General features: G+C 34.7%; 3 protein-coding genes, 1 long non-coding RNA gene and 1 pseudogene across 7 annotated transcripts in view; 1 reads left to right on the top strand and 4 right to left on the bottom strand.

Annotated features, from left to right (window-relative positions):
* Positions 1-7,547: 7,547 nt before the first annotated feature.
* On the bottom strand, positions 7,548-20,745 carry LOC142611130 (uncharacterized). The gene is made up of 24 exons (XM_075783169.1): positions 20,264-20,745; positions 19,119-19,190; positions 18,621-18,664; positions 18,437-18,548; positions 18,256-18,327; positions 17,548-17,610; positions 16,818-16,895; positions 16,645-16,737; positions 16,243-16,362; positions 15,316-15,402; positions 14,926-15,135; positions 14,788-14,835; positions 14,148-14,402; positions 12,977-13,083; positions 12,218-12,462; positions 11,799-11,867; positions 11,633-11,697; positions 11,361-11,530; positions 11,128-11,206; positions 10,155-10,410; positions 9,613-9,658; positions 8,361-8,469; positions 8,078-8,140; positions 7,548-7,962 (listed from the first exon to the last, which is right to left on the bottom strand). The coding sequence occupies exons 1-24, from the start codon at positions 20,594-20,596 to the stop codon at positions 7,882-7,884; spliced, it is 2,877 nt and encodes a 958-aa protein (XP_075639284.1). The 5' UTR covers positions 20,597-20,745; the 3' UTR covers positions 7,548-7,881.
* A 3,497-nt stretch (positions 20,746-24,242) lies between these two features.
* On the bottom strand, positions 24,243-27,960 carry LOC142610883 (alpha-soluble NSF attachment protein-like). Of its 2 annotated transcripts, none has more exons than XR_012839896.1 (9): positions 27,685-27,960; positions 27,451-27,500; positions 27,283-27,355; positions 26,300-26,379; positions 25,931-26,082; positions 25,498-25,657; positions 25,351-25,398; positions 25,110-25,250; positions 24,243-24,743 (listed from the first exon to the last, which is right to left on the bottom strand). XR_012839896.1 is itself a non-coding variant. In XM_075782853.1 (9 exons), the coding sequence occupies exons 1-9, from the start codon at positions 27,827-27,829 to the stop codon at positions 24,663-24,665; spliced, it is 870 nt and encodes a 289-aa protein (XP_075638968.1). In that variant the 5' UTR covers positions 27,830-27,960; the 3' UTR covers positions 24,243-24,662. The 2 variants fall into 2 exon arrangements, 1 of the variants encoding a protein (XP_075638968.1); XM_075782853.1 differs by having other exon boundaries at positions 25,110-25,190.
* Positions 27,961-59,748: 31,788 nt separating this feature from the next.
* LOC142610408 (uncharacterized) lies at positions 59,749-62,272 on the top strand. Its single transcript, XR_012839824.1, has 2 exons — positions 59,749-60,293; positions 61,555-62,272. It is a non-coding gene; the product is annotated as an uncharacterized LOC142610408 (long non-coding RNA).
* A 421-nt stretch (positions 62,273-62,693) lies between these two features.
* On the bottom strand, positions 62,694-68,591 carry LOC142610407 (putative FBD-associated F-box protein At3g50710; annotated as a pseudogene).
* Positions 68,592-69,731: 1,140 nt separating this feature from the next.
* Positions 69,732-72,089, bottom strand: part of LOC142610405 (putative FBD-associated F-box protein At3g50710) — a 6,639-nt gene continuing 4,281 nt past the window's right edge. For 2 of the 3 annotated variants that reach the window (XM_075782224.1, XM_075782223.1), the window contains exons 3-4: positions 70,505-70,569; positions 69,732-69,970 (exon numbers count right to left, since the gene is read on the bottom strand). The gene's annotated coding sequence lies outside the window, so the exon portion shown is untranslated. The remainder of the gene's footprint in view (positions 69,971-70,504; positions 70,570-72,089) is intronic. The other variant, XM_075782225.1, reaches the window with a different exon arrangement.

Raw genomic sequence — 72,089 nt, forward strand, 5'->3', positions numbered from 1 at the left:
GGACAAAAAAGAGAGATGATTGTAAAAAGATAAGAAAAGAGAAGAACTTGAATAGTACATTTCTTTGTGTAATTTTGGCCTCCTTAAGCAAGCTTATATTAATGTATTGATCTACATATTTTATAAAAGAAAGCCTTCCTCCCTTATTCTCATCCTTGGGCTAAGCCTTCTCTTGTTGTTTGATTCCCTCTCTAACAAATTTATTGATTTGAGCCTAAGTTGAACCTTGCTAGCTCACTATTTTAAGTGGGCTTGGGCTGACGGAATTTTTGGTTCTTACAGATAGTATAGATAATATTTAAGGGGTTTTCCTTGTTTGGAGTAGATTTTTTTTTTTCTCAAAATACCCCTACACCCTTAAGTTTAAGTAGAGACAAAACTAAAGGATAGTTTGGTAAAAGTACATGTCTAACTTGCACTAAAACATTGCTTACAAAATAAAAACACTTTCCCACTAATCCACTTCTTCAAAGCAACTATACAATTATTGTTTTTTAAAAAATAGAAAAATAATTTAAAACAACCCACGTTTCTTTTCTTTTTTTCCTATAAAAAAAACCTACTTTTCTAATACTTTATTATTATTTAAAAAAACACCCCACATTTATCCAAAAACAAAACTAAATATCAATATAAAACAAAAAAAAAAAAAATAGTTATAAAAAAAATTTAAAAAAAAAACTAAACTAAATAGATATATACATTTTGTTTGTTTTCGTTTAGATAAGTAGATACATCTTTAACTCCCACTAAAATATTGCCAACAAAACATGACCACTCTCCTTATGGTTTTCAAATTGTTTTATCTATTTATAAAAAAAAATTAAAATTAAAACAAACACACGTTTCTTTGTAAAAACACACCTGCCATACTAATTAAAAAAATAAAAACACATCTACCATTATTGCCCAAAAAAAAAAAAAAAAAGTACACCCACGATTTAGTCACACACGCAACTCCAAACTTCTACCCAACAAATTTAAATCTCCCTATTATCATTAAGTAGTTATTTAAGGGACTTCCCCTGTTTGGACCAAGTTTTTTTTTTTTTTTCAAAACACCCCTACATCCTTAAGTTTAAATAGAGACAAAATTAAAAGATAGTCTAGTAAAGATACATGTCTAACTTATACTAAAACATTGCCTACAAAATAGAAACACTCTCCCACTAATCCACTTCTTCAAAGAAACTATACATTTATTGTTTTTTTAAAATAGAAAAATAATTTAAAATAGCCCATGTTTCTGATTTTTTTTTCCTATAAAATAAAAAATAAATAAAAAAAACTACATTTCTAACACTTTATTCTTATTTTTTTTAAAAAAACACCCCACTTTTATCCAAAAACAAGACTAAATATCAATATAAAACTAAAAAAAAAAAACTAAATATTTATTAAAAAAAACTAAACTAAATAGATATATACACTTTTTTTTTTTTTTTGTTTAGATAAGTAGATACATCTTTAATTCCCACTAAAATGTTACCTGCAAAACATGACCACTCTCCTGATGGTTTTCAAATTGCTTTATCTATTTACAAAAAAATTAAAATTAAAATTAAAATTAAAATTAAAACAAACACATGTTTCTTTGTAAAAACACATCTACCATTATTGCCAAAAAAAAAAAAAACTAAAGTACACCCACGATTTAGTCACACACACAACTCCCCATTATCATTAAGCTATTACTAGCCTCTGACCACGCGCTCACGCGCGTGCTCAGAGGCTCTTTTATTTTTTGGATAAATTTTAATAATTTGCATCCACTATAATTCACATGCGTGCTCAAAGGCTCTTCTATTTTTTGGATAAATTTTAATAATTTGCATCTATTATAATTTGAGATTACTATATTTTCCAATCACAAAAAATTCATAGGGGTGTGATGAGTATTATGCATTTGTGGGTAAAATAATTTTTTCGTCACATTCCTAAGTTATTTTATGATTGAAAAATATAGTAATTCCAAATTATAATGAATGCAAATTATTAAAATTTACTCAAATAATAAAAGAGCCTCTAAGCACGCCGTGAGCGCTTGCTCAGAGGCTAGTATATATTATAATTGACATCCCCCCCCCCCCCCAAAGGATTTTTTTTTTTTTAGTGTACAATAGTGGAATCAGGATTCAGGAATGATCTATTTCTTTACCCTTGTAGGTTGTAACCTCTTTATTTTATTTTATTTCAGCTAATTAACTATACCCACTAACATATATCTTTCATTTGTTAGTGGGTTAGTTATTTTTTTTATGACATGTCTCACACGTACTGGATTTTGATACCACTGACATAGTATCATTTGATACTAAATACATTCTCCTCTCATACACATAATAGTGGTGCGCATCAATTGATGAGTCCTCTTAATGTAGTCAACTAGTCATATGTTATGATGGTCATGTGATTTTTTTACCCATAAGAGTTTATAGAAGTTAGCTAGCTCTCTGCATTTTTTTGTCATACTGTTTTCAAGTCTCGTATCACTATTTGCGAGTCTCATGTAGGTCCTATAAAAAGAAGCTTATAAGATGCTAGTGTTTATCTTTCTTTCTTTTTTATTTTTTTTATCAATAGTAATATTACTATTTACAGGTCTCATGTTCAATATATTTTACTTTAGGGGATATATCCTCGAAACCCCCTAGTTACGGAGAAAATACACCATGCATCAGATGCATGTTTCCTCCCTCTCACATGAAAGTGGACCCCACACGTGTGTGGTCCACCTCTATGTGAGAGGGAGGAAACATGGATCAGATGCATGGTATACCACCTCCTAGTTACACCATGTATATTCAGTAAAAAAAGCAATCAATTTATTTATATAGTTTTTAGCTTTTGTATATATACTAGTCGCAAACCCGCGCAATACACGGAAAAAATTGATATGATTATTTTTTTTTGGATAAGTATTGAATTAATATATTAGATTGTATATTTTTAAAAGTCAATATGTGTTATTTGAAATTATATTTTAAATTAGAAGTTATTTTTTGTAGTTTAACAACTAACAAATTAAATGTAATTTGTAGTTGGGTATTATATTTAGTGAAATATGTACGAAAAAACAATGCAATAACTATTAGACCAAGTTGTAACCATTTATACTTTGTTTATTATTATACAAATGTATGCGATTCAATACTTATAAGTATATTTTTCTCCAAAACATAGATCTACGTCTATTTCTTCCTCACAATTGAAACTAATTGAAAAACTATATAAAGATAACTATCTAATAGATTATATTCAATAAATCGTATATCTTAAAGTGGAAATATAAAATAAAATAAAATGCAAAAAGAAAACTTTATTTCATCATATGAACGTATGAACAAATCCCGCAACATATAACTCTCTAAATTCATAAACCACATGATTACTTAGATTTTATAGTAAAATAAGACCAATCTATCCATTATGACATTGCAGTATAGTATAGATATAATTATATAAAAATCATGTTTTGTTGATCTTGTTTCATAAACCAAAAGTATCATCTATACATCTATTCACCTAATAAAATCTTTAAAGAGTAACACTTGAGAATTTTTAATTTGAACAGCCGATTATATATATATATATATATATATATAGAGAGAGAGAGAGAGAGAGAGAGAGAGAGAGAGAGAGAGAGAGATGTAGATGGTGGTGGAGGGGGGGATAGTGGGGTTTGAACCATAAACAGAGGACACCATAAAGAATGTGTTAGGCAATCACTTGAACCCCCAAAGATTAATCTAAGAGGCTAGACGTAAGAATAATAGGAATTCCAACAAAATATTTATAAAGTTCCTTATGTATCTACACATAAAAACATTAATAACGTAATGATGCTCTAGAGTAAATTATATTTTGTCTTATTCTTTTTTTGGCTTTTTCCTTAAAAATGATTAACTAAACAAAGTAAAAGCTTACTAAGAAAGCTTAAATTAGCTAAAACTTTAATGGTGGAGATGCCTATTATTTGAAATAGAATGACCAAAATAAAAATAACAAATGAATTTGAGAAAGACACATAAGATTTCTAAAAAAATGTACCAAACACATGGGATGCAACAATAACAAAATTACTATATTGAATACTTTTTGACATTTTGACACTACAAATAAGCACAAAAAATGGTAGGCCAAATAAAAATAACAAAAGTCTATATCATATCATTGAAAATTTTGGAAAGGAAAACAACAAGATCACTTCAATAAATGCAAGAATACTAAAAAGAAAGGAAAACAAGAAAAAAAGAGATCATTTTTTATTGTGAGTTTTGTTCACCTCAATGGTTTTCCTATTGTTGTCTTAACTTTCAAAGTTTCTAACAAAAACAATTGATGTTTTCTCAAAATGGTGAAAACTAAAGCTTGATTGAAAAATATGGAGAACAATTACTATTGTGCTAAATTTTTTGTTGTAGATAACGGGTGATTGTCTCTAGAATGTGCATTGGCGTATATAACATTGTAAAACTTAAATAAATAATCAATGAATGAGTGAGAGAGAGATAAGGTTATGAAAAACTAAAATTTTGGAAGAGGAAACATTACAACAGTAGATAAACGAAGAGACACTTAATGCATCTATGGGCTGGAGATTTGGGTGTTAAAGTTTGATTTGGATAATTGAAATGTTAATTCTATCCTCTAAAAAGATAATAAATTATTCAATTTTAACAATTACTTGAAATTAGAAAAAAGAAAATGAAAAGTTGAAATCAATTTGGGTAGCTGAAAAGTAAGATATTTGTATCTAGTGAATAGTAATGTTTGTCCATAATTTGTATTTAATTATTTTATATAACAAATTTAAAAAATCATAAAGGGAAAATGATTTAAAAAGAAAAAGAAAAAGAGTATGATGTGGCTGATGAGGTGACTCAACAAGAACATAGCAATATTAAATGCTATGTCTCAGCTTTTAAATATATATATATATATATATATATATATATATATATATATATATATAGAAGATTATTTTTAGTAAATAAAATCTCCACACAAAAAAAAAGAAAAAAAAAAACTAGATAAGCGGTTTGCAAAAGAATATCTAAATATAGAAGTCACAAGGGTTTAATGTACGAAAGTAGAATAATTGACACTACTCAAAGGATGTTTTTTAATGTACAATAGTGGAATCAGGATTCAAGAATGATCTATTTCCTTACCCTTATAGATTGTAAGCTCTTTATTTTATTTTATTTTATTTTAGCTAATTAGCTATACCCAGTAACACATGTCTTTCATTTATTAGTGGGTTAGTTGTTTTTTGCTGACATGTCTCACATACACATAATAGTGTCGTGAATCAGTTGATGAGTCCTCTTAATGTAGTCAACCGGTCATATGTTATGATGGCCATGTGATTTTTTTACCCATAAGAGTTTATAGAAGTTAGCTAGCTCTTTGCATTTTTTTGTCTTACTGTTTACAAATCTCATATAACTGTTTGCGAGTCTCATGTAGGTCCCATGAAAAGAAGCTTATAAGATGCTAGTGTTTATCTTTTCTTTTCTTTTTGGGTAAATTACATATTTGGTCCTTAACCTTTACGTTAAATCTCAATTTGGTCCCTACCTTTCAAATGTGTCAATTTGGTGACTAACATTTTAGTATTGTTTCAAAATAATCCCAATTGTTAAATCATGGATGAAAAATGCTAACATGGCTAACAGCAAAAATAAGATATTATTTTTATGCCACATAGACTGCCATGCAGACTACCATGTGACCTATTTCATTTTAGTTTTAAATTCTATTATTTCTTTTCTTTTTATTTTTAAAAACTTAAACAAAAATCAAAATAAAAAAATTTCCAATTTGCATCTCTAAAACAATAACCCTAAGAATTCACAAAGAAATCATCAATTTATCACCCATGTAGCACCTCACGAAGGAATCATCACTTCAAAGTCCAAATTCCAGAATCCAAAGTATGTAAACATTAACATTAGACCATTACCACCACATCCAAAATATATAAAATCCAAAACATAAGCAGGAAACAAAATATGGATTTGTCTTAGATGGTCTTCTTCTTCTTCCTCTTCTTCTTCCTCCTCCACTGCCTTCATCCCACCACGCTCAACTCCACCCTTACAAACAACAAACCCTTAACAGACAACACCAACAACAACCTTCTTTATTGTTCCTCTTCTCTCAAACAACAAACCCTAACAGACAACACCAACAACAACAAATTTTTTTTTTTTTTTTGTTATTAGCCAAGTCAACTTCATCCATTACTTAACAGTAGAGATTATTTTGACACAATACTAAATTGTTAGGGATTAAATTGATATATTTGAAAGATTAGGGACAAAATTGAGATTTAACATAAAGGTTCAAGACCAAATATTGAGTTTACCATTTCTTTTTTTATCAACACTAATATTACTATTTACAGGTCCTATGTTCAAAATATTTTACTTTAGGGGATTCATTCTCTGAAACCCCCTAGTTACTGGGAAAATACACCATGCATTGTATGCATGTTTCCTTCTTCTCACATAGAGGTGGATCCCACACGTGAGAGGAAGGAATCCAATGCATAATATACCACCTCCTAGTAAAAAAAAAAAATCAATTTATTTTATATGGTTTTTAGCTTTTATATATATTTTTCCATTAAAAAAAAAAAAAAAACCGATTAGCCGTTTGCAAGAGAATATCTAAATATAGAAGTCACAAGAGTTTAATGTATAAAAGTGGAATAATTGACACTCCTCCCAAAGGATGTTTTTTAATGTACAATAGTGGAATTAAGATTTAGGAATGATCTATTTCCTTACCGGCCCTTATAGGTTGTAACCTCTTTATTTTATTTTATTTCGGCTAATTAACTATCCGTTTTTATTAGTTGAAAAATGAGAATGTCCAACTGAGGAAGGTACTCCTGTGATTTCAAACCAATATTATTGGATAACTAATTGGTCTCAAAACCCAACAGACCAGATGACGGCCGCAGCCCATTGCTCGGCATCGTGGGATAATGGTGACTCGTTTGAGAGTAAAATAAACAGAATTTTTTTCTTTTCTCTATTGTTTTTCTAAATATATAAATGAAGCTAGTGGCGGATTGAAGAATGTTTTTTAGCATGAAGAAATTTGAAAATAAATAAAAGGTTAATGGCTTCTGAAAGGGTCTGTGTGAGAGAGGCTGGTGTTCCAGTCAAACAGTAGATAAAAGCTTGTAGGTAGTAAGGATACAAACTGTTGGTAGTTTTCAGTTACATGGACAACATATAACTGGTACCAAATTAAAGAGATACACCCAAAAGAAATTGAGCATGGACAAAAGGAGCTTCTTCTATCCAGGTCATAAACTCCTCAACGTGCTGGGCATGTCTAATGTCTTGCCAGCATGTGAGCAACTTTGTTTGCTTCTCTTCTTACAATAGATAGTTCCAGTATTCAAACTGTGACACATTCCCCAGCAAGGATGAGGCCATATCATCGCTTACTAAGAAATAAATAAATAAATAAATAAATTATGTCCATCTATGCATGTTAAGCAAGAGAATTTTAGCCATGCTTGGGTATAGTTTGAAAATGCTCGAGTGGAGATTCATGTTGTATTGTTAGCAAGGGAAGTATATCTTCTCACTTCGATTTCAAATAAAGTATTTATTCGCCATGGAGGGGGAACAGAATATTTTACGGAGGCTAATTTTCTTATTTATTACACGCTCAATTACAAAGAAAAAGTTTCTGAAGAAAACAAAGGATACACTATCAAAGGTGAGTTTCTGGTGGATCTCTCTGATGCCAAATCAAATAGCATTCGGAAGAACTGGTGAGGATACCCGGGTGGCTGCTCTGATAGTGCCTGAGATGTTCACAGATCTAAGTAGTAGAAACTATCAAAGGAGAGTTTCAGGTGGATCTCTCTGATGCCAAATCAAGTAGCATTCGGAAGAACTGGTGAGGATACATGGGTGGCTGCTCTGATAGTGCCTGAGATGTTCACAGATCTAAGTAGTTAGAACTTATAATAGAAGATACTGTTAAGACACAGCATAGTGAAGGCATGTTGATGTGGATATTTCCCTAGAGAGAGAGAGAGATTTACCTGATGAATTAGAACAGTGGAAGGTGTCATTCCAGGCACTGTATTAACCTCTATGATCAAAACCTGCAAAAGGTGGATGTTGATCGAGTAATTAAAAAGTTCAGTTGTGTACAAAAATCAATCAGGTGTTGCATTATTTACTCATGATCATAGAAAGGCACAATTTATTTTGGAAATGCACATGGAGCCCCAAGAATTCAATGATTCATACTAAAATCTTGCCTGCAATATAGCAAAGGGAAATGGGGAAAGCATGTCCTGTGGCACTAGGAAATCAACATACCTCTCCGCTATCTACATTAACAAATGCATCAATCCGTGAAAATCCTTCCAGTTGCAATGTGTTTGCAATCAGTTCAATATATTCTTTACATCTTTCCAAGGCTTCCTTACTGATTCAAGAAAAAAAATAAAAGAACAATAATGTAGTTCCAAATAATTACAAAGAGTAATGGAAGAGAGTAAATAAGTAGGGTATGACACAGTATGAATTATTAGAACCAATACAATTTGACAGAACTCTGCTACCAGTGAAACATAAACTAGTTAAGGGTTCCTAACCCTGCATTGATCATTCCTTGTAACAAAAAATGCAGAAAAATCAAATATAAAATTTAATACATAAAACAAAGAAAGGATAAAGGCAGATCAAACACAATCATAATCATAGGGCAAGTGTTCACAGCGCAGTAAGGCTTTAAATGAACCAAGTTATTTGGACTCAACTCCAGAAAAAGCTTTATGTTCATTTATTTAGCAAATGAGACAGAATCAAGTCCAACTTTAGACTCAACTACTAGCAAAGCTCAAACATAATAATGTGTTCATAAACAAGCTTGTGAGAATGAGCCTCAATTTTAATAAATATAATATTATATGTTTATACGTATACATGTGTAAAAATATAATTATATAGCCTTAAGATTAGATTGTGTAAGTTTGTATAGAAGTTCATAAGATATCAAATTATTATTTGTGATTTATTGATAATATAAATAAAAAATTCTGTAGTAACAATTATATATAATTATAATAATACAAGAGTGGTGAATCTAATTTTTGTAAGTTCACAAATGAAAATCATTCTATCTAATTAACTCAATAGTATAATTCCAACTATAATTTAATTATTAATTTTAAGCATAAAGTTGTGAAGTGTAAAAACTTTTAGTCATTGTGTGTACTACTACGTATAGGAGAATAATAAATCAAGGAACTAGTTGTTAATAAACTCGAGTTTGTTTGAAAAGGAAATGAACCAAATCTAAATATGCAATCCAGTTTGGAAATGCACTCAAGCTCGGCTCATGTTAGATATAAATGAACAATATTTTAATACGGCTTAGCTCATTTATGGTTCTACAATCCACCCTGTATAGAGACCATACATCAATAAAACAGACATATTAGAACCATAGAAAGTACATTCCCTTCAAAAAATTATACAATATCTAAAAGTGCTAAACTCAACCAACAATCTGGTGCCATTATTGACCTGAACAAATGCATGCCTTATGGATAGGTTCTTAACAAACCTGATAATTGATAACGGGGGTGGAGTCAGATTGATGCCAGTCCCACCTGTCAAGCGAGTAATATCTTCGTAAGGCACAAAAGTGCCATTCATAGAAACAAAAAATAAAATATTCACTACAGATTAATAAAACATCGTCCATATCCACTATCCTTCTCTTAATCTGGCTTGGGGCACTGCCACTGAATTTCCAATTGGAGCAGTATTAATTACACAGAGAAGAGACACTTCATCCATTGTGTAATTTGGTCAAATCCCTTAAATAGGACTAATCTTAACATTTATATGCTTCAAACACACACTTAATGGATCTTGAACCCATGACCTCACCCTCTACTTTGTCCTTACAAAGGGAAGAGGTGCCTTTTGAGTTAGAGCTCATTACCTCAAACCTTTGCTCAAAAGTGATATAGCATGAAGGCAGCACTGCCATAAATTTATTATAAACAACATGGAAGCAATACACTTGAAGAAAACAGGAGCAGTGATGTGCTTCTGGGTTTTAATCTGTGCAATAATGAATAACTACAGGCAAAGATATACCTTGGAATTTCTCCTCAAGAGATAAGATATCACCAGTTTCCTTGACAGTAATACTAGGACTCAATGAGTGCATTGATCCACGTTTTCCAATGACACCAACTGTTATTTCCACCCATCTACTACGTCCTTTCCACATAAGGTGGTGTCCATGTTCATTCATGGATTTGGATGAAACAATTATCTCATCAGTCTCAATAAAAGGCTCAAAGATTAATTGATCTGGAGGAGGGTTTGGCATCTCAATCATTCCATGTGCCTGTATATTAATAAAAACGAAAGGCATAGTGTACAAAAATTCAGATGATGATAGTGGAATTTCATTTGCTGCATGTACAAAGCTCAATGATGATTTATGTAAACTTACAATAACTTTATATGTCAATTGAATTTGAAGAGTTGCAAACACATTTCAGTTAGAAATGTAACTAAATCCCATCACTTAAATGGAGAGGAATAACAAACAAGAAACTCTATAATTTTAATAACCGTAAATGACATAGTGATGACATGAATGACTTTTAAGATAGCTAGGGTGTCAAAGAATAAAAGATAATAGACTTTTATATTGCACAGAACATGCACTTCTAGGACAGGAACCTGTCACTTAAGCCGTCTTACATGCTCCAGGAACATGCTTCCTTCCACTTTTCCATTTCCTTGGAAAGGATTTGCAAGCAAGTTTTTTTTTTTTTTTTTAATGCAATAGTACAATAGGGGAGAGGGGATTTGAACCCTAGCTCTCCTAATAAAGGAGAGCAGAATATGCTACTGAGCTACAAGGCTCTTGGCATAGGGCCTTAGGTAAGCAAGTGTGCAAAATTGTTGATCAAACAAAATGAATAGGGCCTTAGGTAACAATATGGTTACATGCCATAATTTAAGACAGATATTTGAAACAGTTTCTACCTGTATGAAAATCCATGAAGAAAAAAGAACATGTGGGAAAAAAATTCACAAGAATCAGTATATATACCTTTGACAAACTATTAGAAGGAATCCTTAGAAGGCAGTCATCCAATGCTTTCACGTACACTTCAAGGTCCTTGGCACAGCTGCATGAGCAAAAAATTTAGCAACATATGGTTGAAAATTTATGCCAATATTGCATAGGTATTTAAGAACTGACTTGAACAGGTAACATGCTTGCCAACATTCCTATCATCAGTACCACATTAACAGTGCAATAGACAAGGGGCATAAACCTACCATAATCGTGCAACCCCAGTTGAGCATCCGTCTCTTGCTGGTTTAATGCATAATGTTTCACACTGAAGCTTTGACGTCAAATCATGCCATATGCCTAGAATGGGCATCTTAATTAGATCCTCTTTTCTCCACACATCTTTATTTATAGTAAGAACTCCCAAGGTTGCAAGCTGTACAAATTGAGAGATTTAATGTGTGCTTATGGAGGAAAACATACAAGCCATGCTGAGGAATGATAATAATATCAGCACAAAAAAGATTAGTTGTTATACATGGTTAAGAGCAACAGACGTTGCAACTTTGTCCATACAAGTCTTTGAAGAAATCACTCCGGGGCCTTCAATAGGAAAGAGAAAAAGGGAAACAGAAAAGAAAATGAGAAATTGATACCAGTAGAATTAGTATAAAGCAACAGTTGATTAAAAAAAAAAAAAAAACCTGTATAAGGAACCCTTTCAGCTTCCAACAAAGATTGAAGTGTACCATCTTCACCAATGCCTCCATGCACTACAAATAATAATAGATAAACCTCATAAAGGCTGAATTTTTACATCTTATACCAGAACGCATGATAGCTAGTGGGTGAGACATGCAATGATAGCTAGTAGGTGAGACATATATGTTTCCCATATAATTATCTCTAGAAAAGCAGAAGTAAGAAAAATCTTGCAAGGGTTCATCAATAAATTTCTATTAATGAAAAGATGCATGAGGTACAGTCCACATGAGGACCAAATTCAGAATAATATAAATGCTGATTTAAAAGAGAAAAAATATCCAATATCAAATCCATACATGCAAAAAATTAGAGGTAAAAATCTTCAATCACTAGAAAATACATGACTGAAAAGCAAAACCTGCAATAAAAACAGTTGCCTGAACTTCCTTGGCTAGCTTGATCCATTGCTCCAAGGAAAATCTCCTAGGTGGTTCATCAGCAATATCAAACCCTGTAAACCAACTGTGGTTTGTCAAACCTTCCATGAGATTGTCTATCACTTTGTTACGTAACTGAGATGTCATTGCAGCCCGAGCTGGCTCAATTGCCTCCATGCACGCAGCAATCACTTCCTCTGTTGTGTGTCTTAGCACAAGAGAATAACTGTAGACATGTAAACAGATTTAAAGCTTTGAATTGTGTATAAAAACAGTACAAAAAAGCAAGAGACTGCATGCTTTAAAAATTACAAAAGCTTGGTGATGCAAGAGTCATCAGTATCTATCTCTGACATGCTCTATCAATGTTAAACATTTATGACACTACTTGTTTTAACTGAAAATTATATACATTAATATTCCTCCAAAAGACTGCATAACTTTAATAGAATGCTTTTGTAGGTTTCATCAAATCTTTGTAGAAGATATTGCAAAAATCATTTTGGGAGAAGCAGGTAAACCATGCAGAGGAACATGCTATTATAATTGAAGGCAACTTAGGTATACAATACCTTTTTTTTTATAGGTATACAATACTTTATAAACACATTATTTGCAAACAAATAAAATGCAATGAAATATACTGCAACTTATGGACTGCTATATGTGATCTACACTGACCATTTTCCTTTCTTCTGGAGAGAGAGAGAGAGAGAGAGGAACAAAATACCAACACTTACGGTAAAGACCAAACTGTTCTGGAGCTCACATCAGATTCCTTATTGTTTGAATCCACACCAGAGACAAATTCACTTGTGGGGGCAAGCAAACATGGAGTTACTTCAAGCTGTAGCCACCAAAATTGCCAACTCAGATTATACATCACATCTGGAAAGCACTTAGACTAGAAATGACAACTTTTAAATACGATATAGAACTCTAGAAGCAAATTTTCTTGGTCATTAACAAATAACCAAAAATAATTTCAAGGCAATTTATAGACTAGCCTGCAGAAATTTCTCTCATGCAGAATCATAAAATAATGAAATATTCCTCTCTTACAAACACTGAACCATCTTTGAGATTTTGTGCCTATACCAGATGTATAGATTCAAATTGAAGTGAATGTAAAAAAGATTTGAATGAGAACAAAAAATTATACAAATGTCAAATCAATGCTTACTGATGGAATTATAAGGGTTACAAGAAACATCATATTTATCAATCCCAAGCTTTGATTTGGTGGGATGATTCTGGTGTGGGTCCTGCATTGGAGTTGAATTCAAGTTGTTTGCTGAATTCTCTGTTCACAACACTGTAGCAACAATGTTCACACTGTTGAAATTTAGAATTTTAATATTTTGTGGGACTAATTACTAGGGGTTTTATGGTCTTTTACTTATGTTTCATTCCATAACAACGTTATGCTTAAATTAGTTTATTTCAAGGGTCAAGATTAAGTGAGGGTATTTTAAGAAGCTTAAATAAGCTTTGTATGGGGATTTTAGTATCATTGTTTTAATAAAAATTTTGACTGCTAATTTTGAGTTCCTCTCAAATCCTTCAAAGTGAGATGCTTTCTTTCACTCGAATTGATTTCTAGGGACCTGCTATTGTGATGCTAGTAGTTAACTTATTTTCCAGCCAGTACAACCGAAGTTGTGAGCCCTCAATTTCCCAATCATTCCATCAACTCCCAAATCCTTTTACAAACCCTAACACTAACTTCCTAAACCTTAAATCAAACCTTGACATCTTACATACTTACAGATTTATCATCTATTAAGGGTTTAAAAAACATTTAAATAGGACAATCTCTCAAGTAATTCATGCTTCAGCAATAGCGCCATCAAACCATAAGTAAATTGGAATACTTCACATACCAAAATCTCCCCATATCTGAATACTTACATCATCAAAAGCTTGCAAATTGAGCCAGACATTTGTTCCACTCATAAGAGATACTTGCCGCTCTGATGTGTCCCCTCCAAAAATGACAAAAACTTTGCGGGTGCTTTCATTGATGGAAAATGCTTCGCTAATCTGGGCAGATTTTGATCTTCTAGGCAAATGACTTGATCCACTACTGAATGATGCAAGATTGGGAAACCGCAAGCAAGCACGGTAAATAATGGTCCGGAGAATGTTGGAATGAGAAAATCCAACCTGGACATTGGAGGTGGTATTTTCAAGTTATGTAGCAGCATACAAAAGAGTGCTAATATACTGATTGAAAGGATAAAAAATGCACAAATTTAAATGATTAGCATTACATGTTCTGGCATATGCAGCTTTAGATTTAAATGATGGGGTAACAACAAAAGCCCCTTTCACAAGGGCATCCACATAGAGGCATAAAACTTGATATTGCCATAGCAACATTGCAAAAGATGCATTATAATGCACAAGTTAGCTTCTAAATTTAGATTAACAAAAGGAAAAAACATTAGGATGTTGTTCTGACCGTGCATCAAAACATTTTATGACCTATCACTGAAATCATTTAGAAAATTCCTATTTCATTACTTCATATAAGTAGATTCAGGACTACCTTTGAAGATTGCTGAAATAAAAAGCTGGTCTGTTCCATTCCACTGATCTGATATGTACAACGAAGATCAATATGGAACACCTAACAAGAATCAATACTGATAACAAAACCAGCAAGGAAATCAGAGACTTGACTTACCAGGTTAATATCAGTAAATATAATGTTACCCAATTCAGTCCTTCCAAATTTGCTCTCAGAAGATGACGACATATGAACAGAATTAGGCAGAAACCATCCATCAATTCGAGCAAAATCACGCAGACCAAGCCTTTGGAATAACAAAGACGCACCTTCACGAATAGTTTCAATTACATCTATGGGAAATCGAGGTGGAGTGTGATAAACTACCTGTGTAGTACAAGATAAATGAGGGCACAAAAGGACAGAAAGTATTACCTCAATACACACTGTAACGTAAGAAATAATCATTGGCATAAATCCTTCAAATACGCACAGATGCGTCTGCGCATTATGTATACATGTATTTACAACAATTAATCAAAATGTGGTACTTCTGTACACCTGTACCTGCTGTGTTGGAAGATACTTTCTTCGGTAATTAAAAATTGCATCCTTTTCTGTTATATCAACACTGCCATGGAATTGAAGCTTGACCTGGTCATTTAAACACAGCTCTAAATTTATAGAATTCATTTGGAAATGATTAAAAATAACCTAATAAAAAGTAATAATAGTTTCCACAGTGAGTTCACTTATTCCATGAATTATTTTTATATGCATAGGCAGTGCAATTTATCTAAAAATCAATGTCCAAAACCCCCAATTCTCAAACTACATGTGTTAACCCTTCAGAAATTTAACTGGAGGATGAAATGAAGCCAATGTCCTTCTAATATACTAATATAAAAGATCACTTAACCTTGATGTATTACAATCACTATAAATATAGGAAAGGGACTGTTCTTCTAAATTTTCTTAGAGATAAAATCAAGCATATATATACTTTAATTTTGGACTGCAGAGCTCTAAGGGATAGCATTAGTGTGTTCAGTGAACAATTTATGGCTAAGTAGTACATACAAGTGAGTTTTGGCATCAAGGGGAGATACAAACTAGTGACTCCCACTCCATGAAGTGTAGTTCCCAGCTATTAGTACATCTGATTACTGGTACTATAGTGTTTAACTAGATTCAATTTTTCTATTAATCATGAAAAAAAGGATTCATAAAGCCCTCTCCCTTATAGTAAGTATTTGGAATAAGCCTTTGCAATATACATAATATTTGGTGCTTGTATGATTATTAAAATCATAAAATGATAAGCAACTTTTTTTTTTAATCGGTAAATTACATGTGCACTTGATAGGCCTTGAACCTGAGACCTCACCTTCCACCATGCTTTTACAAGGAGAGGTACCATTTGAGCTGGATCTCATTGGCTTAAATGATAAGGAAAATTAATCTGAGGAAAATAGACATTGAAAAAGCTCATACCTCAGTTGGCAATAGCACAACAGGATGGCTATCCAAACCAGACCCCACATCCAGGACAATGGCTGTAAACTCACTCCCTCCTTCAAGAAATATTTCAATAAGGACTTTGTCATCAATTCCCTATCAAAGATTGCAAAGAAAAAATATTTAAAAGATAAAATGTATTGTGAGGAGGGTTTTAAAGCCCAAAAGTTTGAAGCCACATTTTGAAAAAAAAAAAAAAAAAGACTTCGTAATTGAAAACTTTCAATTCATTTCTATGCAGATGCTTCAATTGACATGTTTTCCCTTGAATTTTCAAAAAAGAAAATGTCATTTCCATGTCAATTTTAGCACATTTTCAATTAAATTGGCAAACTTTTGATCAAGCCTCACAGTCAAATCTCAAGAAAACCAGCATACCTCTGAAATAATTTCATCAGCCTTTGTTAAAGAATCAAGCACACCATATGCAACCTTAACACCAATGCTTGATCCAGCTCTTGCTGGTTTTACCTGAAAATGGAACAAGAAAGAACTTTAATATTTAAACATGTCACAAGCTTCCAAAGACAACATGAAAGTATGAGCTTTACCACAACTTTCCCTGAGTAAGGGTCCAGCTGATTTCTAGAAAACCACTTTGATAGTTCAGATATATTCCCTTCATTTCCCTAATTGTCATTCCAAAAGTAAGAAAAACAAAAGAGTTTTCAAATTCGACTGACTATAAAACAAGAACCAATTGAATGCTTCAAATCTCAAAAGAACAATTAAAAGTAACTAGCACTAAGGAGCTTTTACCACCCAATAGTTATAAGGGCTGCAACAATTCCAAAATCCAAAATAGAAAAAAAACTTAATAACTTATTCCTATTGAAAATAATTTTCCTACTTCTTGGGAGCTTACAGTTTTAAGAGAAGCTCTTGTACAATGTATTAGAGGTTGTAGCCTTGGTGTGATGGCAAGTGCCTTCCACCTAAAGTGACAAGTTGCGGGTTTGGGTTCAGGAATTAGCTTCTCCAAAAAAAAAAAGAAAAAAAAAAGGGGGGGCGAAGGGGGTAAAGCTGCCTACCGTCACCTCTCACAGACCCCATAAATTTGAAAGCTTCGTGCATTAGGTATAAGTATGACCTTTTTTATTTATTTTATGTTAAATATATTCCATATAATTCTATTTATCATCCAAAAGCTACTCTTAATTGCCACTATAGGTAGTAAGATACCGTTAACCGTGCTAAACATAAATCATCAAAAAAACATACACATGAAAGCATATTATATTGTGATTAATTATCAACAGATATAACTCAGTGAATAAATACCTGCACTAAAAAATTAGGCACTGTTATGAAACCCTGTTTGCAGAGCTCCAAGGAGGCATCATACTGCCAATTATTCAATGAGACAGATGGTTAGTTTTTTTCCCCCCTTAATAAAGAAATAGACAATTCTGACATAAGTAACATTGAAGGGTATACTAAAGGGATACGAAGATATTTTTATACAAAGTGAATGATTATTTTGCTAGACTTTATGCATCTGAGGCTCCATCTGCAATTAGGAAAGCGGATCTACACTGACAGTTAAGGTTACATACTGTAACTAATGTAAATTCCTACATTACACTTGCATCCTTATAAAGTTTGCAAACATGAGAATAAAAAATTTTGTATGTTCAGCCTAATCACAGGACATTTGCCTTCACCCAAATTAACAATGAAGCTACCTTATAACTTGTTTCTATCACATGTAGCTTGCAAGTGTAACCTTGGGGTCGAATGTCACAATAAACCTGTCTAATGCTAATGCTGGCCAAATGACATCATCATGCTTTGAGATGGTGTATAATATATAGAGATTCCAGATGAAGTCTTCCAATTAAGTGTCCAACATGTCATGTTAGAATTGACTCCCTCAATGAAGATAGATTCTTTAAGGTCCTCTAAATATGGAGTATTAAGAACACATGAACCAATTCTGGAACCTTATATATGGACTAAATTATTTTTAACAAAATCAAAAGGCTTTACCTTGTCAAATGCTTGACGACACTCATTTGATCCTGTGCCAACAAATGGAATATTGTATTCTTCTAAGAGCTCCTGAAAATTCCATCATATATAGAAATATTACTTACATTGAGAAAAAAAATACTACTGATATCTGTGTGTGCTTGTGTTTTGAGATGCAAAGGGCCATAATATACAACACCTGAATGCCACCATCTTCACCATATCTGCCATGTATAACTGGGAACACTATGTCTACTGATGTAGTAAGATGTTCTGCAAATTCAGACACAGACTGGAAACCTTGGGCAAGGCTGCAAAACCAAGGCAATTAGCCATCTTAACATATTCAATTACATAAACCATAATTTGAAAGGCAATCTTACCTTTCAAGTTTAAAATCAAAATCGGCGGGAGTGTTTGAGTATACCTGTAAATGTGATATAGAACGATTTTGCATAAGCATGGTAAATTTGTTTTCATCTCATATGCATATTCAAGGCAATAAAATACATATTAGCAAGTTGAGTTGCAACCAAAATAAGAAATTCAGATGAACAAATACTTCTGCAAACTCCTTAAAGCTCAAAAGATAAAATACACCGAGTGAAATATTCATCGATTAGACGATTACTAACATAACATGATAAAAAATAACCAAAAGGTCCCCTAGCTTATATCTCCCTCACATGTTCCATTTTTCCAAAAACTCAACAGGTTTATGACTTTAGCCAATCTCTCTCATGGTGATTAAGAGTTTCTATGTTTGATCATACAAACTTTTTGCAATAATCAATATTTGAATTCAATTTATTCTAACTTAGTGAACAATTTAAAGCCCAATAGCAACCATAATTCTAAACAAACATGAACATCGCACAAACCTGGGCTGAGGATATTGCGTACGCATTGAGATTGTAATCAAGGTAATAGCAGCTAACATGAAAATCCTCTCCCTGATGCAAAATGAAAACAAGCACATCCAATCAAACATTAAAGAAAACCAATATAATTAGCACTGTATGCTGCAAAAAAAAGTCAACAAGAAGACTAACGCTCCGTTTGGCTTCCAAAACCAACAGAAATGAGCGGGAAAAAATAACCATTCTGAAATTTTCACTTTCTCAGCCTAGCTAATTAAGTAGTTGCTAGTTCAAATAGAAACGTGAATAAACGTTAAGTTCCTTTTCCCTCTCTTTCTCAGCTAATTATCTCGGGAACCAAACGAAATATCAACAAAATATACAAAGCAACGGAACCTGTATATCATGGGCGGAGCTGTTATTGGACTAGGGGCAATGGCCCCCATAAATTTTTTAAAAAAAATATTATTATATTAATAGGTACTAATTTTAGCAATTTTGTTCAATAAAATTGCACTTTGACCCCTTAATAATGCCATCAATTCTTTTGAGAGAAATCTTATAGCCAAAAACTTTTTTACAATATTTATACAAACTATTGAGGTAGCAAATTCTTATTAGTTTGTACCCTTATATTACTTTTTATGTATCAATAACTACTCATCATATTAGCAATTTGAAAAACTTTTGAAATTTTAGCATTTTTCACCTTTTAAAGTACATAAAAAATTAATAGATTAAATTTAAAATAAAATATACAAACTCAAAAAAACTAGCTCAACAACAAAAATTACTAATAATAAAATTAAAAAAATTAAGTTAAATCAATCTATTTTACCGGAACAAACTACTTAGCCATTTAAAAAATTTTAAACAAAAATCCCTAGTAGACTCAAAGCTCGGAGCCGCCACGCACAAATAGCAGCAAAGTCCTGGCTCCGTCCCTGCTGTATATGATTGAGAAACGATCTCGCAGAGTTAAGCTAGATTCAAAATCCAACAGAAATGAGCGGGAAAATTAGCTATTCAGAAAATTTCGCTTAATCGGCCTATTTAAGCAGTTGTTAGTTTCCTTTTCCTCTTTCTCGGCTAATTTATTGGGAAACAAAAGGAATATAAACAAATATATGATTAAGCCCAAAAAAAGAAAAAGAAAGAAAAGGAACCTGAATATTATCGAGAACCGATCTCGCAGAGTTGAGCGAAATTCCACGCTCCGCCGAGGGACCACCGCAAACAATACCGATTCTAAGAACTCTACGTTTCTCCACCGCTTGCTCTTCCTTCTCCGCGATCCGGTCATCCACAACCTCCGGGGAGGCGCGTGGAACTCCAACGCTCCGCGAACAGCATCTAATTCTGTAGTTGTTGCTCAATCGCACGAAATTCAGAGGAGCAGCAAAGAAAGCGTTCGGTGAAGAAGCTGAAACAACGGCGTCATTATGGTGGTTCTTACGGAGCAAGGCGAGGTTGGAAGCGTAAGTGATCGACGAAGCCATTGGAGAAAGAAATAGCGAGAGACACTGAGAGTGAGTGAGTGATTAGTTAGAGAAATAATGGAGAATGTGAATATACAGTGGAGTGAGTGAGAGTAAGTGGTGATGGAGTTTGCTGATTGTCTTCCATGTTTTTAAAAAACTGTTTTAAACGGCAGAGTAGTTGCCAATTTCTGGTTGGTGAAAAACTGAAAGTGTTTCTTTCTAATTGGCCTTCGGCGTTTGTCTTTTCGCCATGGATGTAAATGAAATGATTTTTTAAAACAAATACTATTTAACTACTCATAGTGGATAATTATGCGTTTTTTTTTTTATATTCGTCTTTACGTACTCCCAGCCTTAAAAGCATGAACGGCTCAAAGGATTTTAATGTTATATTCACAAATTATTTTAAAGTATTGTTACAAATGGTTGATAGAGTCAATTTTTTATTAGTTTTTATTTAGACTTATTTTTAACCTTATTTTTTCATTTACCAATAACTATTCACCACATAAATAATTTATAAAATCTTTTGTAAAAAATTTATACCTCTAGCATTACTCGTGTTTCAATAGAAGGCCTCCGATTATATTTGGCGCATTTTGTGGGAAGGAAAAAGAGGAATATTGAGTTGTTTCAATTGATGTCTTGGCAAATTTGGTGCAATTTACAACTCATTATGCCCATATGTAGTGATTTCTTGTTTGTTTTTTGGTTAAAAATTGCACCCTTTTAAGTTTATTTGACATTCATAGGGTTTTCTAATTTTAATTATTGAGTTTATTTGAAATTCATATCAGTTTTCTAATTTTACTTGAGTTCTTAAGTTTTAGATTTATTTTATTTGAGTTTAGATATTTTATCCAATTTCATTAAAAATATTGCCCTTAAAAATATTTTTCTCACAATAAAAAAAAAAACAATAAAAATTTTTATAGATTTTTTATGAAAGAAAATTTTCTTTTAAGAAAATCTTTTTTCATTAGTTAGTTGCACACTTAACCACAACTTTTAACTGAATTGGATAAAAAGTCAAAAACATGAATTAAATATATTTTAAACTTTTTTTTTTGGAGAATCAACTCTAATGCTTTTTATTAAAGGAGGCCAAACAAGTCGGCATGTAATACAAATGAGCTATCTGGCGGTACATTTTTCATCCAGACTTGAGATTGAGAAACAAACTTAACTTGCCTTGCTAGAGAGTGAGCTAGAGCATTACATTGCCTTCTAACATGAGTATAATTTATCGATGACAAATATGAGGCAATAAAGTTAATGTCCTTGACTAAATGACCAAAGCATGATAATGAATAAGAGTTTTCTTGGAGTGCTGTGATGAGGACTTGAGAATTGCTCTCCAAAACAATGTTTCTGAATCCCGTCTCCACAGCCAGTTCAAGTCCCCTCCATGCTGCCAACGCCTCAACCTTCATCACCATTGAGGGCAGGGGAACACGTTCAGAGAGAGATGCCATGACCTGTTCGTGCTCGTTCCTAATCACCACCCCCAGACCCGCTGTATTGCCTGCAACAAAAAGGGCTCCATCCACATTTACTTTGTACTGGGAAGGACCAAGTGGTTGCCAGCTTGTTGGTGGACGTCCCACAAGTTCTGTCCGAGCTGTGTTGTGGTGTAAGTAGTCACTCAATTGTTCCTTTGCTTGCTGCTACAGATGATCCATATGTCCAGCCTTTTTTCCCAGCCTAAGGTTGTTCCTACGAGTCCATAAAGCCCAAACCACCATAGCAAACAAGGCAGGCTCTCTATTTTCTGCAAAAACAATCCCCAAGAGATCAATAAAAGACACCGCTCTTTTTAAATTATCATGGCTCCATTGTGGCATTTTTTTTTCCAGAATTCTTCTAGCTTCGGATAACTATATAAAGCATGCTTCACATCTTCCTTGTGTTCTCGGCACAAATCACAGCAATCATCCTGAATAATCTTGCGACGAACTAAGTTCTCCTTTGAAGGCAGAGAATTCTTAGCTGCTCTCCAAACCAAATTCTTGACTTTGTTAGGCACAGGAAGGTTCCAAATGGCTTGCCACAATGGTTTTAGACCTGAAAAATCAGATTGTCCAGGTTGTGCATTCTAAAACTCCCTTTGCAGAAATTGATACCCGGATTTGACAGTATATTCCCCTTTTGGATTATAGGGCCATGTGAGCACATCTGGCTGATTTGTGCGACACAGGAGTATTGTTTTTATGGTCTCTACTTCAAAATTGAGCAACATGTTCTCCATTACCTCAATTTTCCATTGCTTCTGCACCGGGTCTATCAGTGAACTCACTTTGACACCTATTAGTGCTTCAGGCTGAGGGGATAACACCATTGAAGAGTGTTTTCTAGGCAACCAGCTATCCTCCCATATGTCCACAGACTGACCATCACCTATCTTCCATATCGCTCCTCTTTTAATGACTTTTCTGCCTCTAAGTATACTGCGCCAAGCATATGAAGCTGAGCTGGGGTTGGCTGCCTCCATGATTGTGCTGTTTGGAAAAAAATTTGCCTTAAACACCATAAAAAATAATGATGTTTTGTCATGTAGAAGTCACCAAGTTTGTTTAGCCAATAATGCATTATTGAACCTTGCTAAATCCTTAAATCCCATTCCACCTTGTGTCTTGGGTTTGCAAAGCTCCTTCCATTTAATCCAATGGACCTTTCGGTCCTCCCCCCTCTAACCCCAAATTTTTTTTTTTTTGATGAGAGCCTCAATTTCATGACATAATCCAATTGACAATTTAAAACATGACACTGTATAAGTAGGAAGTGCTTGAGCCACTGCCTTGATTAAAACTTCTCTTCCCACTTGTGATAGCAGTTTCCCTTTCCATCCTTGTAGCTTTTTTCATACCCTTTGTTTTATATTGTCAAAGCTCTCATTTTTCTTCCTTCCAATAAAAGATGGCAGCCCCAAGTACTTCTCATATTGTTAGAACATCGGAACCCCTAGAGCTTGCTTAATTGATTCTTGCATATCTTGTGATGTGGACTTGCTGAAGAATAGGGTGGTTTTATCCCGGTTTATTTGCTGCCCGAATGCTCTTTCATAAGTATCCAATATCTCCAACAACTTTTGACAATCATTATCTTGTGCCCTGCAAAAAATAAGATTGTCATCTGCAAAAAGGAGATGGGTTAGTTTATGACCATTACGGGAAATGGAAACTCCTCTAATTTCTCCCAAATCTTTGGCTTTTTTCAACAAGCCATGAAAGCCCTCAGTGCATAGTAGAAAAAATTTGAGGAAAGAGGTTCCCCTTGGCGAAGCTCTCTAGTTGACACAAAATTCCATGTGGCTCCCCATTTATCAAAATTGAATAAGTGGCTGTGGATATGCATCCCATCATTAGCTTCACCCAAGCCTCACAAAACCCCATCTTTTTCATCAATTTCTTCAAGTACAACCATTCAACCCTATCATAGGCTTTACTCATATCCAATTTAAGTCCATATAACCAGAATTCCCTGTGCTATAATTTCTCATGTAATGCAAAGTTCCAAAGTCTCATGCAACAATAAATTTTAAACTTAGAGAATTTAATTAAACAAAAGTAAATCTAGAAGACTCAAATGAATTTCAATCAAACTTAGAGGGTACAATTTGCATTTTTCACCCCTCTTTTTAAAGTTACAAAGAAGAAAGAGAAGATTTGAATCTTAAATATAGTCGTTGGAAACACCAAAATGTGCTACTTGAGATATAAGACTCTTGGCTATATCTAGTGCATTCTTAAAAGTCATAACTGATATTGTCAATATGTCATTCAACAACATTCACGGCCAAGTAAGAAGAGAATGGACTGCGATAGGCAGCAAAAAGATCCACGACTAGAACGTCGAGAACATTAATGCTGCCATGTCACACTCAAGCATTGTCTAAATAGAAAAAGGCAACATAGCCTGATCAAATTTGAATACAATCGCAATGCAAAGCCTACACCAATACGAATACAGGTGCGGCATGATAAAAAATGAATGGACTATGATTATGGCTGACAACAATGCTATTGATATATACAAGCCAATGGCAATATATTCCATAGGAGTAAGACATTGATGCAAAATCAATTTAGGTCAGATCCTCCTCCTCTAGTTCTTTGGACTTCAGAGATTCCTTCACTCTCAACAGAAGGGTAGTCTTCCAAGGATCCTACAGAACAGAATATCAGAGTCAGAGACAATTCAGACTACAAACATTCACAAATGTAGCATTCCATATAGAAATCCTACGCACCTAATCAAGGTTCAGTAACTAAAGGTCTAATGTGAGTTCATCTAAACAACAGGATATCATCTTACATGAAAACAATAACCTAAAAGCAGAAAATAATCAACACCTGCAACCACATATTAACATTGAAGAGAATTTCCCCCAAGAAATTTAATAAGGTCATAAAAGAAAGAACTTAAAGAAACTCAAATAAATGCAGGGTGCAGAGGATTTCTAAAACACACTTTAGAATCCAGATAAAAGACAAGCCAAGGAATTCAGATTTTGAAGGCAGAAAAGATGTACCAGCGGGGTCATGCTGTCAAATTCCCTGACGACATTAGTGAACTTAACAATATCTTCCTCATCAACTGTGGCAGCCACATCCTGACATGTGAACAGCACTTTGGTTCAGCAAACACTATGGTATTAAAAAGAAACTATGATCTGCAATTATGAACCAAATACAACATCTCAAGGTAATAATTGTTTATATTAATAATTGTAGGGACAAAACATTTGACTTGCATAAAAAGACACCACTTACAGCTAAAAATTTGTATTCCCGAGTTCTGGAGAACGTTGGATCCAAGTCCTGCACAATTGATTGAATACTTCTAAAGATATAAATAATAAGGTCATAAGCTAACACAGTGGGAAAAAGGAAAATTAAACAGAGAAACAAAAGATAAACCTGATATCGCTCCAATGCATTGGTAATTGCAACAATATCACCTCTACAAAGTTGGCAGAGGCCAGCATTGAGAAGATGTCCTCTTACTCCATACTTCAGTAAGTTATTGTTGATTGACTGTCGTGCTATCTCTTCATATATCACAATTGCCTTCTGATATCTGTAGAAACAAAGAAGACTTCAGTCTATTCCTCAATTATATGATTCATATAATGGTACCATTATTAGAAAAGCTCCATTCAATCTGCTTTGGAATGCAATGCCAAGTAATTCATGACTGAATAAAAAGTGCAATGCATTGAGATGAGATCTTTCCAACCAAAAGGAAAAGCAAAGCCTTCCTTGTTCCTACAGCCGGAATGCATCTATATATTATGATGAAAAACCATCACTTTTATTACAAATATCCATAACATTAGCATAGGCCACTCACTGTTCAAGTTGAGCAGAAAATTCTGCAACTTTCTGCTTGCACTGGTTTGCAGAAGTTGTAGCTTCTGCATGTTCAAACAATTCAGCAGCCCGTTCAAAATATACAATAGCCTTCTCAATGTTGTGTTCAGGCTCATATAAATCACCAATTTCCTGAAGTAGACATGGTATAAAATCTCATCAGAACCTAAACCATACATGGATGCATGTTCACGCAACAATACACATTAACAGCACTAAAGATGAAGAGGCATAGGAAAATATGCACAAGATGAAAGATTGAATCAGAGTTGGGAGAAGCTACTAAAGAATTCAAGGGACAGTATATTTAAACATTAAATCAAGTAAACGACATTATTGCAAATTGTACCTTGCAATGTTTCGCAGCCATGTTGTGTCTACCAATATCCATGAAAATATTCACTGCTTGGTCTAAGCATGATATAGCATCTGCAGAACACCCAATACACACAAAAATTTAGGCTGATTTTCAAAACAGTCATTATGGACCTAAAGAGTGAGTTGTCTTATGTTAATATGTAAAATGTGACTTATTACATTAAAGTTAGAGTTTCCCTGAAACTTGAACAAAACTGCATCTGGCAAAAGTGCTAAAGCACAACAAAAAGCTCACACATCTGATTCAGCTTAATTAATATTTTTGACATATCCATCAATATCTAAAATCGTTACAGATATGAGTAAGGTCAGGTTTGATAATCCCACCACCGTTCAACACAAGTAAAATCTAGGATGCATGGACACAGGTATGAGCACGATACGGTGACACGGGCAATTTTCGAAAAAATTATAACATGACACGGCAAATAGAACACCGTTATGACAAAGGTACGGCACAAATACGGCACCCCAAATGAAGTGTCCATGCTTCCTAGTTTAAAAGGAAGTTAGCTTGAGAACCAATAGAAAACCTATGGAGCATATTGTTTACTTCATTACACCTTTGAATTATCACAACCAAGAATCGCATCTGATTTCATACAAGGGGAACAAAAGCTAATTTAGTTAATACTATAAACCCTCCAAACTCTCTCAAGTTCTACAACAAAAGGAAATATATCGCGCAAAAAAAATACCATCCTACAAGTGGGATCAATAAATCTAGTGACACAAAATATTTCCACAATTGGTAATATGGCACGTAACAAAAATGATGTCAATAGTAGGCCTATACGAAAGTAATGTTACCCTGATCAAAACTTGGCAACCATGTATGTAAATCCTAACGAAATGTTGGGCATATCTAACGAAACAATCAGCCGCAGAAACTTCAACTAGTGTTCATCCAAATATAAATAATCAAATTATCATGAAAAAGAACACAAAATGCACCTTTGTTGGATGTTTTCTTGTAGCAACTTGCAGCGCTTGCGTAAGCAGTGGCGGCTTCATGCTTGCTATCGGCCTACAAAATAGCATATAGATACCAACAAATCACTAGGAAAATATTCATTCCATTTCATAGCTCTCATTAAATATTACAAATCTATATGACTTTACCTTCAAATGACAATTGGCCAATTTAATGAAAACTGATCCAGCTCTATCCCCTGGAATAGACAAAACATTAGTATTAATTATTAAATATACTATTGGCATTCCAAATTTACATCTATCATTAACAGTAAAATCTAATTCCATTTTTTACTTCAATAAACACCAAAAAAACTAAATCATTCCATCATAGAGGATTTAATCCTAAATAAATAGTTGATATAAGTGAGAGAGAGGTACAAGATTTGGCGAGCTTGAAGGAATTGGCGGATTTTTCGTACAACTCAGCAGCGTCTTCGTATTTGGAACCGAATAAACCCCAGCCTTTGATCTTCTTCTCCGCTTTTTTCTCGAATTCTTCTCCTTTGGCTATTTGATCCGACATCGTTTCGTGAAACCTTCACAGACTTGACTTTCCCTTCCGGTCAGTTCAGTTTTATAGAAGCAAAAATGAGTTTGTAGACTTAAAATGTATAAAATGGAGTAAGAGAGAGAGAGAGAGACGAAAGTTAAAAGCGCGTGATTGCTTTTGACGGTTTTGGTGAATTTTCTTTTCTTTTCTTTTCCGCTAAGTTTCTATTTTGAGTAAATTTTTTTGGGTAAATTCCGGTCACTTATCTTAATGAAAATGTATTATTGATATCTTGATTTAATGGTAATGTGCCATTATTATAAGTGAATCTCATAAATTGGAATTTTATAAATAAATTTTTTGAGATAAAAATTCCATAAGATCATTTGGTTTTAACCTCTTAATTAATGAAAATTATGAAATTATTTCAACTTTTTATGAAATAATACTCATTAAACGATAAGATCTATTTAATAGGTGTTTTCATTGCAATGGGTAGCTTTGTTTCATTTATATCTCAAAATCATGAATAACAATGGGTTAGGTTTAGTGGAGTTTTCAACCCAACCCAACTTTGATAGTAAGACTTTGAAAATTTTAAAAGGGTTTTAGAAGAGTTTGGATTTAGAATTTTAAACTTATTAAGTCCATTACCAAGAGAAGTGGTGATCTCATTAGGTTTTATACCTTAGGTAACTAAACTAGTTAGATTATGCACTTTATAGGTCAATTTTGGGTTAAACCGACTTGTTCAACCCAATGCATAGTTATATAAACGGGTTTAGGGTTTGCAAATAAACCAATGGAATGGAATTTCAAAAAATTAATAGGGTAATATGTAGGATAAATAGAGGGTTTGGTTATTTTTGGGGGCACAATTCATCTCCCTGCAACTACTCTAAAAATAGGCTCACAGGTGCAATCTCGAATTCCATAAAAAATTTAAGTGTCTCTTTTATCTCCAATTGGGTAGGGGCAAAGTAGCGCAACCCATGATTTGACAAGTGGTATTAAAATCAAGGTAATGGGTTTGAGTTGCGAGAATGTGTGTCTCCCTTATAACCAATTGGTTTAGAGGCAAAGAGGCAAAGCTTACAGTTTGACAATTTATAAATACTTTTTCGGTCTCAAATGTGACCCACTACACCAATTCATTGCCATTACTACTAAAAATTTATCTTCTATCAACACTCAATACAGCTAGAAAGAAAATTAAGCAATTTACATAATTTATATTATTCCTAACTTAAGTTTTCCATCCCATGATGATTATTTTTAATTATCAAATTAAGATACTAATTGGTTTTAGTGTAGGTGAGATTAAAACCGGATTATTTGTGTCTGTTTATTTAGTATCACAGATTCCTATCTAAAGTTGGACCGGTCCAATGTTAAGTCACCTCTGTTGTTTGCCATCCTACTATAGTAAAGGCAAAATTGGATCCAAAACTTTCTCTGTAACACTCTAGAATGATAAGAATTTGCTCGTGCTGTAACCCAAAAACTGTCCAAAAGGTCAACCAAAACCACAAAAATCTCAGCCCAAATCTTACTAAGCTTAGCCCAAAATTTTAAGCTTAAAGGAGCATTACCAACCTGGGTGAGTCCAATTACTAGGTCCAAACCGCAAGCTATTGCCTTTTTATGCTGCGTCCAGTGATATTGTTAAAATAGTTATGGTCCACCATCAGAGGCAATTAATTCAAATTTGTGGTCAGAAGACTCAGAACTTATGGACTTATAGACTTGAGCTCAGCCCAGCTTTACTCGTCCCAAGAAGTGGGCACAGAGATTGGCTTAGCCCACCATGCTGGATGTACTGTTTAGTTTTTTTTTTTTTTTTTTTTCTTCAAATGTTGGACCTCTTCCGACAAGGATTAATTTCGGTTAAAATAGATCTACTTAATAATTTATTATATTAAATATTTTAATTTTAATTTTAATTTTTTTTTAAATGATTTGATGTTGTATACATTTATAGTGGAAAATTTGAGATAATTCGTAGGGTAATGACAAACCCCAATTGAGGATTTATTGATGGCAAATTTAGCCACTCATACTAATTGTGCAATCAAAGCATGCAATTGGCTATGCTCTTAAAGGACTATCAATTTCTTTTTCTCTTTATTTGTTTAGAGGCAATCAAAGCGTGCAATTGGCTATGCTCTTAAAGGTCTATCAACTTTTTTTTTTCTTCTCTTTATTTGTTTAGAGAGTGTGAGAGATGGGAGAGGAGGTATTGTCATGTCGATACATGAGATCATTATCTTGTCACAACATGTAAAATCCACAGATATGTGATCCCATCTCACATCTTATGAGAAAGTGACTCTACAAAGTTATTCCGTAAGATATTGTTCTCGGGGGAGAGTTGGGATGGTATTAATAGACCATTGAAATTGAACATAGGACAAAGTTAAGTTTCTACCATTAATCTCAAAGTCAAATTTGAACCCAAAATCGAAATGATGATCATTATCATGAATTTGATCTTAGAGTCACAGTCCAAAATTCAAACATATTTTGGGAAAAGCTGGACCACTAATGACTCATGTGCGTCACTCTTTTTTTATTTTCTTTTTTTTTTTTAAGGTGAAAGCACCTAATCGAATGGCAATGCACTTGCTTTGTTGATTATAGAAATGTGAATCTCACACAATGCGACCAATCAACATCCTAGTTTGAAATGTTAGTTCAAAAAGCCAAATATCCTATACTCCAGCTAGGTTGTTTGTTATATAAACATGCTAACTTCTATTCTATGAGCCGTGGGCCTATATAGTCACAGATATAATTTGGTTTCCCATAACGATTCAATTATTTGAAACCTTAGAAGGACCACTTGCAAACTTTTGATGGGCAAACACTTTCTGGTGGGGGCTCTTTGTGTTTCACATTTCACTCCAAGTCACAATTGGCTTTGTTTTATTTATTTATTTATTTTTATTTATAATTCGTGTGGTTAAGAAAACAATAATTTAAACACGACATTTTAAATGAAAAAAATCAAAAAGTGCTAACCAATTGGGTTACATGTTTGCAAAATTTTTTGTATAGCTTGCTTTATTGGAAGAATACCAAAAACACCCTCCCCTCTCAAAAAAGAAAAAGAAAAAAAAAATTACTACCATGTAAACATAATTTTTTCTATCATATATATAGCTAATTTTTATTACTCCGGTGAACCCCATTTTGTTAAACCCTTCTAAGTTGTAATTCTTAAAAAGTGTGAGACACTCATAATGTTTTTCCTCTCTGCTCTCTCATTTTCTTTTGAGTGTTATGTATTATGAATGATAGACTTATGATTTTACCTATAACTTATGGTTCCTTATCTGGTGAACCCCATTGGTCACAGCCTTCTAACCCTTATAAAGTGTGAGACTTGTGATTGTTTTATTTTCCTCTTATTAGGTCTAGTCTCTCTCCTTCTCTCTTTCTCATTTTCTTTTTGAGTGTTATGTCTCATGCATGAATCATGATACACTTGATTGTTTTGATGGAGCTATAGTGATATACAGTTGCAATTGTTTTCTTTTCCTCTTATTAGGTCTACTCTCTCTCTCTCTCTCTCTCTCTCTCTCTCTCTCTCATTTTCTTTCTGAGTGTAATGTCTCAGGCATAAGACACTTGTACAACAAAGCCAAATTGTATTAATTTTCCACAATACAACAAAGCCTAGTGTAGACTCCATGATCTCCTATACCAAAAAAATTGACCCAAACTCTTTGATTAAATTTACGTATCGTCTACGAAATAACTAATAAGTCGAAAGCCACAAAATTTTATAAACTTTTTTTTTTTCTTTTCTTTGTGTTCTATGGGGAAGTCAAGTGTGATGAGGCCGTCAATTTATACAAAGAGAGTGACATTTTATTGTATATGTAGACTTGTTGCGAAGCAACACTCAAATTTGAAAGGGAAGAGACTTAGGGTCTGTTTGAATACTATTTATTACTGAAAATTGAAAACACTATAACAAAATAATTTTTAAATATATGAATAATACCGTGAAAGCCAGTTTTAAAGTTGTTTTTCTTTTTAAAAAAGTAGTTTGAATTTCTTCTGAACAGTACACAAGATCCACTAAAAAAAAGTACCGCTAAAAAACAAAACACGCTTCCCAAACGGATATTCAATTAATGCAAAATTATCCGAAGGAGTGATTGAATGCTAATAGTAAAGTTTGTCTGGAGCTAGATGTCTATCACTTTATCCATCCCCAAAGCGTGACAAATGTTGTCAACTATTAAAACAACTCCAATATTAACTAGGGCACAAATTCATGTAAAATACAGTTGATGGTCATAATCGGTGAGGTCATGATACATAATTCAGACTAGCTTGAAGAACTAGAACCCATGAGAACAAGACAAGACCGAGAAAAATATTTCCAGCTTTTCTCTGCTTGATTAGACAAAATTAATAATCATGCTTGTCAATGTTGTCATTCGCCTGAATGATATATTTACTCTACCCCAACTTTAATGTTTCACATTCACTTAATCTCACTGTACCTAATCAACAATACTAGAGATATGGAGTAAAGAACTTGGGAATTATCCATTATATATGCTAGCATGACGGTGGCATGACAGTGGTGTTCTTAGGGAAAATTACTTTTTAAATCATATAGTTTGAAAGTGTATCAAATCAAACTCTATAATTTTAACAAAAAGTTTCTAAAAAAATTCTAATCTTAACCCAGTTAGGTGGAACAAATTAGGAGCTTTATTGAGTTGGATTGTGGGTCTAATTTGTTCTCTTAAATTAGGAGCTTTAAAATATAATTTTTCCAAATACGTATAATAAACTGCCCAGAGACTCAATAAAGCTATAGACACATTTTATGGTAGGAAATGTGAATTGTGTCTCAATTACTTTTGTTGATTTCTCTAACAAAAGGTATAGCTAGCCTGAATTTTATATTTTAAAAAATAATATTCAAATTAAAAGCTAGCTAGAGACTTCACTTTCATGACCCAACTTTGTGGATGTATTTTGATAATGGGATGACTTTTAAGATAGTATGTACTCCACACTCCATCCAAGTTTCTTATCATAAATCTTGAAAATCAGTAGCATTCTCTCAATAAAAAGTTCAAATTTTCCTTCTTTACTTGTTGTAAAAGAAAAAAAAAACTAATTATTTAGTTATAAAATCAATGATTTTTTTTTCTAACTAAATTGAAGAATAAGAGAAATAGAAAAGATTCACTATCCATAATCTCAAATCTACCCTTAAGAAGAAAAACAAATCAAAATTGTTAACTCTTTGACTGTATTCATAAAAATAAATTTTAAAAACCCAAAAGAAAAGAAAGCAAAACTCTTGGACTGTTATGGTCACCAGTTCAATGTTCATTTGACACATAACTATGCATACACCATCATTTGATGGTATAGGTCTCACAATAGTTTAATCCATTTAATTAAGCTCAATATTAATTTGATTATTATTAGTTGCCTCTAAAGTTGTGCTTGTAAGTGAGATGTCCATTATACTAGAGAGTCTCTAATGGCACCTTTACCTACTTCCATGTTTGTCTCCTCATTTTTTCTTGAAAAAACACCTCACTAGCCACTAACTTACCATGAACCCCTTTTACTTCTTGCTTTTTAAAATAAAATTTCTTTTAGAATGTGATGTCAAGTATGGATTACAAAATTGACTCCTTCAAAATACACCGTTGTAATTTCAAAAAAGGTCGACATTCCAAAATGTATCTTTCTTTTTATAGCTTAGCATGCTATAATGTTATTTTTATTTTGTTTAAAATTGTCTTCTTCTACTCACATCATTATCAAAGCTTCAGTGGAGTGGAATGCCAAGTCAATGGGCCGCATCCAAAATATATACTATTAAGCATATGATAACAAGACCATCCAGCCATAAAGCAAATAACATGGTTGGACCAAAAAAATAATAATAATGTTGTTATAAAATACATTATATAATGGCAATCCTACCCAATAAGATATGGGGTTTTGCAGTAATATTAATGTTGATGACCCTATGTTCACTTTTGCTAGCTGTGCATGCCACATGTCACGCTTCATTGGTTTTAGAATTGCGATTTATATCTGAGGTTAAGGCTGTCCACTCTTGGCAAGAGCCAAAATTTGTTTGTTGTTTTTTCTCTCCCATTATTTTGATTTGACAGTAAAAAAAAAAAATTTTAAATCTTAAAATGAATGCTATAAAAATAAAAAATAAAACACTTAGCATGTCCAATAAGTATGTATGATTGTCATCATAATATAACTCATGAATACTTTTTAGAGTTATTGTGGACTTCTGTTTAAGACAAGAAATATATATTGGAGAACAAACTCGTGCTGAAATTTATAAATGTGTTAAACATAAATCACGACAAATATTGGGGGACCTTGGAATCGAATGCACATAAATGTGTTTTCTACTTGTAAGTTGTATCTAGCTAATTACTTCAACCTTTTTCTCTGGACCATACATTGCTAGCTCTAGATTAGGTATTAGGTTTTGTTGTTCTCTTATAGGCTCCTAAAGATTTCCGAAATCCTTTTAGAAGAACATGGATGTCCACTCATCACGATTCACGAGACTCTCTCTCTCTCTCTCTCAGAGACTCAGAAACATACAAGCACAGAAGCAAAGGTAGATATTGTATTGTTTGTAGGCAGAGATAGAAACATTTCCATCTCTCTCAAACTCTATGCCCCATTGTTCTCGCTAATGTTAAACACATACATAAATTGAGGAAGGAATTTTTTTTCACCACAACTTAGAAATAAGTAATCTATACATCAGACAATAATAAGTCTTAAGACACTATAAAAATTACAGAGTTACATTTTAAAGAGACAATATTGATGGTATAAGTGCACAATTTATACCTGGACCCAAAACGAGTGATGGGCTCAGGCCCAAAGAGTCTTTATACAATGAAATTTGTAGAGTATGAGTTTGAAACCTAGGTTAGGGATATTGGAAAGTTGATAAATAGGCTAGAATGCCGCGGTCTATGCAAGTAATAGATGAATGTGACAAAAAAACCCTCATTGGACGTAAACCGAGGACAATTTGTATAGCTTTTCTTTCTTTAAATCAAATATTACAATTTTTAGTTTCTAAAAAAGAGAGCCCCCTTTTTCTTTCCTCTCTCGTCTTCTTATATCCTTCTTCTTCTTCCCTGTTTCATCCACATGTAACACAGATCTTTTCTCATATACTTGTCCCATCCACCACCTTTTTAAAGTCTTCAAATAATAGCTGGAAGGCTGAACACTACTGTTCAGAGGTCATTTTTCCATTAATACGGCCAGGGAGGTAGATGCAGGGCCTTTAATGCGATGGTAGCAGTTTTTTCCTCAAATATTTCTCCCGTGTTCCTGCTTCTAACGGGTGCTTGGATTACACCTTTACCCAACAGACCTTCCAGAATTCAGTCTCTAAGCCCTTTAGTAAGTTCCATGGCCTTTACTGGGCCTGTCTGAGGAGATACTCCACCTTGGACTACTCCTCGGACTATTATAGTGCGGACTAACCTGTGGGCCCAGAAGACTCTGAATGAGTAGACTTATACCAACTAACCAGGCCCAAGGCCCAAACGTGCCTTTAAACATTTTTACCCCCCCACAATAGCTCCTCAAAACTTCATTTTTCCCTCCCATCCGAGGAGAGAAATGGAGTTTTGAACCAACAGCGCACCATCCACACACTTTGCAAACCGCCACACGTGTAGGGGTCCTTTCGTTCCTTTAAAATCGCCTCAGACGCTTCGAAACCCGAAACACTCGCATTTATGACTGCAAGTTACGTCTTGTCCCCCACGTTCAACGGTGAGATACGCATCCAACGGTCCAGGTTTGTCTTAAAAAATTGGGCGGGATAATTCTGATTTGAGGCCGCCTCCCACACGTCAAAACGCCTAGGAATCCGTATCTCCATCCATTCTTTTAGAAATCAATCACATCTAAGAGTTAATCATTATATTTCCTCTCAAGAAGCTCGTGAAGAATCGCCTAATTATTTCCCGTAAGTTTTCAACTTCCTTTACTCATTTCTTCTCGGCTTCTATCCTCGGCCATCATCTAGACCCCTTCCCTTCTCTAAATTTTCGTTCTCGTTCACACCAAATGGGTAGATTTAAGTGTTTAGTAGATATCGACGCCAATATGGAGGGTTTTCGGGCTAAATATTAGATTCCCCAGGATGTAGGCTTAAGATACTGCCTAGTAGAAGCCATAGGTAACGCTAGGAGAGAGGGAGAAGTTATCATTCCCATCATCACCTTCCTGGAAGGTGGGATGACCCTCCCCATGAAAAACGTAACCAACGAATACTTACACAACCATAGGTTGTGCCCAGATCAGTGCACGCCAAATGTATTTAGGGTCTTAGGTTGTGTCAATGCTTTAAACGAGCAAATGGGTCTGAACCTCACATGGCACGACGTTATTTACATGTACAAGTGCCATAAACTTAAAAGTGCAGGATACTACCTTAATTCCAGGTCTAGCATTGTTAGACTCATATCTTGTCTTCCTAAGTCCAATAAAGGCATGAAAGACGACTATCTCATCGCCTCAGGAAACTGGTCTGACGGCCCTCACTGCCCCGTCGAATGGGGAGACCCAGGTGTGACTCCATAGGAGTTAGATTCCCTAACCCATGACTTAATCCCATTATCTTTACCATTTTTTATTACATTGCGCACTATTGCACTTTCTTTTGATATTTATTGCTAATCTAACCATGCTCGTCTCCTCGGATGTTTTTCACAAATAAACAACACGTACGTCCGCGTCTAAGCCTTTGCAACGTCGCATACCTCAACCGCGTTCTTCGCTCCAAAGTCTTTGTTAGCGAAGATCTACAAGTGAGAGCAGCGCACCTGATATTAGGATATGATCCTTTATTAGAGGATTTCTAAGAGATTGACAACGCGATCATAGCAGGAGACAAACGACGCATAAGGATAGACGTTTCACGACGAGGCTTCCTTTCTGACCACGAACTCCCAGAAGACCCCTCCATCATACTATACTCTCGCCCCATTGCGGCAATTCCTCTCTCGGCACATTCCCAAACAACCGCCGTCCGAGAAGAGCCTGCATCCTCGCAACAATCGTTGGACGAGGAGATTGACCAGTTTCGCCATGAAGAAGCTAAGAGACCTCGAGAGGATCAACTCGTCATCCTCTTGGACGAAGAGCACGTGCCCGCCGAAACTTCGGGCATACAAGGTTTAATAATTGCACAGCCCGACTCTAGCTCCGAAGAAGACGACATGTCCACTCTAAGGAAGCTGATGACGAAGAGGGGCTCGAAAGCCTCTAAGAAGGACGCTAGTGAGTCCCAGATTCCTCCTCCTCTGCCACTGCCCCCTCCTCCCTCCGACCCTAAACTTCTCATTCCGGAGCCTAAGAAGAAGAGGAAAAATGAGGCCGAGGAGGCAGACGTGGAGAGGCAGAAGAAGCTAAAACAGCAACAACCACTACAGAAAGCTAGCAAAGGTAAGGGACGTGCCTCTTCAATGGAAAGCGGGGAGACCCGGGACCTGGCCGAGGTACGCTGTATATCGGCCAACTGGTCTCCCGAGCTGAAGCTGGATGGGGCACCAATCTCTTGCCAATCCAGCATCAGGGCGTTCCAGCAAGGTTACGCTCACCACCTGACCGAGGCTTTGGAACGGCCCCTTCTTCTGCCCAAGGACATGGACGCCCTGGACAAGATGAACCAACTGCATCTTTTTCTCTCGCTCAAAAGGGACTTGGCTTTGGTGAGTGTCTTGGTCTTACTCCCACTTTACTACTTTCACTACACTTTAACGAAAAAACCGGTCTTACTCCCACTTTACTACTTTCACTACACTTTAATGAAAAAACCGTTCACATGTACTTTGAATTTTGCTTTACTAATAATGAGTCTATTTTAATATTTTAACGCAGGCCATTCAAGAAGTCTTTGCTGCCGAGAAGTGGGTGGAAGACTCTCGGAAGAAAGCTGCAGCTGAACTTGAGGTCAGGCAAGAAACCGAGAAGTCCCTAGGCCAAGCTCTTGCGCAGAACGAGAACCTAACCACACAGCTGGCAGAGCAGAAGAGGGAGAGGGACGGTGCCGAGGCCAGCCTGAAGATGATGAGAACCCAGGTGAAGGGCAACGCAAGCTTCTGCGTCAGAAGGACGAGGACTTGTCCAAAGCCCAGCAAGAAAACTCCGACCTGAAGAAGGAGCTTGCTAGGATGAGGGAAGAGGCTTGTACCTTCAAGGACATCATGGAGGCTACGAAGAAGGTTGCTTACAAAGAAGGGGTGGAGGCGACAGAAAATCAACTGATAGAGGAGTTTGCCGAGTTGTGCCGGGAGTACTGCCAACAAGTGTGGGCGGAAGCTCTAAATGTGGCAGGGATTCCCATAACTTCTGAGTTGAGGAAGCCTGAAAACATTTGGCTTCCCCAAGACATCCAGGTGCTCGAAGAGCTTCCTCCTGTCGCACCTACCCCCGAGACGGTGCCTTTAACGCATCCGTCCATGATTCCACTACCCATTCCAAATCCTAAAGAACCTGTTGGTTCTGACAAAGAGAAGGAATAAGGCGACGGAGCCGAGAAGCCTACGAGCCAAAATGCCAAACCCAATGTCCCTCCACCCGCGGCAAGAGACAAAGGGAAACAAGTCCAGTCCTCCTTTGAAGTAAAGCTGAAACAAACATAGGAGGACAGCAAATCGAAAGGGGCTGCCAGCACTTCCGAGTAGGACCCCTCTTCCAAGGCTTAAGGCTTAGGCCACTTGGGACTCCCTTTTTCCTTTTTGTGATGAGTTTTTTTTTTTTTTTTTTTTTGTATTAGGACTTTTCAGTTTTTTTATTTATTTATTTTTTTTCAAAATTTTATCTCCGATGTATTCATTGACAAAAATTAATGAGAAATTTGGAAGATTTGATTTTCGACTAGCTTTCAACCTTTAGTACAACAATACTAATGTCATTACAACATTTCGATTTAGCAGTAGCTTCAAATAAAAGTACATACACTTGGTGTACATATGTAAATCATGCCTCAAAACCATAATACATGTAATACAGCAATACACAATCTAAAACTGAACTTTAGCATTTAGTTGGGGCATAAAGCAATCCATAAAACTTACTGTGGCTCATCAACGCATCAACACTCATGTCGTATGGTTTCTGCTAATTTTACTGAAGTAAAGGGTCTGAGGACCCGACGTAACTAAGGTTCTGTTTAACAGTCAATAAGACATTAATTTTCACAACGCATGTGGTTCGAGGACCATACATGACCAAGTTTCTGTTTAATACTTAGAAATAGTGCATTGAAATGTTAATTTTTCCAAAGTAGAAGGTCTGAGGACCCGACATAACTAAGATTCTGTTTAACAAACAATAGGATATCAATTTTCACAAGGCATGTGGTCTGAGGACCATGCATGACCAAGTTTCTGTTTGATACTTATGAGTAACAACAAGTAAATCGAACTGTATAATGATAATTCGAACAACGAACGACAAAAATACTTTTTATTAATAATAATACCTTCGTAGGTTGTTTACATTCCATGGGCGTTGTACAATTTTTTCATCTAGATCAGCTAAGCGATATGACCCTATGCCCGCTATAGAGATGATCCCATATGGTCTTTCCCAATTTGGTGCTAGCTTTCCCCATGCTGGATTTTTGGCAGTACCCATGACTTTCCTCAACACCAAATCCCCCGGCGCTAGTGGCCTCAGCTTCACCTGAGCATCATATCCTCATTTAAGCTTCTGCTGATAATAAGCCATTTGGACCATGGCGGCCTCTCGTCGTTCCTCAACCAGATCCAGGCTTTTTTCCAGGAGGTCATCGTTATTTTCCGGGCTAAAAGAACTCGTCCTTAATGTGGGAAACCCAGATTCTAAAGGTATCACCGCCTCAGCCCCATAAGTCATGGAGAAGGGTGTTTCTCCAGTGGATCTTCGCTGCGTAGTCCGATATGTCCACAAAACGTGTGGCAATTCCTCTACCCATCTACTTTTTGCATCATCCAACATCTTTTTAAGTCCACTAACTATAACTTTGTTAACGGCCTCGGCCTGCCCATTTTCCTGAGGATAAGCTAGAGTGGAGTATCTATTTGTGATGCCCAAGTCATTACAATATTTCCTGAAAGCTTTACTATTAAATTGCACGCCATTATCTGAAATAAGTGTGTGAGGTACCCCAAATCTAGTGATAATGTTCTTCCAGATAAATTTCTTGGAGTCCACATCCCTAATATTTGATAAAGGCTCAGCTTCGATCCACTTGGTGAAGTAGTCAGTTCCCACGAGTAGCCACCTTTTGTTTCCCACAGCCATCGAAAAATGCCCAACTATATCTAGTCCCCATTGAGCGAATGGCCAAGGACTAGACAAAGGATTAAGGACTCCACTAGGCTGATGAATATTGGGAGCAAACCTTTGGCATTGGTCACATTTTCTTGCGTAGTCTTGAGCTTTTCTTTGCATATTGGGCCACCAATATCCCTGAGTCAAAGCCCTATGGGCTAAAGATCTCCCTCTAGTATGGCTTCCACAAATTCCCTTGTTCAATTCTTCCAAAAGTGCCTCCGTCGCTTCAGGATGTACACACAGCAGGTATGGTCCGAAAAAGGAGCGTTTATACAACTTTTGATCCTCGGACAACCAGAACCGAGGTGCCTTTCGACGAATTTTATCTACTTCAGACTTCTCCTCAGGCAGAACATCGCTTTTTAGAAAAGAAGCCACAGGGTCAATTCAGCTAGGTCCGGGCCTTATCAAATGGATATGGACGACACCTGTGGTGGTTAAAGTTGGTTTCAACAAATCTTCGACGAGGATAATCCTAGGCAAACACTAAGTTGAGGACGTCGCCAAAGTGGCCAATGAGTCCTCATGCGTGTTTCCACTTCTAGAAACATGCGAAAGGATGAAAGAATCAAACTCGGATTGTAAACATTTGACCTGGGTCAGGTATTCTTGCATTCTTGGATCCCTAGCCTCCATGGTCCCCGTCACTTGGCCTACAACTAATTGAGAATCCGAGGACATATGAACCACATTTCCCCCCATTCTCTGTACCATATCCATACCGACCAGGACAACTTCGTACTCAACCTCGTTATTAGTGGCCGAGAATGCTAATCTCAATGATTTCTCAAAGGTAATTCCCTCAGGGGACACCAAAACAAGTCCAACGCCAAATCCCCTCTGGTTTGCTGCTCCATCAACATACGCTTTTTAAATCGGAGGCCCTTTGCCTGTGATGATGCCAACTGATTTTTCATCCATGTGCGATTCCTTCGCAGTTTCTTTTAACGATGGTTCGGCAAATTCTGCCACCAAATCAACGAAAACCTGGCCCTTCACCGAGGTGCGCGGCATATATTTGATATCGAAGGCTCCCAGAATAGTTCCCCACTTGGCTACCCTCCCCGAATAGTTGGCACTTCGTAATACTGACTTGTGAGGCTATTAAGTCAAAACCACGATGGTGTGGGACTGGAAATAGTGAGGAAGTTTTCGTGTAGCATGGACTACGGCCAGAATTGCCTTCTCCAAAGGCAAATAACGCACCTCAGCTTCATTCAAAGATTTGCTGACATAATAAACCGGTCTTTGTACCCCACCGTCGTCCCTTATCGAAACCAAGCTGACTGCATGGATAACTACAGCTAGGTATGCAAACAGGATTTCATCGACCTCCGGTCGAGACATGATGGGTGGCCGGGAAAGATATTCTTTAAGTTGCTGAAAAGCTAAAGCGCATTCCTCGGACCATTGGAATCCTTTCCATTTATTTAATAATTGGAAAAAAGGTCTACACCTATCAACGGACCGAGAGATAAATCTGCTGAAAGCAGTAGTCATCCTAGTCAATTTCTGAACTTCCTTTGGATTTCGAGGTAGTTGCAAGCCCTAAATGGCTCTGACTTGTGCCGGATTCACTTCTATTCCTCTATGAGTCACCATATAGCCTAGGAACTTTCCGAAGCCCACCCTAAAAGAACACTTTAAGGCGTTAAGGCGTAGCTTGTACTTCCTAAGTGTTTGAAAGATGTCGTCCAAATTTTTCACGTGCATAGGTACTGTCTTACTCTTTACTACCATATCATCCACATATACCTCAATGGTCTTTCCAAGTTACGATTCGAACATTTTGGTCATCATCCTTAGGTAAGTAGCCCCTGCATTTTTCAAATCGAATGGCGTCACTTTATAGTGATAATTTCCCATAGGAGTAATGAAGGCAGTCTTCTCCTGATCACCCAAAACCAATAGTATTTGGTGATAACCCTAGAAGGTATCTAAAAAACTCATCCAAGGATGCCTGACCATAGCATCCACTAGTTGATTGATGCGAGGCATCGGGAACGAGTATTTCGGGCAGGCATTGTTTAGGTCTGTAAAGTCCACGCATACTCTCCACTTTCAGCTCTTCTTTTTCACTATGATTGTGTGCGCCAACCATTCTAGGTAGAAAACTTCTTTAATAGCCCTAGCCCTTTTGAGCTTGAGCGCCTCTTCCTTGACAACCTCAGAATGCTCTTTTAAAGAATGCCGAGGTGGTTGCCTCCTGGGAACAACGGCAGGGTTGACGTTCAAATGATGGAAAATGAAGCTTAGGTCAACCCCCGGAGCCTCATAGGGATCCCAGGCAAAAACATCGATATTGTTTTTCAAAAACATCACCAATTCCATCTTCTCTTGGTGTGGTAACCGTATCCCCACTTGAAAGAACCTTTCAGGGTCATCAGTTATAAGAAATCTTTCCAAATCTTCACACATGGCCTCCTCTGCTGTCACCGCACCGGGCACATCCAGAGTTGTTAATTGCTATAAGTCTTCCACAGCCGAGGTCGAGGACTCTGATTTGGCTTGATGCAGTACTGCGGCCGATATGCATTGCCTTGCTACCGATTGGCTACCAAGAATTTCTTTAATGAATCCACCCGAGGGAAATTTTACCTTAACATGCAAAGTCGAGGAGATAGCACCCAAAGCATGCAGCCAAGGCCTGGCGAGGATGGTCGTGTATGGAGAATATGCGTCAACCACAATGAAATCCACATCGACCATTTCCAAGCTAGACTGTAGGAGCAATCGAATCTGTCCCTTTGGTATAACAGCCTTCCCTTCAAAACTTATCAATGGTGAGTCATAGGGAGTGAGATCCTCCAGCCCTAACTTAAGCCCCTTGAATAAGTCAGAGTACATGATATCCGCACCGCTACCTTGATCGACCATCACCCTCTTGACGTCATAATTCCCTATCCTCAATGTGACCACCAGGGCATCGTCGTGTGGTTGAATAGTCCCAACCTTATCTTCATTGGAGAATCCCAAAATAGGCGTACTCCCTTTGATCCTCTTCGGCCTCGAGCTCAACTCCTCGGCCTGGGAATGTGACATCGCCATCACTCTTGTGGGACAGGAACCGGTCCTGCTCAGTGCAGCGAAGATGACATTAATCGTTCCCAAGGGCGGCCGAGATGAGTTGTTCTTCTGATTATTTGAACCCAAACGATTTCCTTGTCCGTTGGGTTGATACAGGTGTTGCTTCAATTTTTCCTCGCTAACAAGCTGCTCTAAATGGTTCCAAAGGGTCCGGCAATTCTCGGTGGTATGACCCACATCCTGATGATACTGGCAAAAGAGGTTCTGATTCCGTTTCGTAGGGTCCCTCGCCATCTTACTGGGCCACTTGAAGTAGGGTTCCTTACGGACTTTCTCCAGCAGTTGATGCACTGGTTCTCGGAATACGGTATTAACTACTTGAGGATTGGCTGAACCAGATTGCCCAGAGAAATTTCTCCTCGGATTATTGTTATGGTACTTGTCCGACTTGAAATCCTTTCTCTCCTGCGAGATAACCTTCACCTTACCCTTACCTTGTTGTTAATCTTCCTCAACTCTTTTGTACTCATCGATGCGATCCATGAGGCGACGTACACTTTGCACGGGTTTTTTGGTTAGAGATTTCCTTAAATCATGATCAGTTGGGAGGCCCACTTTGAAAGTGTTAATCGCCACTTCATCAAAATCTCTATCGATTTCATTAAACATTTCTCAGTACCTGTCAGAATTTGCTTTCAAAGTCTCACCCTTCCTCATGGCCATAGATTACAATGAGTTCAAAGGCCGAGAGAATCTGCTGCATGTAATGAATCGAGATGCGAATGCCCTGGTGAGTTCCATGAAAGAATCGACAGACCCCGACTTTAGTCCGTTAAACCATCTCATAGCAACAGGTCCCAGGCTAGAGTGAAAGACTTTGCACATCAAGGCTTCGTTCTGAGAATGTACCGCTATCCTCTGATTAAAGTGGCTCACGTGTTCGACTGGGTCTATCCTGTCATTATAGATGGTGAAGGTAGGCTGAGTGAACCGCCGTGGAAGCCTTCCCTTCTCGATCCTGCATGAGAAGGGGGACTTGGAGAGTTGGTGCAACGCTCGACTCATAGCATCGTTCCCCAGGCCCCTGGAGGGAAACTTCTTATTCCTACGACTTGGAAGCTCATCCTTCTCGTAAGAGGAGGTTTTGCTAGGGGGAATCCTAGACCTTGGACTGTAACTGCTTCCCCGTGACCCCCCAGAGGAAGGATTAGACGGAGGTGAAGCCCACCTTCATCTGACACGGCGTAGCTTTTTCTTGAGGTGGTCAATCTCCCTCTGCATGGCCTCAGCGTCATCCTCATGAGTGGCCCTGCTCCCACCACGTGAGTGGCTTGCATCAGGGTGTGGTGTATGCATACTTCCCTCTCGATCCCTCTGACGCTCGAGACGCTCAAAATGATCTTTGCGCTGGGACCCCTAAGATTTTGCATGACGCGAACCTAAGCCTGCCATCACGTTTCAATTCCTTTCAACACTCGATTTCCCAGAGACGGTGCCAATTGTAAGTGCACAATTTGTACCCGGACCCAAAACGAGTGATGGGCTCAGGCCCAAAGAGCCTTATACAATGAAATTTGTAGAGTATGAGTTTGAAACCTAGGTTAGGGATATTGAAAAGTTGATAAACAGGCTAGAATGCTGCGGTCTATGCAAGTAATAGATGAATGTGACAAAAAAACCCTCCTCAGACGTAAGCCGAAGACAATTTGTATAGCCTTTCTTTCTCTAAGCCAAAGATTACAATTTTTAGTTTCCAAAAAAAAGAGCCCCATTTTTCTTTTCTTTCTCGCCTTCTTATATCCTTCTTCTTTTTCCCTATTTCATCCACGTGTAACACAGATCTTTTTCTCAGATACTTGTCCCATCCACCACCTTCTTAAAGTCTTCAAATAATAGCTGGAAGGCTGAATACTACTGTTCAGAGGTCATTTCTCCATTAAAGCGGCCAGGGAGGTAGATGCAGGGTCTTTAATGCAGTGGTAGCAGCTTTTTCCTCAGATATTTCTCCCATGTGTCTGCTTCTAACGGGTGCTTGGATCATGCCTTTACCCAACAGACTTTCTAGAATTCAGTCTCTAAGCCCTTTAGCAAGTCCCATGGCCTTTACTGGGCCTGTCCGAGGAGATACTCCACCTCGGACTACTCCTCGGACCATTATAGTGTGGACTAACCTGTGGGCCCAAAAGACTCTGATTGAATAAACTTATACCAACTAACCAGGCCCAAGGCCCAAACGTGTCTTTAAGAATTTTTACCCCCCCCCCCCACAGATGGGTCATTACCTTGTAAGAGATGTATGAAATATTTATATTTTTTATCATACCTATTATTGTTTTAGGTATCATACCTATTATTGTTTTAAGTATGGTCTTACCAAGATATATGAGAGTGAAACCCCATAGCTTAATTTTTTTTTTAATTCATAATTTTGAAAATATATATTCTGAAAGAAAGGATGCTAGGAAAAGCAGTCATATTAGGGAAACAATTAGAATAAAATGGGCACATAGGAGTTGTATATCTTAATACTTGGCAAGGTCTTTGGAGCTAGATATTTAAGCTCACATATTTTTCACTCTTTCAATTTTTCGACACTCTAAATTCACATTTTAAAAAAAATGCATATGGCCATGGGTATTTAAATTTTATTAAAATAAATATTTAGACATTAATATTTTAGTATGTGAGAATGTTATCTTGATTAATGTGGTTTAAAATATAATGTCAATAGAGAGAATAAATTTTCTTAATTTTCTTGATATCATGTAATCTAAAAACAAAATTCATGAAACAAGTATATAGCTCAACAAAACAATCAAAATATAAAGTTATTGGGATAATATAATAATACTCCAAGGTTGATCAAATATAAAGTTGTTGTGTTAATCAAATTCAATCTTTACAACTTTTACTGCAGTTATCATCTCTATCATACAGATGTTATTGTTACCATGGCAACAAGATTTGTCAAGAAATACTAAAAGAGGCAACGGTACTGTATCATTAACTCTAGATCTTTCAATATTGCTTTTTTGGTAACTAGGGAGTTCATTAAAACTAAGATGAAATTACAATTGTCTTTCACAATACAAGCCAAAATCATTAAAGCATCAACTATAGGGGCCCCTTTAAGATTCCAAAATCTTCTTATTGATTGGTGTCATGTCTTGCCAAAATTTCTACACATGCACTGTTAGGACATATGTGATTGGATGTTAAATGTCAACATTTTATGTATTGATTAATCATTTGACAAAACGCACTTTACTTATAATGTGGTAGATCTAGGATGTGTTTAATACTTCAAGAAACAATGTTTCAAGTTTAAGTGTTAAAACCATGCAAGTTTGTCCAAAAAACAAGTGAAGAAGTGTTGTTCATTAAAGCTCGACATCTAGCTCAACAGCTAGCTCAACAACTAACATCTATTGAGGTTTAAAAGAGCTGTTTAAGCCCGAGGCTCAACAGCTGCTCGACAGATAGGGTATCTGTCGAGGTTTATGAAAAACAGATTTTTCAGTTCTGATTTTCGTCCAATCTTTAAATATATGTTTGAGCTTTCTTTTCTCACAACCCTAAAAATATATAAGGATTATTTTAAGGGCCGTATCAGGTGGCACAACCAAGAGCATAATTGCACAAGAGTATAATTTCTTAAGTGTGACCGAAAACCTAGTTTGCCCTAGTTCTTGAAGAAGCTACTTTGTTTGTACACCGTAGGGTTTTGTAACCAAGAAATTTCGTGATCTTCATCAGTTGATGAATAGAAGAACTTTGCAGCCAACATTCTTCTCAAATTGGTGATAAAGTCGCGTAATGAAATCTGCGCATCTATTGGTTAGTCACGTACTGGGAGCCGTGCAATATAAAGAGAGATTGTCACTACAGAACAAGTTCAATTGGGTATTGGGGTAATGGTTCAACTGTAGGTTGGTATAAGGTACTGAGATTCCTTTACTTATAACTGCTTGTTTTGACAATAGTGGATTCTCGGGAGTGATGACCTTAAAATCATCCGGTGGGGTTTTTGTCGTGTAGGTTTTCCCCATTCGTAAACAAATCACCGTATCATTTAATTTTTGCTGCATATTTAGTTAATTGGTGATTTGTTTGTGCTGCCACGCTTATTGTATGTAATTGAACCTAATTAATTCACTTGGTTAATTCATCACAATGAGTCAATACATTTTTGGCCTATCATGCACCAATTTGATGGAGATGGCTAAAACCCTACCTTCTTTTGTTTTTGATAAACACCCCTACTTTCTTTCGTTGAGTTTCATACACTTGATCACCAATCAGTACATTGAATATTATGGTTTGGAATTATTAGGTGTTTTAGAGTATATAAATTTTAACTATTCATTGTTGCCTAAATAATAAACACATGTTATTAGTGCATTTACTAAGGAGGCGTTATATACAAAATTGTTCTTATGTCAACTTTGTCCCTTTAACAACCCTAAAGCAGTTGTTTCAATAACTATCTTAAAACATTTTAGATATTGTTAAAACTTTCTTTGTGTTTGTGTTAGGGGAGGATAGAGGAAGAAGGGCGATGCATGACTACTTATATTTCCTTTTTCCTAACACATTGGTTTTTTTTTTTTTTTCTTCTACGTACACGCCCATTGATTTGTCACATTCTTCTATTCAATTAAAGTGCAATTGTCTGCCTAACAAAATTATTATAGGTTGAGTTTGAATTTAAGGATGTGAAAAAACATATGTTAGTCTTTGATGATGTAAATTTTAGAGAGATTTTACTCAAAGAAAAACATTTGTAATAGTCACCTCAAATCCACACACACACACACACACACACACACACACACACACACATATATATATATATATATATATATATATTTATATCTAAAAGCTGAAGCGTAGCATTTATTATTGCTACGCTCTTGTTGAGCCACATCATCTTCCACGTCATTATTTTATTTCTTTTTAATTTTTCTATAATTGTTTTTAACATTTGATTTTTTTTTTAATATTTACACTTTCTCCCTTCCTTACCTTTTCATCTCCTCACTACTCTCTAGTTTAATACGACTCTGCATTTTTTCCTTCATCTTCCCTTATTTTGTCTCTTCTTATTCACACTATTTTACTATAAATTTGTCATTCTTTCTTCCATTCGTTGCATAGTTTTCCCTCACAAAAAAGAGGTTATCTCTCTCTTTCGCTCAATTTTTTGGTTGATTTTTTTATTTTTCTTGCATCTCTGCTTTAGATTGATAAATTTTTGTATTCTTTAGAACTCTAGTTTTGGTTGATGTGATTTAATTTTTTATTTAAAGTTTTTTTTTTTTTTTTTTGTTCTCTTGATTATTTATCTAGTCTAATCAATTATTTTTTTAAAATTAAAAATTACCCTTTAAATCCAGGTTGAACAATATTCAAGATTGTAAGAGTTTTTGTCTTTGTCTCTCCAGTATAGGACTACCATTCTTTTACCAAAGTAGACGAGGATTACAATATATGATGTTGTCTTAAACATTATTGCAGGTACCATTTTATCAAATTTAATTGTTTTCCTCTCTCCTTTTAAGTTATACTATTAAAATATGAACATTGATAGTTTTACTGACATGTAATGCATATTGTGATATTGATATGGGTGTTTTTTATGAGCCTCCAAGAAATGACCCTACGCTATGGGAATAGGCAAATGCCCAACAAATATAAAGGCAAATGCAAAAGGTTAGTGTCACTTTCTTTTTGTTAGCAATGCACTTTCTTAATTTATCATTTGAATTTTCAATCTTTATAGTTTAAACATTAAGGTCATATGGTGATTTGCTCATCACGTGTTTGATGTTTTGTTTATAGACTACCATAACTCAGGCTTTATAATACTTTTGTGCAAGATTGACTCCATCAATTGATCGGCATGATTTTTGGTTCATTAGATTGTATGCTTTTTCCAATATGGATGTGACTCCATTTTTGTAAGTATTTGTCTCTCTAATTAAAAGTTCCTATGTTTGGTCTTTGGTACATCTAATTCAATAATCAAAAAGAAATTTTAAAATTAGAATTTTAAGTAATCAAAATTTTACTTTTATTTTTGGGTTGTGATCATTTATCAAATGTAATACCCATATTTTTGGGTTGTACTTCTAAAATTTTATAGACCATAGTTTAAAATCATCTGAATTTTAATAGAGCAAAAAAAATATTGCCTAAAATTTTCTATAATAATCTTTCAAGTATCATATAGATAATATTATTTTCATTAAACTTGTGCAAATTGTTTCTCTATTAATTTCTTCATTTTAATTTTGCAATGGCTGAAAGCAGATTTGCGTTCCTTTGTTTTTTTTTTTTTTTTTTTTTGAGAAAAAGTGTTCCTTTGTTTTAGTTTGTTATTACAAGCTATTGTTTCTACTTTATGTTTTTTAAATAACAAGACTTCACATGAGTTTCATAAGCAACATTAATAATAATAATAATAATAATAATAATTGTAGGGATAAAAGACTCAGAAAAGGATATTGGGCCGTGGGCTGTGTCTGAGGACATTAAGTTGTCCAAGGACATGTGAAAATTAACGAGGACGTACAAATTAGTAAGCTATGGAAAATGCCTGATCATAAAGGATTGGGAGTGTAGTCCGAGAAGAAATACCTCCTCGGCTAAGCAGAGTAGGGGTCAAAGGTCCGACATTTCATCAAGAACAACACACCAGAAGATCATACTGGTAAGGATAAGCATTAAAAGGGAATAAGATAAAGGAATGCTAGGAAATATCTAGGAAAAATTTGTTACTACTACATTGAATGCTCTGCAGCTAACTCTCTGGCCGCATTAATGTGGAGGTGATACCTGAGTAGAGACATGCAACCTTACAGCTACCTACAAAGACTTCAGGAAGGTGTTGATGGGAGAGGGATCAACACCACAAAGACTCTATCATTTCTTACTTTCTTCAAGTCACTTAAATTGAAAACTGAAATTCAAATGCTTATCATTAAATTCCTTTATCCAAACAAACCAATCAACACTTTTTGAATTTATTACTCTTCTCCTCATAAGACCTAATTGGTACAAGGTAATCAAATGAATTTTTTTTTCTTTCAATGATATTTTCTTTTGATTATTAATTTCTTATACCTGGCCATCCCCTATATCCTGACCAATAATCATAGGAAATTAAACAATCTCTAATTATCTTACAATAAGTGCAAATAAAGTTGTTTTTTAAATCAATGTGTTATGTTTTAGATTGATAAATGATTGATAAATTTCATGATATTGTAATAAGTATCGAGTCTGCATAGTATTGCCAAATGTCCAAAATTAAAGGTACAAGATGTAGCTCAAAGAAAACTTTCAATCAAGATTTCAACTGCCTTTCGATTGCTTCTCAATCAATTGAAATTGGATATTTTATTGACGTCGGTTGCCTAAGTTTTCATGTCCGACATGCACAATATGTTAAAGAACACTTTATTAACAAGTCTTCACAAGGTTTGAGAGGTCACAGTCGTGCAATTTATAGAGAGAATCTAAACCTAGAGTTCAATCAACCCTTGAGTTCAAGAAGTGAATTTTCACAATAGTATTGCTGCCTAGGTGATCAATAGTTGAAGTCACAGAACTATTCAATCTAGTGAATTTCAACAGTATTTAAATCTTCAAGGAGGTTCCTTCGAGTCAATTAGATGTTCTAGTTATAAACTTGGACAAGTTGTTCATGAAGGGGTACATGTACAAAGAGTTCAGAAGTTCTGAAGGTATTATGGGTCACATTAGTAAGTTTAACTACTTGGTAGTGTCTAGGGTCAAAAGTTTGAAATAGATTGTAATTTCTCTTCCTATAGTGAATTTCTTTAATTGGGCTAGCTTATTCTCGAAATTGTTTTTGTATTTTTGGTTTTGTTTTGTTTTTCTTCTTTATTGGTTTTTCACTTTGTTACCAAATATGTGTATGTATTGTTTATTATTTTACTTTTATTTGGAATTTGCTTGGTTGTGATTTGCTAATTTAAATTGCAATTACTTAATTGGCTTAATTTAGTGAACACTAATTAATCCTTTGCATAATTAACAAAGGGATCTATACAAGAAATTTCACAATGACCTCATACCTTGGAGTTTTCCTTTTTTTTTTTTTTTTCAAGAAACAAAATTTGTGACTGAAAGGATAAGAATTGAAAAGATTCTTTTTACTCTCTCCTTATTTTAAGACAAGAGAAGCATCTATGACCTCCACAAAGGGAAGTGGAGTTGGAAAGAGACATAGGGGAAGTGGGTCTAGTAAAAACGACAATCAATACAATCATGAAGTTCTTAAAACCTTACGCATCACTCTCTTGAACAACAATATATGAAGGTGAAGAAAGAATCAAAAGCTACAAGAAAATGCATGAGCCACAAAACCTTGGACACCTAGCTCCTAGCTTGTGCTTTGTATGCCCCACTGCTCTCCTAGGGACCTTGCTGCAAATATATATATATATATATATATATATATATTTGAAGCATCCAATCCAAGTAAACTTTAACTCTTGTTAGGAAATTGTTGAAAGAATGGCATTTTCCCCTGATTAGACGTTGAGGGAAAGTCTAAGTTACACTTAGGGTGGTTTAAAATGCTTGTGGACGTAAAAGAGTAAAATTAATTCAACTTTTTTTAGTTCTCAGCAATGCTTTTATGACTGAAGATTGTGAATTAATGATTTCATTTTACGGTATTCCAATTTTATTAACTCATATCAAATTAAAAATTCGAGGCTCATAATCATAGAAATTACGTAACAATATGATAAAGTGCCTTGTGACTTCTCCAGTAAAAGAGAACTTGGGTCCAATACAAGAAAACACACACACACCAACAATTTGATCTATCTCTTACTAAAGCTCCAAAGTTTAATAACATAGTTCGTAGCGTAAGATTTTGAGGAACACAACCAACACATATGCTAAATCTGAATAAGCTACGAACGACACATGCACGTGCATACACACATAGAGCACATGGCCCTATATAGGTTTTCATATTCATGCTCTTATTTTTCAAGACAACTCTTGATGGGATATGTTACTCTTAATCTTATCTTTAGAAAAAATGAGATATGAGATTTTCTCTAATGTTAATATTTATAATGAACATCCATTCATCATAAATCATGTTTAAAACGGTACACTTTACTTTAAATTAAAGTAATATGCAAATTTAATAAAAGTAAAACGTACCAAGACCCTCAACTAAAAATGAGTATAACATGTTATTAACCGAATCACATTTAACTTGTTTTAATTTAAGAAATTGAAAAAAAAAAAATGAAAGCTAAATTCTTAGTGGGCAGAACTTCATCTTAAAGGGATTAACTTCTTTCACCTCTTCATCTTTGTCTTCTTCTATTCAGCATATTTGTATAGGGAAAAAAAATAAAAATAAAATTGTCGTAAAATTTCAGACAACAACATTTATGATTAAGACACATTAACATGCATGTTCTGTACGAGCAGCCATTCATGAATAATAAGGACAGTTGGGAAATGAGAACCAGTTTTTTTTTTGACAATCTTGTGCCACAGGCGACAGGTTCATGGTTGTAGGATTCGTAACCTGTCAATTCCTCAGTGGTTATGTACTTATGATACAAATCCCGATATATGCAAAAATATATTTTATATTATATATTCCCTTTGGTTTTTCCTTTTTCACTTTCACTGATAATGATAAAAAGATCCAACGGACACTATGGAACTCTCTTGAGAATCATATGCTACATCAGTTTGTACGGCCTTGTACAGTTGCACTAGCTTGAAGTTTGCATAAACCTAGACCATCTAATACCGCAAGAATATGAACAGGGCTAACACATACTAGGCTGTTGAATAAGAGGGATCAAGATGCCCGTGATATATACACGTACAAAGTACAATCACTATATTTTCTACCATTAGTGAATGGACAAATTATTATAAAAAATTTTAGTAACAAAAATTAAATCAAAATTATTTATAATTGGTTCTAATTAGTTTAATTGGTAAAATTTTTTTATCTATATTATTATTTAAGAGACTTCCTCTATTTGAACGAGATTTTTTTTGTTTCAAAATACTCCTACAAAATGATAATCTGATAAAAATACATTTCTAACTTGCACTAAAATATTGCCTACAAAATAGGAACACTTTTCCACTAACCTATTTCTTCAAAATAATTAAATGTTTATTTTTTTTTTAAAATAGAAAAATAAGTTAAACAACTCATGTTGCTGCTGTTTTTTTTCCTTAAAAAAAACACCTAATGTTTATCTAGAAAAAAAAAATAGTTATAAAAAAAATTAAATAATTTCAAATTATAATGGATTCAAATTATTAACTTTAAAAAAAAAATTACTACTTTTTTTTTTTTTTCTTTTGTGTGAAAGTAAACTTCTCCCATTTGAATTCTAATAACACATTTGCGTACTTCATGTCCTCCCTAACCGCAACCAACGTTTTGAAACCCGGACCGTTCATTGAACCGTAAAAGGGAGAAGTTCAAAGTTTTTGATGTCGATCCGAGGTTGAACCGGGATCGAATCGTAATGTTGTCATAATTAATTTAATAATTAATTAAAACCTAAATATAGATATTAAATTTATAAAACTAGCAAAATTGACTAATATCTATATATGTAAGAGAAATTTAATGATTTTCAAGCATATATTTAATAATTAAATAAGAAAGTTAATAAAATAAAATAATAACCATAAAAACATTAAAATTTATGATTAATTTTTGAAGTAAAGTTGAATATCTTTAAAGGATTTTAATTATAATTTTTTTTATTCCTTGTAAGAGATGGATAATTTAATTAAGTAGAATAAATTGTGTTAAGTTGTTTTTATAAAATAAAAATAAAAATATTGCTAAGGGGTTGGACCGCACGGTTCTTGACCGGTTTGTGCAGTCCAACCCCGGTTTTAGGGATTCACGGAATTAACTAAAAATACGGTTCTTTATGCTTAAAAAACCAGTTTTCATCTCGGTTTTCGGTTTTCACGGTCCGACCTCCCGGTCTGGTCCGGTTCTAAAAACAGTGACGGCAACTACCAAAATTTTTGAATTAAAACCAATAATGGAAATTAAACTCCCCCACTTCTTATTATCCAGTTATGAGTAACCCGTCCTCTCTTCTTTCTTCAGTTTTCAATTTTTTGATTTGCAACCTGAGTGTTTCCAAATAGTTTCCACGAACTAAACCTTACGAAGATCCATGAACTTGTCACCATCTTTTTTTGTAGCTGCTGAAGAATTTCTATTGTGTAAAATGATAGATCATTTTGGCTCCTCGGCTATGTGAAATCAATATGTTTTTTGTTTGGAGCTGAATGAGTTTAGCTTGACTAGGGTGCTTGATGCACTGTTTGATGCCAGAGAAGGAGAACAAGTTCATGGGATTGGTATTAAGATGGGTTTCTTGTGTGGCAGTTTGCTACATTTGAATAATGCAATTATGAAAATGTACTGTCAATGCAGTTCAAAGTGTTCTTAGTTTGGAATTTTGGCTCAAATGCTTTTGATTTGTAGGAATTATTGTATTTGGTAGGTGATTAGCTTTTGGGGTTTTATTGTTAAATTAAATGAATTTATGATGATTACCTTAGTTTTTAATTTGGATTTTTGATGCCAAGCTCCATGTGGGTGAAAGTGAAACAAAAGACTTCCAAGTGTTTGAGGTCTACGAGAGAAATAGAGGGTAGACGTGATTTTAAAGAAAAAAATTAAGGCTTGCCTCAATTGGTTTCTTCTGTAAAATTTAATGACAGAATTCTAAACTACAAGAAGTATGTGAATCTGTTACAATGATTATAATTGTGAATAAAATATGTCATCAAAGGTTGTAATAGTTTTCAGTTTGAAATTTGACATCTAACTTTTACTTGAAATTTCACTTTTGTCTATTTTTATTGGTTTTTTTTTTTATGGACTATTTTTGCTGTTTATACAATCATATTCGATCAATTCTTGTTTAATTATCCTATTGTTTTAGCAGATTTTATGTTACATTGACCCTTAATAGGATTATAGGACCAACAATTCTTTTGGCTTAGTAATCAATAAATCCACTAGGAATTTCCTCATGTGAACTTCTGGGTTCGTTTAGTTGGGGTGGGGGGTGGGGGGTAAAAAAGTGAGAGGATAAAAAATGGTGAGAGGATGGAAACGTGGGAAAATAGAAAGATTTTAATTTTTCAAGCTTTCTTTCTGTCGTGAAGGTTCGGCAGTTATCAAGCTTTCTTTCAAAGAGGACAAATCCTATGATAGAGAAGAAACCACCAAGCATTGTAGGTGAAAAAAAATTAAAGTAGTTAGAAAATTAAGCATTTAGTAAATTATAATCTACTATTTTCAAGTCACATCATTGTTTGCAGTTCACTTTAATAATCTCAAGCTTCTCAAAAAAATTTAAAAATCTCAAATCATTCTTATGGAAGCTTTAAAGGTTTAAAGAATGATAGACGCGATTCTAAAGAGAAATCGTTGAACATCGTAGGTGTTGTGTTGAAATAATTCAATTTCCTTTAAGTAGATAGTAAATTAAGCACCAAACAAGATTCTAAACCACCAAGTGTGAAAGCCACCAATAATTATCAAGCTATCTTTGAGATTAAATTTGTATTTTGTGGTTAGAACTTAGAAATTTTAAAAAGTTACAACTTTTTGCGTTTAATTGTTGCTTTTGTTCATTGATGACATTATACAAAGGTATGAAAAATTGTCTAAACATTAATGAAAAAAACTAACTTCAGTTGCTCTTGCTTCCGATTGGTCCATTAGGTCATTACATTTTCTCTTGATTTTTGTAGTAAATCTGAGTGTTTGAAAGATAATGCTTTACATACTTGATTTGCTCACTATATTTGGTTGGAAATCAACCCAAACTTTTACTTTTATGTTTTTCAATGTGCATTACAACAGAATATTGGTTATAAAATAACTAGTCTCTGAGCATGCGCTCACGCGAGTGCTTAGAGACTCTTCTTTTTTGGGTAAGGGTTAATTTAGAGCATCCATTATAATTTTGGATCACTACATTTTTCAATAACAAAAAAAACCTAGGGGTGATGAAAAATTATTTCACTACACATAATACTCATCACACCCCTAGTTTTTTTTTTTTTTTTTTTTGTTATTAGAAAATGTAGTGATCCAAAATTATAATGGATGTTCTAAATTAACCCTTACCCAAAAAATAGAAGAGCCTCTGAGCACACGCTCACGCGTGTGCTCAGAGACTAGTTATTAAATAAAAAATTTGAGTTTTATTCTTGAAAAAAAAAGTTACAATTATCTTACTTTTATGTTTATGTGAAAACGTTATGAATTTATGTGAAATTAACCTAATTTATGTGACAAATATCATAACTTAATTTGTGGTATTAAAATTACACAGTTATTATTGATTTTCACAGTTACTAAAACTTACACATTAAGCCATCTATTTATAGAAACATTTTCTTGAAAATTGAAAAAATTGTCAATATTTTTTCAATTTGGGAGAAAATGTTTTCAAAAATAGATGACTTAATGTGTGCCTTTAGCACATTAATTGAACCCTTAACATATTATCATCTTAAATGATTATAAAATGTATTTTGAAAAGTGTTGTGTATAGGTCTATTTGCAAAGGAATTTTGCCATACCGTCCATGGCACTAATTAAGATGCCAAACTCAACAAATTTGGCAGTTATTGCAATAAATGGAGCCTATAATTTAGATCTTAAATTTAAGAGATGTGTTAACGAGTACCGTGTAAAATTTTTTACTTTTTCCTGACATAATTTTTGTCTTTTTTTCAATTCATATCAATTTTTCAATTTTGTAGGTACTATTTGAGATTTATTTTTTGTATACTTTTTTTGACAAATTTTTTGTGTGTTTTCTGCACTTAACCTGCTGGGTTAACATTCTCCAAAATTTAATACCAATTTGTTTTATGCATCAACAGTGACGAGTGATGACAATGACAAGTTTTCCTCTTTGGTAAGTAATAGTAATTTTTTTGTAATATTAAAGTATGGACTAGAGTCCTTGGGTTCTAGAAAAGTTTCCAATAGTGCATGCTAAAAAAGTTTCTTCAACGGATATTAAGTGGTCAGGGATTCATGGGTCTGAATTGATATTGTATATATCTAGTTGGATCGTGTACTTAATTGTACTTTATGATTATGCCGGGTATTATTAGTTCTAGACTCTACTATATAGACTCATAGCAAAAAAAAAAATAGTGCTCTATAAAGTATAGACTTCCTCAAAGATCAAATATATATATAGGCTTCATCTTTACATGGTATATTATTTAGAATATTATACTCTCTTTTTTTGCTGATATTAGAATATTATACTTTAGTTTCAATAGAATATGTGACTAAGGCCTGTTTGGATTTTTTTTTCATCACTTATCACTCTTCATTTAATTTTCGTCACTTATCACTCATTATTCATCATTTAAAATACCCCAACTCTCTACACTCCACCCGTTTGACACCATCACTCATTTTGTTATCACTCAATATTTTTCAACTGTTTGTGGGCCCTATACCTGTCACTTGGTCAGAGAAAAGCTGTTTTGTTACTCGTGGAAGATTTTCATCCCTATCTTTTCCTCTTTTCTCATTTCCCCTAAACCCCTGTTACTCTCTCTCTTCATCCTACACTCTCTACCACTAAGCTCATAAGCTCTCAGCCTTCTTCTTCATTAGGCGCTGGAGCTCACAATCTCACAAGCAGATTAGCCTTCTTCTCCACCAGTCTTCATCTATTTTCACTTCCATTTTTTGTTTTCTCACTCTCAAATTCCAAACATTTCTCACGGTGGGGTTTTTTTTTTTTTTTTTCCCTAGCATGGGCGTGGGCTGAATTGGGTTGGGTAGCAGCGTGGGCATGGGCTGGCGTGGGTTGGGTGGATCTGGCGGCGTAATCAAGTGGTGCTAATTGGCGGCTTGGGTTTGCTAATCAGCGGCTTGGGTTTTCTGTTGGATGTGGTGGCGTGGTTGTCGGCGAGTCAGCGTGGTGGGTTTCTTTATTTTGTTTTGTTTTTTTGTTTTTTGTTTTTCTCTTGGTGGTTCTTGTGGTAGCTGTTTCCGTGATTGTGGTTGTTGGTGGTGATTTTTGGCGGTTTTTTTTTTTTTCTCTTGGTGGTTGTTGGTGGTGATTTTTTTTTTCCTCTTGGTGGTTCTTGTGGTGATTGTTTCTTGTGGCTGTTGTTGGTGGTGGGTTTGGCAATGGTGGTTGCTGGCAGGTGGCATGGTGGTGGCTATTGTGGTTGTAATGGTGGTTGTTGGCCAGTGGTGAGATGAGTTTGCTGGATGGCAGTGGTAGTTAGTTTTTTTCTTGGTGGTGGCTAGGCAAAGTGGAAATCGTGAAAAGGAGAGCCGGACTTGACAAGGCACTGACAGTGGGTTCCATATATGTGTGTTTAATTATGAAAATGCCATTAAAATTAGAATTTTGGAAACTAAAAACACCTAAAATGTGTTTTCAGTTTTCATAACTCATAACTTAAAAAATCAGAGAATTAAGTGATGGAAACAATAATTGGAAACAAAATCCAAACAAGCCTCTTAGTCATGGGTCCCACCATTTTTGAGTTATAGGTGATGAAAACAGAGTTATGAGTTATGAAAACATGAAATCCGAACAACCCCTAAGATACCATATAGTGAAGAAAATGATGATGGTTTTAAAATACTATTTTCCACCTCTTGCATTAATAACATCACTTTTTATTTAATAATAATATATAATTTCAACAATTATATATATTTTTTAAAGAAAATTGTATAAACGACCCAACATCTATACCACATTTTAAATTAGGTTATATATTTTAATTTTGTCAACTAAAGTTTCAAACTTATAAAACCGTTTCAATTTTAATTGCCCGGTCTATTTCTATTATTCAAGGTAGTAATATATGGAGCAAAGCAAAAAGGGAAACCGTTGATAAAACTTTGTGTTTGACCTGCAAAACTAGGTTCAGTTTTCTTGCAATCACTTTTTCACTAAGTTAAGCTTTCTTTCTCTAACCGCAACTTTCTCTCCCAGCCCTCTTTGTTCAATTGGTTCCAAATTGATTATGCGCAAGCCCAAGGTAAAACATAAGATTTAATGAATAGTTTATGGTTTTTTACTTTTTATCTACTTTGTTTCCACACAGAATAATTGAAATGAATAACAAAGATAGACAAAGGCTTCACATTGAAATGATTTTATAAAATTTAAAACTTTAATTGATATACAGTTTAAAAAAAAAAAAAAAAAAAAAAAAAACCTTGACCTAATCTACAAGATGGCATAAACTTAAGACTTTTTTTTACATAATATTCCCATTAAAATTTGAAATGTTTTGCATCACTAAACTTATTATCTTAATGAACAACAGACCTGCATTAGTGAAGTGCTCAGGTGGTACCACTACCAACATAAAAGAGACAATTTTAAATTTTCCTAATTTAAAAATACACATGGTAGGGTACCCCCTTATAAATTTGTTTGCATAGTGAGGGGGGTGTGTGGATTTTGGAAGCTCCTATTGCTTGTGACAAGTTGTCTTGGGTTGCAAACTAATGGGGTCCACACCCAACTCAGCCCTTCACTTCTAGCACCATACCCACCCTTCAAAACACAACTCATGATTTTGCCTCTTTTGTTATAAATGAGTGGGCTAAGAGCACAGAAATTTGCAGATGGGTGTCTCAAACTCACCATTTTTGAGGCCCTTCTCTCAAAGCTTAGTTTTTGTCTGAGAAACTTAGCTATAGCTCATAGTTTTGTGTCACGAGGAAAGGTGTTGTTGAGCAAGATGGAGAAGCAGGGCACGTGCATTACTAACTCATGCTCACACGCACACTTGTATGTATGTACACACTATAACATATACATGATGTAGACCTATATATGTTGCTGGAGTTATTACAGTGGGTTTTAATGGTAGCTCCAGTGAGTTAGTTCTTCATGTGCCCCTCTTCCCCATCATGACCACTACACCTTATGTTAATTTGTTGGAGTCTGAGAGCCCAGAAATCATCGTTGAGGAATTGCTGAGCTGATTCAAATTAGAGGAGCTCTAAGTTCAGGTGAGTTTTCATGATCATCATAGCTCACTACCGTATTGAAAATTCGATCATCATCATATATATATTCTTTTGTTCTAGTAATAATTTGTTAAAGCTGTATTCATATAAGTTTTTCAATTTCTTGGTAAAGCATTTCAAGAATATGGTGAAGATTATATAATAGTATATAGAAAATATCTTAAATATGAATGTGTGCTTCTTCAAGGTCAATAGTGGATAACCATTGACTGAAGAATAAGATTGGTGTCATCATTAAAGAATTTTATCTAGGAATATTGACCATCTAGCTAGCAGTAAAGTTTGATTTTGATAATAATATCTCTCTCTTCCCCCCCCCCCCCCCTCTCTCTCTCTCTCTCTCTCTCTTTTGTGGTTTATCTAAGATAGAACGAAATTGATTAAATAAACACAAAAAATAGGCGCACACAAAAAAAAAACTGTTTTCTGTCACTCGGTATTTGTTTACTACGTTTCCTGATAATTATGCATTATTTGAATTTTATTTTTAGCTTATTCATTTCCTATTGCATACATACCAAATGGAAATATGACATACATATATGTTGTACATACGGTTTCTTTATACGGTCTCTCTCTCTCTCTCTCTCTCTCTCTCTCTCTGTGCCCTTTTCCTTTTCTTGTTTCCTTTATAAATTCACACAACAATTCGAAGAAAACACTAGGTCTAATCTACAAGAACCATGCACTGCCATTTCTCTTCTAATAGATTCTCAATATTGGCCGCACAATGGCTTTCAAAGGAGTGAAAACTCGTGAAATCTAACCAATATAAGTTGAATATCAGTTTTACATGGAACGCTGACAGTATTTATGTCATCGTAATATTGACAGCAAAGTAGCCCAAGTGAGGAAAAAGGAGGTAAAGCCTAAAGACAGTAATTTTATTGAACAAAAAAGTAACATTAAAAGGATTTCCTTTTGCTTGAAGCACCCCAATCAATTTGGAGAAGCCTTTCTCCAACTGAAAATTTGTAAAATCATCCACTTCTATTAAATTACATACTCATTAAATCATTTAAACAAGATACATAATTAATTAAATAAGTAATATAACTAAAATTTCATGATATTTTTACAACAGGCTGAGTTGTTAAACTGCCATAGGTTAAATTGAAATTAAAATTTAAAGAGATTATATCAGGTCTTACCACAACTCAAAATAAGAGTGTTGTGAAAGTATTGTGAGATTTTATTCTGTCTATAAACTTACATAAATGGTTATTTGAATTGTCATATATAGGTTTGAAATCATGTTCCACCAAACCAATTTGGAGGGGAACTTTGCCCTTGCTTGAATATATATAGGGTGGAATCATTACAACAGTGGTATCAAATTGATATCCAGCTACGATCAGGATGATTGATAAAAAAAATCAGTAATTTTTCCTGGAGATCCAACAGATTATGGAAGGTAAAAGTTACTATCTTCCTCATTGTTTTTCATCTTTTTTTTGGCTTCTGTTTTAGTTGGCCTGCATTGTTTTTGTCACCTTTTTTATTTATTTTATGGAGTCATATAATCTGCTGCTATAAGATGTATATCTAGCAAACTAATGCATGTTTTTTTCCGAGAGAAAAGTGATTGATGAGTATCATGAATAGGCAATTTGGTACCACCACCCAGGAGACAGTGAAAGATTGCCACCATACGTCTCTATTCTATCCTTTTCGCTAGTCCTTCTCATCCACGTTCGAGTGACAGTGATCAATCTATTTGTACACCACACCTGCCTGCTTTCTGATCCATCTGTAATTTCTTATTTATCCACTCATGATGTTTTTTATTTTGATGTTGGTAGAAGCAACTTTCAGCTAAGATTGCTTATGTTTGCAATATGATCTCTTATGCTACTTTATGTTGTTTTCCTTTGTTACTTCTTCCTTTTATTCCCCACCATACAGGAGATAGATGACATTCACCATTAAAATTTTATGGAGAGAATCTATTTTTCAGTTAATTTTTTTTTCTTGTGTCTAATAAATATTTATGATCATGATGTCATAAATGACATGACAGTAGCTACTGTTAGAAGGTTGTGGTGAATGTATGTGAGGGTTTATCAGTTATGTCTGGAATTTTATGAATGTAAGGGTTAGAAAATAAATGTAGCGGAAGTTTTTGGGTGGTATACAGTATATTACCATTCATCTGTCAAATTCTAAGGAAGAGTTGAAGAGAAATACAAAACTTTATAGAGTTTTAACTCTTCCCTCTCCACTCTCTCTCCCTTTGGTTAATTTTGTGAGTGTGAGTCTCTCTATAGAATAGATTTATTTCAAGTTGAGAGATCATTGTCCATTTACTATATGGCTTATGTACAAAACATCTCTAACATTGAGTGGTTCCATAACATGCAATCAATATAGAATTACCTAAATGACACTTTTTTAATCTAAATTCATATTGATCCATCTGCAATTTCTCACAAGAAGCTTATATCTTCTCATCATACATGTAAAATACAATTCAGTCGTTTGAATTTAGTAAAACCCAATAAAAAGCTTAAGTCGTTTGAATTTAATAAAACCCAATAAAAAGCATAAGGTTTAAAGAAACTTCTAAACTTCATTTTCATTTACATTTAGCCACAGCTAGAAGCAAAATTTTTATTTTCCCCCTTCCTAATCCCCTCCTCTTTTCCTTGAGAATTTAATTCCAAAATAATCATGATAAAATATGTTTAAAACTTGGATCATGTTAACGAATACTCTAAGAGCACAAGTTTAAGATTAAATATTCAATTATGAGCTGTAATATGCATTTTTCAATATATATATATATAAACCATTATTAATACATCTTTACTACTGTCATTACATCTTAACCACTGTCATTAGGTTTACGAAACGTTTACACTTTTGAAGCATGCAGTAACTTGCAGACTAGGGTTGAAAAACATTGATAATACCTTGTTGTTAAAAGGCTGAAAAGGTTTGCATTGTATTCATCAAGGAAGAAAAGGTGTCCATTGGATCTTTTTATCCTTTGCCAAAGTGCTGTCCAAAAGCAGCTTGCTTTTTTCTCAATATTGCTGTCTTTGCCGTAAACTGCACTTGTTTTCTGTGCAATTCACCATGTAGGCTTTTAATCTAGAAATTGTGGCATGCACACCTATCCCAATCCCCAAGCAAACACTTTACAATTGAAATATGGCAATGTATAAACCACCTTTTTTATTTTTCTACCAGAAAGTATATATATTATGTAATGAATGTTACTTATATGTAACACTTTTTTTTACTCGTAAAATAGTTTCTCATTGTTTAATTAATTTTTTTTTTAAAGTATGAGTGTATGACAACTGTGCTCTTAGGATGCTCACCTTCAATTATTTCATTGGAAAAGTGATATTTTGATTATTTTCCTTTTTCGGGAAATAATATTCTCCGACACAGTTTGAAAAAGTGAGCAAATCATTAAAAGCACTTATACTTTGTGATTGTCATTAACCGACAATCTTAAATTGGATAACATGAAAATAGTACTCCAAAAGATTGAAAATTCGCATTGTGATTATATCAAAGCGAGAATTGGATGCAAATTATGTCTACTTCTATGGACTTTACCATTACATTAATTAATAAAGTAAAAGAAAAAGAAAAGCAGTTTACCACAGAAATGTCAGTCTTGTATTACACGCTGTTAGCAATTAGGATTGGTAAGCATTCCTCTTTTGCTGGGGGACTGAAAGAACAAAGAAACAGGAAGAAGACGGAGACATGAAACAAGCCACATAAAAGAAAACAAGTAATTCCGTCCCAGGAAAAAACCCAAAAGCTGTATAAGAAGTTTGGTAGTACTCACGTGGGTCCTAATGGAGCAAGAAACTCAAGAATCACATTGTCACCATAATACAATTGATACACAAAACAGCTTTGTGATTCAATAACCTTCAAGAATTATAAGCATTGGTCTGGATTAACAAACTATATGGGTTTAGATTCCGCCTTATATGCAGCCTGGATAACAATTCCAACTTACCTTGTCATATAAAAAATCTGCAGCAAACTGACTCCAACATATGATTGGACAGTCAGAGAAAATTAGAAGGTATTTGGAATTTTGGATTCTTCAATGTGATGACAAATACTCCAGAAACACAACAACCGTCTCACCAGTGCTTAGCAGAATCTCAAACTAGACATCTATAGAGGTAAAATCTTTTTACAAATAAAATATTAGAGTTCACAAACAATAGATACCCAAAACATAAAGCAAATAGACATCTATATAGGTAAGGTCTTTATCGAAACGTTTTAATGAAAGATCAAAAAGCAAATAATTTGAAGTCTAGAGAGACAATCAACACATATCATATAGTTTATAACTGAAAAGTTCCATTTATCTTAATTCAAAGAGGACATGGATGATAAGAACAGAAAGTGAAGACAGGCTACACTTACATGAAAGGGAGGAAAGTGATTTTATTAAAATATTTAACATGAAACTTGTTCTCAAATCACCTATGACCTAATACAAGTAGATCCCTCAGTAAAGGTGAACAGCAGCCTAATTAGTTTGAACCACATTTTTGCTGCCTGCAGTTACCTTAGTCAGCTGGACTCAAAACATTTGTGCCACTCACACAGGGAGAGAAATTATTGGGCAGATCTTGCAAAATAAGGCTGCCATATAGCTCCCTAATTTTGTTAGAAGACACCTTGAGGCTGTTACATGGGGTGTGACTTACCCCAGACTTTTTTGCACTGATGTTTAATTTAGTGCTATTATGGTTCCTTTACACCAAAAAGAAAAAGAATTGAATCACCAAAAAAATAAAAGAAAAGAGAAAAAACATATGAATTGGTGAGTTCATATAGGATTCACCATTCACCAAATTAAGGTTACTGTTCCAGCAACCTAAATTGATGAGTTTGTGGTAGCTTCACCTTTCACCAATTCAAGGCTACTGTTCCAGTAATCTAACTGGGTGAGTTTACAACCAGCCAAAACAGTCTCTGAAAAGCTAAGTTTAGATCCTAAGCTAAGGAGCAAGGCTTCCCGGGCCATAGCCACGGGAGCAACATTCTTTACAATTATTTTCTGCATCAATTCCATTGCTTTACAAACCAATCCTCTTTGACACAAACCAACTATTGTCTCACATCAAGGACAGAAAAACTTATCCAACATTTCAGACAAAATACAACTTCCATACTTCACCAACAAAACCTTTCAGCATAATCCTATATGTCAAAAAGTTGAATTCAACACCCTTGTCTATCATGTCCCTAACAAGCTCCCTTATCCTACTCAACTCCCCAACCTTACACAATGCATCCGATATTGTAATACAAGTAATCACATTGGGCTTGCACCCCAACTACTCCATTGACCATCATCTTAATCCCAGCTTCCACACAATTCTCCTCACACAAACCATAATTATACACATTAAAACTATAAACACCTGGAACCAAACCCAACACAAGCAATTCATCAAACACCTCGTCTGCTTTCCCAAATCCCCTTCCACAGTAACCCCTTTCAAATCCATAGAATAACAAACAATGTCAGGCTTAATCCCATCTACTTTCATCTGATTCAAAACCTCCTAAGCATCAAAACCCTTCCTTTCTTTCACCAAAACCCTTATCACATTAGAATAATATATTATCCCAGGACAAAAAAGCAAACTTTTTTCATTCTACCACAAACCCCATTGCCTCAAAACCACACAAACACTAATGTTGAAACAAAGTTTTCAATATCAAAGAAAAAATCTTTGAATCAGAATCATACCCATCATTTTTCATACAATTCAAAATCTCAACAGCATATCCTACCCTTCAACCCTTATATCCATTTTCCATTTACTGTATGGCTTATGTCCAAAATATCTCTAACATTGAATGGTTTCATAGCTAGCATGCAATCTATGTAGAATGACCTAAATGACAATTTTAAACTAATAAAAGTTGAGATTGTCACAAGAGGCTTTTATGTCTCCTCATAAACATGTAAACACAAAAGTCATTGGAATTTAGTAAAAGCCCAATAGCAAGCTTAAGTATGGGTTGCAATAGTTCAAGAAACTTATGAAGTTTCATTTACATTCAGCCACAAAGATGCCATGATTTTCCTTTTTCTCCTTCCTAATCCCCTCCACTTTTCCTTGAGAATTTAATTCCAGACTCCTTAAATATATTTTAGACTTGTAGTCATGTAACTTGCAGACTAGGTTGAAAAACATTGATAATATGTAGTTGTTAAAAGGATGAAAAGGTATCCATTGTATATTCATCAAAGAAGAAAAGTTGTGCATCATATCTTTTTATCCTCTGCCTAAGTACTGTAAAAAAGCAGCAGCCTTTTTCCTTAGGTTGTCTTACCGTTGCTTTCTGTGCAATTCACTGTGTAAGCTTTCAATCTAGAAATTCCTTTTTTTTTTTCCTATATCAAGGGGAAAATTCCCAAATTAAAAACATGCTTACTAAAAACTAGCATAACTGAAGGAGATTCCAAATGCAAATTAAATCTTCAAGCATTCTTCCCAGTACCATAGGAATAAACTCGACATGGCAAAAATAGCAAATGAATTAAGCAAACATGGACCTAATCACATGCGCTTATAGGCATATAGCCATACCACAAAATATTACAGCAAAGCAAGTGACATGCAATATCCAAGAGGAATGAACCAACATACCACATTATTCGAAATATCCTTCGTCAAATGCAATTTGACAATTTTGAGAGTGCTGTGAAACTTGCTCAATTCCTTGTGAAAATGAGGCCTGTTCTTTAAGTTTATAATACTGTAAATGGTGATTTTAATTGTCTGTAGTACTCTTGCTGCCTTCAGGATTTGTCTAACAAGTCCATCTCGATCTCATACCCCCCCAAATCCTTTATAAAGACAAGTAGTAAGGTGTGGTGACATACATTCAGGAACATCGAGTGGCTCCTCCAAGAAAGGGTTAGGTTTAGTATGATTAGAGCCAAGGGTAATTGAATGTTCAATGATAAGTGTTTGCAGCTTTGGAGCCTGACAAAGCAAGAGTTGTACTGCATGCCATGCATACCACTCAAACCAAATGCTGCCACAAAACTTCAAGGAGGGAAAATAATGAAATGTGGGAATATTTTCATGAATAGAACCATGGCAGAGGATCTGTGCGGTAATTATGCTCAATTCCATGGATATAACATTACAGAGTTTTCCCACAAAGTCCCATACTCTCTTTGCATAATCGTTACTCTGATCAAAATCCTCAATTTGAACAACAGATTCAACCACGTTTGGGAGGTTTTCCAATACATCATCCCCGTTCACATAACCGCAGAATAAAAAAGTACTCGATTGCTGGGTTGTTTATCTGGAATCTGTACTTCGACGAAGGCTGAACATTGCAACATAAATGTAATCTTTTCAGCGTACCTACAAGTACAACGACATTGAACTTGTTCAAAATTTTCAAGTATTTTTCATGTACATGGAGGGTCAAATCTAGAAGAACCGGGCAGGATGGAGGAGAGAGAGTCGCGGTTTGCAAATGTAACACAATGTAGTAGTAGAATCCTGAGATAAGGGAGAACAAAAGTAGGAGGAGGATTGAGATAAATATCAGCCACCAATTTCAGAACCACTAATGGAGGTAGAAAAGTAGAGAGTACATAGCAACTCCACAGGATGATGAGGAGAAGTACATAGGTGGAGATCAAGCTCTTACAAATCACGCATATTGGGGGCACGGAGCCATGTGTCGACATAGAAAGGAAGACAATTTTTATACCAATCAATGCACAATTTGTGCAGGGGGGATGGGGTTGGAAATGGCGTTTCGAAGAGCCATGATTCTAGCCACCACAAACTTGAATTTTTCATTCTTTTCCTCACGCCATCTTTTTACAAGTCTTATCTGGCTCAAGTGAAGAACTGGGACGAGAGTCCAGAGATGCCTCCACCTGCTTGACAAAATGCTTGTTGCAACAGAGTCTCGGGTTGGGAGAAAGGAGAGGATGTGGGTGAGGAGACAGTCCGGTAGATTGCTAATTATGTCTTTGTCGTCATTAGTGTTAGTTTGGGTATTTTGTCGAACAGCTGATAGGCAAGTCTCACTTCTCACATTTCTCCTTTCTGCGCTCTCCGCTCTTTCAATTCTTTGACCATCTCTCCTCTCCCTCACCTTCGTTTCTATCCTCTGCCGCTTCATGCTGAGTGAGTGAAAAAGGGTTTCAATTTTGGGATAAGATCAGAGTCGGTGGGTTTCTACTCACTGGGAGTGGGTGAGAGAGACATACGCGGAGGGGGGGCGAGTGGCAACAAAGCATAGCTCTTTAGCTGATTGGTTATTCCTCTTTCTTAGTGGGGTCGGTTAAGGTAGTTAACAAATTTTTTTTTTGATTGGAAGGGTAGTTAACATTTGAATAGGTATTAAACTGTTTCTCAAAAAAGGAAGAAAAAAAGAATAGGTATAAACATTTTTTTAATAGATGAAATTTCTAAAATTTGTTTAAATTTTTTCGTAATTTTTTAAAAATATATAGAGTACATTTGCTTAATAGTGATAACTATGGGCTTTGAATTATCTGCGAACAATGAAGTTAAACAATCCATTGGGAAGTTTGATCTTTGTGAAATATATGTTGAACAATGATCCAAAAAAATGTTAGGCAACAATGGCGAAATAGATTGTATATGACCTTAACTCGCTCTTTCTTAGAAAGAGTATAATTTGATTTCAAGATCTTTTATTTGGTTTTTAAAATCACTATTTTCGTAAATTGTAGTTAGAAAATGTGCTCTTAAAACAGCCCAAAGTTTTCATATGATAAGATTTTACATTATTCTTCAAATATGACTATATCCATATTACTTTCATAAGTGAAGATTTTGGTAATATGCCTTGATCCATGGTCGGCTGTTAAATAATAAATCCTTGTAGCGTGCCTTTGTGTATTCTCAAAGGTCTTCAATTATTAATCAAGATGATGATGCAATTAGTTGAAGTTCCTTAAAAAATAAAATAGTAATATGAAGAGGACGGACAAATGTAGGGCTACAATAATATAAGATAGCTTAGTTCCATTGTGTATCTGAATGGAACATTTACTTGTTGGTACAAGAATTAGTTCCTATCCAAAAAACAATTAAAATAAAAAAATTACTTGTAGATAAGAGGAAAAAAAATATTAAAATCTTTTAAAATTGAAACTATCCATGAATATCTTATAACAATACAAAACCCCTGTAGAATTGTAGTTGCTAGCATGCATTGCTATGCATCTATGGTCTATAGTCAATAATCCACATGATTATGATATTTATGTAATTTTGGTTTGAGTTGTTTATGCTTCTTTTATTCTTAGCATTCTCTTTGTAATTTTTTTTTTTTACAAATTCTGTTTTGCTTATTTCATAGTTCAAATGCTCTTTGTATAATTATTTTACATCAATAATTTTGAAGCACGTGTAAATCACTATTAAATGTGTCATAATATCAATTGTATTTAATCGTGTGATATCTTCCTCCAATAAAAGTTAACTTTATCTACATAATATGTGAACAAATCTTTAAAAAAAAAAAAAAAAAAAACTGAATTATAAAATATAGTGAACCGGATCTTAAAGGCAAATTTAATGGGCTCTACTCCCGTTATCCATCAAATGATGGTGTCATGAAATCCAGGCACCCAACTCAACTTGATTGTCCTGACTTCCAAGAAAAATGCAAAATGTGTAAGGTGTAATACAACAAAAGCAATTACAAGTAAACACAATTATCATTGGCACAAGAAATATAAATATCTAAAAGTTAACAATAGTTAGATCAACATGGATACCTTCACTGTTGCAAAACTGATATCTGAAACATTTGCACAAATTTTACAATCTAGTATTCTAGAAACAAGGCACAACCTTACAAACTGTGAAATGAAGCCAATTTAGACGCTATGTTCTTTGTGTATTGATCTCTTTTTATCCCCCCATTAGGTACTTTTCCTTTGCCCAATGGACTTTACGAATTATAGATTAACATTTGATTCCATAAGATGTAACATTTGATTCCAATCAAACTTTAGAATAGTATTGAAATTCCTACGAAGAGATAACACAATCAGAGCCAAATTTAAAGCAACCAAGATCAAGTGTATATGTTCGAAAACTTAGAACATGCTAGTCCAAGAGAAGCACAAACAAATAACTACATACAAAAAAAGATTTCATTTCACAACCAAATGCAACCTTGATTTACAAAGAAGTTGCTTTTGACTTTTCCCTTTCTCCCTCATCTCTTTCTTTCAAAGTTCCTGCGCATCAAGCAATATTGTTATTTCATCAATCAAGTACAAAAAATTTAAACAGCTGAAACAGGAACAAACCATATAGCAATCAACAGGCAGCATCACTGATGTTCATTAGGGACCCCTGTAGAATTATAGTTGCTAGCATGCATTGCTACTGGAAGTATCTATGGTCCACAGTCCACATGATAATGATATTTATGTAATTTTGGTTTGGGATTCTGCTGTTGTCTGTTCTTCAATTACTCTTAGCATTCTCTTTGTATTTTTAATTTTTTACATATTCTGTTTCGCTTATTTCACAGTTCAATATGCTCTTTGCATAATTATGTCACATTAATTTGGTTTTAAGATTTTTCATTTTTCCATAACATTGTTGTCATGCTTTCCAATCTGAGTGATTTTAAAGTACCAAAGTTTTATAAGAGCTTATGTTTGCAAGATAAGAGGTGTTTTTGTGCCACTGGTCTGGCATAATGGCTTGTTGTTTTGTAGGACCTGCTAGGTGCTATCTTCCTGATAAAAAACAAACCATTACCCCAAGGTTCTACTTATAGCATCCGGGGCTAGGTTGGAGTTCATATAAATCATATTTGATATTACTCCATATCTGGCTCAACTTGAACACACTGATAAAAGTACTATTAATTGGGGGAGGGCATTGGGGGGAATAAATACATTTCTGCAGGACATATTAAAAGTTAGCAGGTGTCTCAAAGGATCATTTATAATAAATGACCAGAAACAATTGATTCTGATCCTCCATATTACCAATAAAAAAACAAATTTTTGTAAGTAAACCTCTTAAATGCCTAGCACAACAATACATTGTCACCAAAATGAAATTGAGACACAAAAACAACCTTGTGATTCAATCACCTTCAATAATAATAGCCATTGGTCTGGATAAACCTACTATATGGGTTTAGTTAGATTCCACCTTATATGTAGTCTGGATTACAATGCAACTTACCTAGTCGTACTAAAAATAATCTGCAGCAAGTTTGATACTGCAACAAAGTGACTGCAATATATGATTGGACAATCAGAGAAAACTAGAGGGTATTTAGATTCCTCCAAGTGAAGATAAAAGCACTGGAAACACATCAACGGTCACACCAAAGCTTAGAAGAATCTCAAGCTAGACATCTATAGAGGTAAAGTCTTATCACAAGACACAAAGCAGATAGTTTTCTATAGAGGTAACGTTTTTATTGAAAACTTTTCAATGACACAACTAAAAGCAAACAATTGCAAGTCTAGTGAGACAATCAACACATATCATGTGGTTTATAAGAATAAAAAAGTTCCATTTATTTTAAGGGAAATGCTAACGAATGCCTTTAGGGCATTGGTTAATAATCCATTTAAAAAAAAATTTATGGGAAAAGAAAAAAAAATTAATGTTTTGACAATTTTTTTCATTTCCCATAAAAGTAGTGTCAAAACTTTCCTAAAATGGATTGTTAACTAATGCCCTAAAAGCACTTGTTAGCATGGCCCTTATTTTAAATCAAAGAGGACAA

Source organism: Castanea sativa, chromosome 9 (genome assembly GCF_040712315.1).
Source record: "Castanea sativa cultivar Marrone di Chiusa Pesio chromosome 9, ASM4071231v1".
Taxonomy (NCBI): domain Eukaryota; kingdom Viridiplantae; phylum Streptophyta; class Magnoliopsida; order Fagales; family Fagaceae; genus Castanea; species Castanea sativa.

Coding starts and splice junctions, on each gene's coding strand:
- LOC142611130 (XM_075783169.1), bottom strand. CDS start 20,596: ATGGCTTCGTCGATCACTTACGCTTCCAACCTCGCCTTGCTCCGTAAG. Junction 15,136..15,315: donor AGTATCTTCCAACACAGCAG/GTACAGGTGTAC, acceptor TGTACTACACAG/GTAGTTTATCACACTCCACC. Junction 14,836..14,925: donor TATTTACTGATATTAACCTG/GTAAGTCAAGTC, acceptor TGTACATATCAG/ATCAGTGGAATGGAACAGAC.
- LOC142610883 (XM_075782853.1), bottom strand. CDS start 27,829: ATGTCGGATCAAATAGCCAAAGGAGAAGAATTCGAGAAAAAAGCGGAG. Junction 25,399..25,497: donor ATGCATTGGAGCGATATCAG/GTTTATCTTTTG, acceptor TCAATTGTGCAG/GACTTGGATCCAACGTTCTC. Junction 24,744..25,109: donor TTGACAGCATGACCCCGCTG/GTACATCTTTTC, acceptor TCTGTTCTGTAG/GATCCTTGGAAGACTACCCT.